Source organism: Dasypus novemcinctus, chromosome 10 (assembly GCF_030445035.2).
Source record: "Dasypus novemcinctus isolate mDasNov1 chromosome 10, mDasNov1.1.hap2, whole genome shotgun sequence".
Classification (NCBI taxonomy): Eukaryota; Metazoa; Chordata; class Mammalia; order Cingulata; family Dasypodidae; genus Dasypus; species Dasypus novemcinctus.
The window spans coordinates 98,627,147-98,699,235 of record NC_080682.1 but is presented as its reverse complement, the minus strand read 5'-3'; the positions used below and the strand labels follow the sequence as shown (position 1 = coordinate 98,699,235).

The 72,089-nt window shown below is 35.4% G+C and overlaps 2 protein-coding genes and 1 pseudogene across 2 annotated transcripts; all 3 read left to right on the top strand.

The window, feature by feature from the left end:
* The first annotated feature begins 10,911 nt into the window (after positions 1 to 10,911).
* Positions 10,912 to 15,216, top strand: LOC105744347 (olfactory receptor 52J3-like; annotated as a pseudogene).
* Positions 15,217 to 34,895: 19,679 nt separating this feature from the next.
* Positions 34,896 to 35,842, top strand: LOC101442427 (olfactory receptor 51A4-like). Its single transcript, XM_012530335.1, is given in 2 exon segments — positions 34,896 to 35,415; positions 35,418 to 35,842. Coding segments are annotated over 2 exon segments (945 nt in total).
* A 7,183-nt stretch (positions 35,843 to 43,025) lies between these two features.
* LOC101442877 (olfactory receptor 51A4-like) lies at positions 43,026 to 58,010 on the top strand. Its single transcript, XM_071218367.1, is given in 4 exon segments — positions 43,026 to 43,146; positions 56,630 to 57,001; positions 57,479 to 57,577; positions 57,580 to 58,010. Coding segments are annotated over 4 exon segments (1,023 nt in total).
* The last annotated feature ends 14,079 nt before the right edge of the window (positions 58,011 to 72,089 follow it).

Genomic DNA, 72,089 nt, shown 5'->3' with positions numbered 1-72,089 from the left:
ACTTATAATATGATCATAACTATTTTTGTAAATTTTGCTTATTTTTACTTATCAACACAACCAACTCTGTCACTCAAGAACATCCATAACAGCATAGTTCAAATTCTTAGAGTAATTTGTAATATATTACATTATAGGAAAATGAAGTTGTTCAGTTAGGAGAAAATTCAAAAGTATAATTAACTCTGGCATGTTTATCAGTGACGTGTTAAAAGAGATGAACACACATTCAAAGACATACACACACACATTCATTCTCTCTTAAACAAGTGTTGTGTGTGTATGTTCATTCCTATATCTGTGTGTGTGATAAGCAATTAAAATAAATTTTTCAAAATTCCTCTTTTCTCAAGTCTTCTGAAATACCTTTAGAAATATGAGATTCCCATGTATAAAACTATTAAAAAGCCAATAATATAGAGAAGCAAATATTTTGCTAATTTTATTTTTAATTGTTTTCAATATATTGAGAAATTCCTTTGTTTACTATCCATATTGCTTCAGCTTTCCTCATTCAAATTTGTATAACACCTTCTTATTGCCACTGTTATAGATTTAAAACACAGTATTCTTTCTTTATTGTCTATCTCCTACACTAATATGTAAGTTATTTAAGACGTAGGTTTTCATTTCTATCTTTTTCGATGTCCACCAAAATTCCTAAAAATTAATAATTCCTCACTGCTTTTGTTAAAAGCAGAGTGAACTTAGACAGTTTTGAAGATATGAATAAATCATAATGACAATTTATGTAAAGAATGAATGAGATTTTATCTTAAAACCTCATTCATGTTGAGCTCATTTGTTCTACATATTCCATAATTGGGAAAGAAAATAAAACAAAAGCAAGTAAGTATAGGATTCAGAAATTTAAAATAAAATAAAATGGGTAATATGATGTCGATATAGAATCTCATCAGTCCCTCTTGAAGATTCCTTAACTAAATTTTTAAAAATATTTATGATAAGCACTGATACCTTTTAGTAACACTCAACTCTGAATCTCTAAAAGTTTTCATTAGCAAGTTATACGTTCATGTGGAAGTAACATAAAACTAAATTAAAATTGTTTTTGGTAAGTAAAACCGTCTTAGGTAAGATTTTATAATCAATCACATATATGAAGACAAATTTGCAGGTAACTGTTGTGCTATATTACCATGATTCAAAGTGACAAAGGAATACATATTGCTTTGACAATAAAAGTTTTCGCACTGCAATTCTTCTCTGCTTGTTCAATCTCTCTTTTCCATTCTCGGCTTTGAGTTCGCTTGAAGGTGTTTAATTTATATATATTTCCTGAATGGTTTAGTGAAAATATAAAGAAGATTTGAGGATGGCTTTTTTGAATTTGAATTGATGTGAAAATCAGTACCAAATGAAAAATACTTAAGGCAATTGAAACACTATCATTACATGGATATGGATATTTTATCAGATTGATTTTCAATGATAGTGTGGCTATGTGAAAGTTTTTAAATATGCTGGTCTCTGCTTTAGTGATTTGTTATGTATGTCCTCTCCATCATTAGTTTTGGATGGTTTTTACATTTTATTTTAATGCAGAGCCCAGTATTTAATCATGTAAATGAGTACTGCCATTTTGTGAGTCTTACATGATTTTACACACCTACTGTGAGCATGCAAACATCGTTAAATTGCCTATAACAAGATTCAAGCTGAGTCATATACAGGCTCTTGGTTGCTTCCTACTTGTACTTTTTTGGTACTGGTTCGATTCTCCTATGGCTATTTCATCCTTGCTCTTTTCCACCTTAATTCCCATGATGTCCATAACAAAGCACTGAGCGCTTGTGTCTCCCATGCTAGAGTAATGCTTGTTTTCTATACACCCTCCTATCTTATACTTCCTCAATAATTGATTGTTAAAAAATATTTCCATTTGCCCATATCCTTGTTGTCAATACCTGTGTAATCTTCCCACCTAAGCTCAAACACATTATGTATGGGTTAAGGTCCAAGCATACCGGAGTGGCCAAATCAACAATTAAGCATCAGAAATAGATGCATATATATGAAGAGATTTTTAATTTTTTGGACCTGGAATGTTAATCAATATGATTGTGGAAATGGAAGACATTATGCACATCCAGGTGGGTAATTTTTAAAGAGATATGAAAGTGCTAAGAATCCAAAAGAAAGAGGAGAGATTAAAAAACACTGTACCACAAATGAAGAATGCTGTTGATGGTTTCATAAATATACTGGATACATCAAAGGAAAGAAGCCATGAGTTTGAAAATATGTCAATAGAATCTTCCTAAACTCAAACACAAAGAGAAAAAAGAGTGAAAAAAGAGGAAGGAAACATTCAATTTTTTTTGGACAATTTCATGTACTGGAGGTAGATGAAAAAAGGAATGGAAGAGAAGAAATTTTTGAAGGAATAATGGCTGAAAATTTTCCAAATTAATGCCAGCCACCAAACAGTAGATCATGGAAGCTCAGACATCAACAAAAAGAGTAAATCCCAAAATATCTACACTTAGGCATATCATATTCAACTTTTACCTGGTAGCCTATTCCAGACTCTACCTCTGTGAATCTGCCCAATATTTTTAATTCATATCAGTGAGATGATGCAATATTTGCCCTCTAGTGCCTGGCTTACTTTACTCAACATAAAGCCTTTGAGATTCATCCGTGCTTTTGTATGTGTCCCAACTTCATTCCTTCTTATAGCTGAGTAATATTCCAACTTATGTATATACCACATTTTGTTTATACATTCCTTTGTTGATGGACATTTGGGTTTCTTCCAACTTTTGGCAATTGTGAATAATGCTGCAATTAACATCGGTGTGCATGTATCTGTTCTCACCCCTGCTTTCAATTCTTCTGTATATATTCCTAATAGTGGGAGAGCCAGATCATATGATGCTTCTATATTTAGTTTCCAGAGGAGCTGACAAAATGTCCCCAACAATGGCTGCACTATTCTATATTCCCACCAGCAGTTGATGAGTGTTACTAGTCCTCCGTATCCTAACACTGGCAGTTTTCTGTAATTTTAATAGAAAGCAGTCTAATAGGTGTAAGAGGAAAACTTTTGTAGTTTTGATTTGCATTTCCTAAATAACTTGTGATGTTGTGCATCTTTTCAAGTGTGTTTTTCCATTTGGATTTCCTCTTTGGAAAACTGTCTATTCAAATCTCTTTCCGATTTTTAATGTGCTGTATTTCCTTTTATTTTCAACATGTGGGATATCTTTATATATGCTGAATATTACACCTTTATTAGATAAGTGGTTCCTAAATATTTTCTACCATTGAGTAGCACCCTTTTTACTTTTTTGACAAGCTCCTTTAAGCACAGAACTTTTTAATTTTGAGGAGTCCTGTTTATTTTTTTCTTACATTGCTCATGCTTTGGGTATAAAAGTTGATGAAACCATTTCCTACTAGGTGATTTCATAGATGCTTCCCTCCATTATTTTCTAGGAGTTTTATGGTCTTGGCTTGTATATTTAGGTCTTTGATCCATATAGAGTTAATTTATGTTTAGGGCATGAGATGGTAATCTTTTTTCATTCTTTTGGATATCAATATCCAGTTCTCCCAGCACCATTGGTTGAGGGAATTATTCTGTCCCAGTTGAGTGGACTTGGTGGCCTGGTCGAATATCAGCTGGCCATATATGCATGGGACAATACCTAAACTCTCAATTCAGTTCTCTTGGTCAGTAGTTCTACTATTGTGCCAATGCCATGCAATTTTGATCACTGTAGCATTGTAGGACACATTAAGGTCTGGTAGCATGATTCCCCCAATTATGTTTTTCTTTTTAAAAATATATTTGTCTATTCGGGTCCCTTTTATCTTCCAAAATAATTTGATAATTGGCTTTTCAATTTCTGTAAAAAATGCTGTTAGAACTTTAATTGTGATTGTATTCAATCTGTAAATCAATTTTGGTAGAACTGACATCTTAGTGATATTTATTCTCCACTACTCGAACATGGAATATTCTTCCATTTATTTATGTTGTTTATTATTTTAGTTGTCCATGTGCAAGTCCTTTACTTTCCTAATTAAGTTTACTCCTTGATACTTGATTCTTTTAGTTTCTATTGCAAATGACTTTTTTTTCTTGATTTCCTCCTCAGATTGCTCATTATTAATATACGGAAATGCTATGGATTTTTGCATGTGGATCTTATATCCTGCCACTTTACTGAACTTTTTATCAGCTTGAGAAGATATCTGTAGATTTTTGGTACATTCTATATATAGATTCATGCCATCTGCAAATAGTGAGAGTTTTACTTCTTCCTATCAATTTGAATTCTTTTAATTTCTTTTTCTTTCCTAAGTACTTGGGCAGGTACTTCTAATACAGTGTTAAATAAGAGTGGTGACAGTGGGCATCCTTGTATTATTAAAGATCTTAAAGGGAAAGCTTTTAACCTTATACTGTTTAGTATGATGTTAGCTGTGTATTTTTTCATATAAACCCATTATCATATTGAGGAATTGTCCTTTTATTCCTAACTTTTGAAGTGTTTTTATCAAGAAAGAATGCTGTATTGTGTTGAATGCTTTTTCTGCATCAGTAGAGATTACCATGTGATTTTTTGCCCTTCTATCTGCTAATACAGTGTATTACACTGATTGATTTTCTTATGTTGGCCCCTGTGGGGTCAGTGATGATATCCCCTCTCTCATTTCTGGTTTTATTTACTTCCATATTTTCTAGTTCCTCAAGGTATGCATCTAGGCCTTTTATTTTAACTCTGTCTCCCTTTTAAAAAATCAATTTTATTGATACATATTAATAAAGCATACAATTCATCTAAAGTGTACAATCAATGGTATCTGTCTTCCATTTCAATGTTTTTAGAGCTATAATTTTGCCATGGATTCAATATATTGGTTTCACATAGGTTTGATATATTGTTTTCTCATTTTCATTCATCTCAAGATGTTTACATATTTCTGTAGCAATTTCTTCTTTGACTCCCTGATTATTTAAAAGTGTGCACTTAACCTGCATGTATTTATGAATTTTCCAGAGCTCCAACTTCATTCCATTATGTTCAGATATAGTGGTTTTTATAATTTCAATCTTTTTAAGTTTATGAAGATTTGTTTTCTGCCCCAACATGCGGTCTACCATGGAGATGATCCATATACATTTAATAAGACTGCATATTCTCCTATTTTGGCTTGCAATGTTGTGTTTACGTCAGTTAGGTATAGTTCATTTATCATATTATTCATATTCTCTGTTTCCTTATTGACCTTCTGTCTAGATAATTTATCTTTTCATGATAATGGAATTTTGAGGTTGCCAATGATAATTTTTATTTGCATATTTCTCCTTTTAGTGTGGACAGTATTTATCTCATGTATTTCTGGGCACAACGGTTATGTACATATGAATTTATGATTTTATTTCTTTTCAGTGGATGGCCTCTTTATTAATATATAGCATTCTTCTTTGTTATAAAAGCTTTTGACTTAAATGTATATTGTCCAATATCAATATAGCTCCCCAACTCCTTTTTTGCTGTTTTGTTACTATTGGCATGGAATAACATTTCCCTTCCTTTAACTTGCAACCTTTTTGTGATTGGGGTCTAAAGTGCGTGTCTTGTAAGTAATATTTAGTAGGATCGTTCTTTTTGTGCATTCTGTCAATATGTGTCTTTTGATTGAAGATCTAATCCATTAATATTCTGTGTTATTGTTGCAAAGACAGTACCTACTTCAGCCATTTTGTCCTTTGGTTGCTATATGTCATATCATTGCTTTGTCTCTCTTTTTCTTTATTGCATCCTCCTCTTCCATATATTTAAACTTTTCTGATGTATCTGATTTATTTCTTTCTCATTTCTGTTCTGCAAATTTTGAAAATACTTTCTTTGTGGTTATCATAGAGTTTTTATTACACAAACTACATCTATAATCTATTAATTTGAAAAGCTACCACTGACAGCTTCAATATTAAACATGTTCTCTGCTGCCATTTCCCTCTGTGTCTCCTTCTTTATGGTGATTTGTCCCACTTTATTGCTTATATTTTGCTTGTCCATTATAATGAAATATGCCTTTTTTTTCTTTTTCAATTGTATTCTGAGTCTAAAATGAATTAAAGAGTAGTCTTGTATAGTGAGGATACAATACTATTGAGTTTACATTTATTCTTTTACTTACCCACACTAATGATTTTCAATTCGTCTTTCTACTCCAAGCCACTTTCTCCTGATTTTTCCTTTCAAACTGCAGAACTCCCTTTGGTAAATCTATTAGGGCAGGTTTTTGTTGACTGACTTCCTCCAATGCTGTTTATCTGTGCATATACATATATTTTTAGTATTTTTATTTTTAAGGAAGGTTTTAAAATATATAGGGGTTCCCATAAGCCCCATCTCCTCTCTCTCCCACACTTTCCCACATTAACAGCATCTTTCTTTAGTGTGGTTCATTTGTTAAAATTGATGAACACATATTGAAGCTTTGCTACTAACTGTGGACTGTAGTTTACATTATAGTTTGCACTCTGCTCCACAGTTTTATAGGGTATGACAAAATGTATAATATTTTGTATCCATCATTGCAGTTTCATGCAGGACAATTTCAGTGCCCCAAAATACCTCCATGTTACACCTATTCTTCCCTTCCCCCACCCCAGAACCTCTGGTTATCACTGCCTTTATATAAATTATAAAAGTTCTTCCATTACTAGAATAATAATAAATCTACTTTAGTCCATTTTTCATACCTAAACCTTGAGGATTTTGTGATGGTGATGCCCACTTTGTTTCTAATTGAGAGGGGTCTTAGATTTCATGGGATAGATAGATAGATAGAACTATCTTGCTTGCAGTTGCAGACTCTGAAAATTTACACTCTCTCTTATTTTTGAAGGACCATTTTGCTGTTTAAAAAATTGAAGGCTGACAATTTTTAACTTTCAGTTTTTTCATAAACACTGCATTCTCACTTCCAAGGTTTGATGAGAAATTGACAGTTAGATTTACTGAAGATTCCTTGTATGTGCCAAATCAGTTTTATCTTGTTGCTTTCAGAATTATCTCTTTATCTTTGGCATTTGACATTCTTAGTAAGTGTCTCATAGTAAGTGTTTTAGATTTATCTTGTGTGTAATAATTTGCTCTTTCTGGATTTCTATATTTATACCTTTGATAAGATTTGGAAAATTTGAGCCAGTATTTCTTCAAATATTCTGTCTCTTTTCCCTTCTCTTCTCCTTCTGTGACATTGATGATGCATATATCTGTGCTCTGTTCTGTCACGCAAATCTGAGACACTCCTAATTTTTTTCTATTCTTTTCTATATTTGTTCTTCTAACTGTATGATTTCCATTCTCCTGTTGTCTTCTAGTTCACATATTGGTATTCTGTCTGTTCAAATATGCTGTTGTATCTCTCAAGTGTATTTTCACCTCCATTTTTGTGCCTTTTATCCTCATAATTTCTCCTTTGTTGTGAAGTTTTAAAAATTTATTTGTTTTTAACAAATCAGTTGGATTGATACATGTTAATAAAGCATAAAAACATCCAAAGTGTGCAGTCAATAGTATTCAGTGTAATCACATATTTGTATATTCATTAATTCAATCATTCTTAGAGCTCTTTCATTATTCCAATAATAATAATAATAGTGATAAGAAACAAAAAACAAAACTCATCACCTCTCATTCTCTCTATGCTTCCCCTGTCATATATAACTGCTATTCTTTTTCCTTCTCTCTAGTATATTTGCATTTATATTTTGTAAAAACAGTTTTATATAGGCAATATCACACATATTTGTGTTTTATATGAGGATTTACTATTTTAGAATCTCATGTTATAGTTTTAGCTTTCCTTCTTTGTTTCTTTTTATACTATAAAATCTTCTTTATGTTCATGCATTGCTTTCTTCATATGCTTTAGATTTTTACCCATATATTGCTTCATCTTCTTGAGTTGTTTTGGAAGATTTGTTTGAACTTCTTTGTTTAATTGTCCCAAATGCTGTGATTCCCCTGAAGTTTTAATTTGTTCCCTTGTTTTAGCCATATCTTCCAATTTCTAAATAATTTGTAATTTTTTTGTTGATGTCTAGGCACCTGGTTACAGGATGAGTAAATTCTAAATGTCAGTTTATTTCTCTTGTCCACGATTTTATTCTTGATTCACTTTGTTGTAAAGCTCTTCTTTGAACTTGTTTCAACTTTTTCTAGACCCTTAGAATAACCTATAATTAACTGTTCAGATTTTCTCAACTCTTCCTTGTCTGGTTCTTACCTTTGATATGCAGCACGATTTTTTTTCCAACTTTGCACTTTCTTTTATTATTTGTTTTTTAAAATAAATTTTTTGTCTTTATTTGATTTTTAATGTTACATTTAAAAAATATGAGGTCCCCATATATCCCCCACCACCCTCACCCCGCTCCTCCGCCCATAACAACATTCTCCTCCATCATCATGAGACATTCATTGCATTTGGTGAATATATCTCTGAGCACCGCAGCACTTCATGGTCAATGGTCCACATCATAGCCCACACTCTCCCACGTTCCACCCAGTGGGCCATGGAAGGACATACAATGTCCGGTAACTTAAGCGTGCACATTTTGTGTGACTAATTGCCAACAAGAGAAAGCTTCCTTTACTTTATTCCTTCTCCTGGACTCTTGATCTGTTCTCTTTTTGTTTTTGTGCCTAATTTTCTCCCAGCTCCAATGATTATTTTAAATTTTCTCCTTCATTCAATGCTCTCTTTCTTTACACTTTTCATTTCTGGGACCCATCCTGTCTTAACAGTAGTTTAGTTCAACTCCACTTTTTTTTTTTTTTTTTCTCCTCTGTGAGGTTTTTCTGCTTCCAGTTAAATCCCCATTTTGGTATCACACACTAGGAAGTTATATGGCATCAATTCAGAAAGGTGGGTCATGCCAGAAAAGTTTGTTTTGGATTGAGTGAGGACATCTCTGACTAACATTTCTGATGTGGTACTTTTCCCTCTTTTTCCCCCCTTATGGGCCCCTTTGTATGCAGCATGGCTTAGAGTTTGATATCAAGATGTGGAGCTCTGCAGACTTCGGTCTCAGTACCTGGATATGTATTTGGTTCTCATTTACTTCTGTGAGTGGCTCTATAGTCTATTTCCATGGCATGAGCAACCTTGTCTGCTGCCTCTGAATGACTCCCAAGCAAGGCTTCATTGAGTGAGGGTAAAGGGACAAGCAGGCAGGTCTGGGATGGAAATTTCCTACTTGATATTTTTCTTCTTTCTCTTTCACATCTGTGAAGTCTTTCTCCTCTCTCTCCCATCCACTGGATTTCTAAGCAAGTGGGGTGTGTCGCTTTATTTTCTGATTCTCTGTGGGGGCACTTTCAGATGATGTCATACATCACCATGTTGATGATGCCACCAGAAGCAATTTAACCTTCACTGATTATTTGTTTCTCCTATATTGGATCATCAAATAAGAGAACTACTTTGTGTCTAAGATACCCAGTCAATTGCCCCATAGCCATTTAAGAAGCTTTACTTAAAGTTATCATTTTTTTCCCTCTACCAAATAGTTTGACTATTCTTATTTATTTGTTTGTTTGTTTGTTTTTGACTCTTTTTATTTAAGTTTGTTAAAAAGGAAATTCCTAGCCACTTAGGCAACAGAAAGTAAGTGAGAGAAACAGTGTTGTGTGATGTTTTGGAATTGTCATTTCAGCTGTTTTTCACATTATATAGGCCTCAGAAATTCCTTTTCTGACACTGGGATATATTTGTCTGAGGTCCATTCTTTCACCGCAAGAGTAAAGTTAGAGGCAGAAATAAGAAGACACTGCTGGCTCGTTGAAGAGATATGCTCATACCCACTAGACCAGGACATTCATTGGTTTCTGTAAGTAACTCAAAGTTTATCCTTTCTGCAGAAATAAACTCTTTCCATTTATGACAGGGGTTCTTAGCCTTTTTTTGTTCCACACACCCCATTGCCAGTCAGGTGAAATGAATACTACTGTAATTTATTTATTGCATATATTCATAAGTGAAAGAAATGCTAGATTTCAGTTAGAGGTCAGAGAAAATAGAGATAATAATCTGATGTGTTTTCAGTTCAAACTTACAGTCCCTTTGAAATCTTTCCAAGGACCTCTTGAGGTCCAATGGCCCCTGGTTAAGAACTCCTGGTTTATGGTAATTTCTATCCATATGCTACAAATCATGGGCTCTTCTTCTAAATGGAAGTAATAGTGATAGGACAAATAAAATTTTTCTGGAATTCAGTTATTATCAGGCTAATTCTGGGACTGTACCCTGCTATCCATGAATGGGAAAATGGAAAAGAGACACTATGAAACATAGTGACTGGAATTATAGATTCATGCAGAACCATATATACTGATGTTAGACACTGCTGATGTCAACTCCTCAGCATTCTGTCTTGAAGGATGGAAGCAGAAACAATTGTTATACTACTAGAGAAATACGTACATTGAAGCAAAGGGCAGGTTTGAAATGCCTTAGTTGGCATTCAAAAGAAACAATGCCAACTTCATGTATGTGAATTTTTGAGTACACATACAGTTGCTGTGCAAATACGGTAAGTAAGACTTTACAATCCCTCTTTGATCACCCATTAGACTTGCTGCAATATAAAACAGGCTCGGGGACCAGAACAGAATGAGAAGATAGTATAATATAATAATGATGAGCAGAAATTTTGGTATCAACATTTGGGTTCAAATCCAAGCTCTGTTACTTGATGTATGGCTTTGAGAAAGTTACTTAATATTTCTTTTGCCCACACTTTTCATTTGCATAATATAAAAAACAAATATAGCACCTATATGATATGGTTATTTTGAGATTAAATAGTTTAACATGTAAAAATCATTTTGAACACACCTTGCATGTACCTTATACCTAATGACGCAGTAGGTAAAAAGCAGTATATACTAGAAAAATAGTATAAAGGCCTCTGGTAGGAAGATCTCATGGGAAAAATAGTTAAATATGTATCTTTAGGACATTTGATTATAAGTAAGGAAACCCTGCTCGAATGAACTTTAGGGTATATGGGAACCTCATATTTTTTAATGTAACATTTTGTGTTATCTATGTATCTTAAAAATTATATGAGAAAAAAGAAAATAAAATTTAAAAAATGAAGTACTTTCTAACTTAAAAAAGTAAAGATGTTGCTCTGCATTCCTTGTCACCAAGAAGTTGACCTGATTCTTTGTCAAAAAGGAATAAATTTCTTTCACAGTATTTCAGAGCTGATATTTGAAACTCACATTTATTCCCAGGTGTGGTCCAAGACTTGCCGCAGCAGTTGTCAGATATAGATGCTTTTCTCATTCACAACCAGGAGAAAAAAGGGTATATAACTTTGGCCTCACATTTCTCAGTCCAAGTTCTAAAATTGCCTCTGACTGAACTTATCGGTTTCATGATCAAGATTTCCAAGAGAATGGCATAAAAATGAGTTTATGATATTTTGAATTTTCAGTGAGTAAAATTCAAGGTTTCTTTGCTGTAACGGGAAAGACAGAGTCAGATGAAGAATTTAAATTCATGGATTGTATTCTGTGTTTTTTATCTTAAGACTGATGGTAGCTTTACTTAGGTATGGTCTTAGATGTCTGCTCAAGTGTATGATAAAGAGATCTAATTTTTCTTCTTGAAATGATTTTATTCTAGTGATAATCAGATATATGTACAAATATTACTTAAAACGAGTGCCTTATAGGCACTACTTAATTTATGCCTGAGTAAAACTCTGTGTGTTGGCATTAGTATCATCAATAATTTTTCAGTTGAGGAAACTGAGGCATATAGATCATTATTAAAATTACTCCAGGAGACATAGCTAGTGTACAAACTGAGGAAGACTGATTCTGGGATGGGAGATTTTTAGCACTTCTCTATATGGGCTCTGTGTGATAGATATGAAAACCTGGTTGGGGATGGGAATGAGGGAGGAAATCATGGACAGGGTGTCATTTACCTGAAGACTTATGGATCTGGATCCATAGAATTCAGCATTCAATGATTTTATAACTTCTGGTTAGTGAAGAAGACTAGTGAGGACTAAGGCTGAAAATGTAGTCTCCAATGCCAAGTTGATATGTCTGAACTTTTTTATTTCATATGGGTCAGGTACCATTTTATCTAGAAAATAATAACCCATATAACTTTGCTGCACTATTTCACTGTCTTTGAGATGAAATGTGTCTATTTTTATATATGCCATATGTAAATTACAAATACTGTTTTTGTTTAAGTCCCCATATTTGCACTTTTCTGTATAATATCCATCTATGTCAGTTGTTTTTGTTTGTTCGTTTTGTTTTGCTTCTGTTTCCCTCTAAAAGTCTAAGAGTTTTGTTAACATTCTCAAAGGATTTGATCCCGGAGCATCATTTAGAGGAGAAAATTGATTCTAACTGGTTCTAAGCAGCTAAAGCCTTAACATAAAATCACCTTTCTTAGACAGTATAGGAAAAGAACAGAGTTGTGCTGCTTTTTGTTTTCCTTGTGTCTCTAAGGCTGTGGAAGAATGCAACATCATTCATGAATTTTGTTTCATTTAGGTATGTATTACAGAGAGATGAACGGAAGTGGCTGAGAACTTCTTGGGTTGATATGCATCATGTAGTTCTAAGTCTTACACTGTAAAACTCACTAACTTTTAAATGGAAATGGGGTATTCTTAAAAACATCTGGAACATATATGGTATTTAAATTTGATCCTAAAACTGATTAAATGGTTGTTTGATAAAGTGTAATCTCTGCTTCTGGTATGGATTTTAGTGAATGCAATGGATTTCTTAAGCACAATGAATTGGCAGTGATAAAGTGTTGAGAGTGCACATCTAGAGGTGACCCCAAGGTGAGTGTCAGGGTATTTAGAGTCCTTGATTTCGACCAATATCTTGCCACTGGGCAAAAGATCCTGATATGGATGCCTCAGGTCTTAAAAATTCATAAACTAGGGAGACATTGAGCAATACAGATATACCTATCTCTTGTCAGCTCAAAAAGGATAGAATATATGTATTTGTTATTTCTTCTTGTTATGTTTCCCACCTTGATAAATTGTCAGAAAGGTGATGTTAAGAATAAAAACAAGAGTCTGAGCTACTTCACCTTGATCTTGAACCATTCTTCCTAAAGTTAGTGACCCAGAGAAAGTCTCTTTATTTCATTGTTTGATTATTTAAGTGTTTTAATTGCTTCTCCATCATTTTAATGGTGTTGCAAAAGTTCCATTTGTATTTCATTTAGACAATTAGGTAAGATAAGATTTGTTCCGATTAGACTCTGCCATTCCAGACATCTTTGTGACATTCAAAATGTCCACTGTAGGTTTATAACTATGTGAAGGCTTCTAACTTGTCCTCTACCCTCATTTCTAGTCACCTAATTGGGCAGTGGGAGGGAATTCAGTAAGATGTAGCTTTGAAGCAGTTGTAAAATTGGCAGATACTCTCATTAGAACTTATGTGGAAAACAGACTCAATAATGTTAATAAACACTGTTAGAAATCACCACCCCCCGGCCCCTCCTAAATGAGACCCCATGAAGTGGGATGGTCTTGGAAAAATAGAGTCACATGAAAATCTACAAAAGGGTTTATATTATCATTCCTGAAGGGCTTCAAGGAGTATAGAGGCATATGGCTTAGGCCCTAATGGCTGTAGCTGCTCTGAGTAGGCATCCCCAAGAGCCTGTGCTTTTGTTTGTGACAATCTGTGTCTCTGATATTCGGTTGCAGACTTTTGACAGAATATTAGGCTTGATCTTGGTATTTCCATAAGTGTCTCTATTGCAATAAATGATCAATGAATCATTAGAAGAAATTTTGTTATTTCTAAATGTGGGAGAGTCTATTACATCTGTGTCTATGTCTTAACATTTTTGTCTACCTGTTTCCTTTTGTATTATGTCTGCCTGTCTTTGTATATAACTTTGAAGGTAGACAGTTATTATAAAGTTCCAGAGTTAATATAAAGTTTTATCTCTTAGAATTCTGCAGTGGGCTTGCTGAACAGCCTTACATGTTAAAAATGAGAATTAAATCAGTATAAGGACTGAGGTGTTTTTTAGAAAAATATGGCCTATTCAAATGACTATGGCTCATATTTAACATAAGAACTAATTTAGCATGTCTTTCCAGATAGTAAACCACTTAACTTTCATTCTAAAACTTAAGCACTATGCTAATCATTTTCATAACAAACTCTAATTCAAGTTTCCCTTTTCCTTTTAGGAGAGAAAACTTTTTTTTCTTCTTACAGGAGAGACAGCTTCTCTTTGGATGTGACAGGATGGTATAACACAATAGCCGCACTTTTCATCCAGCCACATTTTTCCTTATTGGAATTCCAGGACTGGAAAAGTTCCATGCCTGGATTTCACTGCCTTTCTGCTCTGTGTACCTTTTGACTTTGTTTGGCAATGCCACAATTCTACTGGTCATCAAGGCAGAGCAGACCTCGGGGATCCCATGTTCTACTTTTGGCCTCCTTTCAACAACTGATTTGGCACTTTCTGTGACCTCTGTACCCTGCCTGCTGGGCATCTTCTGGTTTGATGTCCATTAGATTACCTTTGGGTCATGTATTGCCCAGATGTTTTTAATTCATGCCCCCACTGGCATGGAGGCTGAGGTCCTGTTAGCCATGGCCTTGACCACTACATGGCCATCTGTTCTCCACTCCACTCCATGACCATCTTGACTGCTAGGGTACTTGTGGATACTGGTTTATACATTGTAATTTGCCCTGTGTTGCTTACCCTTCCCATGATCTATCTCATCTACCACCTGCCCTTTTGTCAATCTCATATAATAGCCCATACCTACTGTGAGCACACGGGCATTGCAAAATTGTCCTGTGGAAACATCCGTATCAATGCTATCTATGGGCTCTTTGTTGTTTCCCTCTTTCTCCTGAACCTGGTCTTTAATGGTATTTCCTATTTTTACATTCTCTGTGCCATCTTCCACATCCCACATCAGGAAGTACCGTTAAAAGCCTTAAACACTTGCGGGTCCCATGTCAGGACTTGCAGGGGTTATCTGCATTTTCTACATCCCTTCGATCTTTCCTTACTCACCAATTTGGACACAATATACTGCGCTACATTCACTTTCTTGTTGCCAGCCTCTATTTGGTAATTCCACCCTCATTCAACCACATCATTTATGGTGTCAGAACCAAATAAATACGATATCGAGTGTTCTGTGTATTTATTAAAAGATAAGGGCTCCTGTCTGAGGGCGGCCAGGCCAGTCGGCTGCACCACGGGGGAGCCGCGCGGTGAGGCGGCTCGTGGACCGGTTCCGCCGGGGAAGAGGGCCTTCCTCACGTGCCGGCGTGGATACCGGTTGTTGGGGTGACTCTCTGCCTCGCTCCGGGAACCGCCGCAGGGGCCGCAAACCAGCTGCGGTGAAGAGGACAGCTCTATGAACTTACGTGAACACTGGCCAGAAGAAGCAGGAGACTTTATTGACAGAGGCAGGAGAGCCAGGGCACGCAGACTCGTGCGATCTGCGGGCAAGTTGGGGGAAGAGGAAGGGAAGGGGGGATATATAGGGATACGGTAATTCAGGGGCTTGCCAGTCAGGCCAGCAAGGCGCATGGGCCTTGGCCTTGCCCCATGACTCAGCACTCATGACTCAGCACTCATGACTCAGCACTCATGACTCAGCCTGACTCAGCACTGTGATGGCACCCAGGCCCACAACACGGCCTAGGCTCCCTTCACCTGTCCCCTTCTTCTACAAATAAGTTTTCAGCAGCAAAGAAAACTAGTGTGTTCTTGCCAGAGAGATTTTTTCTATGTCTAAGTTTAGTTCAGTCAAGTTACATTCTGGGGATTTATTAACACTACTTCCCCCTATACCCAACCTCCTATTTTTAAATTTCTATATTTTCCCTTGGTTTAAAATAATTGAAGGAAGGAAACATATATTAAATAACTTTTAATCAAAATATGGGATTACCAATTATAGCTGTTATAATCTATTTATTTTACATAATAGATTTAATCAAATATATGAGATTTTCAAGTTGAAATGAGTATCATCCAATGAAATTTTCCTGCTTTTCCTTATCTCCATTGATAGAGACAATAAACCCTTAGTTTAAATTTACAGATTTAAATTCAATAATATTGGTAGGAGTTGGAGCTGTAATTTTTAATATATATAAATGGTAACACACCGTGCATCTGTTTATAGTCAATTTTTCATTTAATCTTAATTGTGAATATATATTTTCCTTTTTAAATGTAACATAATCTTCCTTCATGTTCATTTTATTTATCCATTCGTTTGCTGACATTTATAGTATTTTAGGTTTTTAAAATTTAGATAAAATATTTTGACATACTTGTGAATACTTGTTGTCTATATTTGAAAGTTTTTGCCATTCTATATTTATAAGTAGAATTGTTAAGTAGTGGGCTATTGATTGCCTAGAACATACCTTTTGCTTTGTTATATTGTTTGTATTTGCTGTAATTTTCTCCTCCCTTCCAAAATTTCTTGCCTACTTTTTCGAACATCTCTTTGCATGAGTTATTTGAGTACAATTGAAATACTAAAACTGTACTATAAATCCATTATATTTAATAATTTATTTACATATGGAAGTTTAAAATGTTAAAAGAAATCAATATGCATTATAGTATCTCACTTCACTTTCAAACTCTGGGTTTCTGCATAGCTATATTATATAAAAACATTTTATTTGTGTGTGTTATTTTTACAATTAATGCTCATCTGAAATTTATGTTAGTATAAAATGTGAAGTAAAATAACTAAACAATTTTTGTCTCTAATTCTAATATCTTTGCAAAACATAGTTGACAATTTATCTTTTCAGATTTTGAAATTCTTTCTTTGTATGTTAAATTTCACAATGGTATTGATTTTATTCATGTCTTCTCCTGGTCTCTTTATTTTTGTCTAAGTACCATGATGTTTTGATAATTACAGACATAATATTAATATTTATAATAAATTTGTAATAAAATATGTTTTACTATATTTTAATATATTTAGATATGATTATCCTTACATAATTTTCTTCCTTCTCTTTTGTCTTTTGTAGTAATTTTTTTTAAATGCAGTCATGTTGCCATAGTCAAAATATTCTCCTGGAATTTTTAGTTAATCAATTAATTGACTCATTGATTATTCATGCATTAAACAATTAATATAATACTTAAAATATTAACTGATTATTGTCAATGATCTTTTATTGTTCAGGTACAAATAATAAAATGTCTCTTGGTGGTTTTGTACTATAACAATTTAGTTAAGTTGGAATTCTGTTTCCTAGAATTCCTTTCCCTGTAAGATTCCAATTTAAAATTGCTCATGAAAGAAATATGCATATGCTGTGGGAAGCAAAAGTGAAACAGCAGCTGCTGTGTTCTGAAATTCAGGAGGTGAAATATAAGCACAGCAACACCAGAGGATTTTGGTGTCTCTTTGCTTTCCCTGGCTCCATGTATAGTTCTCCACAGATTATCAGTTCTGCTGTCCACCAGTGATCATAGGTTCCCCACCGAGCACATTGCTGCAATTACGCAGAGGTAGTAGACATGAAAAATCAAGCACTTGCCTTAAAATTATAATCTTGCTCCATTTATAATCCAATCCCATCAGTTAAATGTATCCTTCAAGCACCAATTTGCTCATATGTGTGAGGGTTGTTTAGTAAATGTGTTTTCAGATCTTTCTTTGCCCAGCATCTCACACAAGGGCATCTAATTCCTATCATGAATTCCTTATCCCTTAATATTTTAGTGGTTCTGCTTTCCTAATTAAACCCTAATTGATGTAAGTATTGATATCAGAGTTGGTTCTAGCATAACAGAATTTTAAGGATGGGAATCTGGAACTAGTTCTTTAACTGATTAGACTTAAGGGCAGTAAGCCTCAGATGCCATTGGTAAAAAGGGGACATTGGTAGCCTATGACATACAGTGACAAAACAGTTATGTATATTATCACCTGTAGACATTTTTAAATAAGTTCCTAAAGAAGGCAAGGCATTGGGTGTCCAGATAGTTTCTAACAAATAGTATTTTATTGAGTGTAGCAGCTTGATTTTGTTTATGAATTCCAAAAATGGATATTGGATTATGTTTGTAAACTGGTCTTTTCCTCTGTGCATATTAGATTATATGGTATTGAGAAGTTTCATTTTTACTTGATTGAATAATGAAGAAAGATTTGTCAGTAGGATTCACAGGGAAACCATACTGGAGAGAAGAGAGGTTAGAGTTTTGGAGGTGGGAAGTAAATATGCTAATAAGCAGATACATGAGGAGGCTTCATTAGACACAGCAGAGGCCCTGGGAAAAGAGACAAACCATTCACCTGATAGTTCACAGCTGGTCTTGTGGAAGGAGCAGCTGAGCCCACAGAGAATCAAACCTCAGGGAAGAGAGACAAAGCCTCATGGCCTGATAGCTTACAGCTGACCTTGTGGAAAGAATAGAGCAGTTGAATCTGGAGAAAAATGAGCCCCAAAAGAGAGACAAGGTGTATCCCAGCCTACAGCTGATATTGGAAGAAACTGGGACCATGGAGCCTTAAGAGGTAGAAGGTAGACTGAATACTTGCAGCCATCTTGCTCTAAAACTTGGCAACAGACTTTGATGAGGGAAGTAAATTATGCTTTATGGCCTGGTAACTATAAGCTTCTACCCCAAGTAAATACCCTTTATAAAAGCCAACAGACTTCTGGTATTTTGCATCAGGACCCCTTTGGCTGACTAATACAGAATTTACTATCAGGAGTGGGGTACTGCTTTTGCAATTACCAAAACGGTAGAATGGTTTTATAAATGGGTAAGGGTTTTTTTTTTGAGGAATTGTGAGATGCTTGGTAGAAAAGACATACAGTTCTTTGAAGAGACTGATGATAGTAATTTGTACTCTAAAAAATTTTTTTATGAGGTCTTAGATTAAATGATGAAACTATTATTGGAAACTGGAAGAAGGGTGATCTGTGTTTTAAATTTTCGGAGAACTTAGCAAGAATAACTACTGATACTTTATGGAAGACAGAATTTGAAAATGGCAAGCCTGGGCATTTAGCTGAAGAACTTTCCAAAGTAAACTTGGAGACTGTGACTTGACTTCTCCTTGTAGCTTATAGCAAAATACTAGACAAGAGAGATAAGCTGAGAACTGAATTATTAGGCACTAAGAAACCAGAAACTGTTTCTGGGAATTCTAAGCCTCTGGAAATCAAGCCCCCAGAAGAGAGTGCCCCATTTAAGGACTTAACTAAACTTAGAACTTGGAAATAAGGATTGAAGATGTAGTTATGTAGTACAAACTTGTGGAAAGTCTTACTGTCTGTTGAGTTGAACCCCTGCTTCTTGAATGCTAAAACAACAGGTTTTTTGAGAGAGCTGTATAAACAAAACAACTGTCAGCTTGGACTATAAAGGACATGGAAGGAAGAGATTGAAGGGGAAATGACTTCAAGAGGAAAACCATGGAAACTGAGATCTGGTATTAAGACATCTCTTTGGGTCAAGAGAGGAGCCCCACCCATGTATACAGAGAGGGTGAGTTTGCCCTGGCATTTGAAGAGGATGGATGTTCCCACCAGATGTTCAGGGAGAACTTTGCAACATCAGGATACATAGAGGGTGAACAACATTCCCCAGGGATTAGGGTGGTTGAGGTTAATGCCCCATAGGTTTGAGAGGGGTGGACCTATCCCCCAAGAATTAAGGAAAGCCAGGTTGCAAACTTGTTGTTCTGAGAAGGTTGAGCCCATATGCCAAAGATTAGGGAGAAAATTGTCTTCACTGCTCCATATCAGGGAGGTTAAGACTCTAACTCAAAGATTGTGTGAAGTGCAGAAATCAACCTGACACTCTTGAAGGCTAAGGTCTGGAGCTTGGTGGACACCCAGATGCTTGATGAACGAGGAACCAGGAAATGGCCATGGGCAAACCTTTGGGAAGGCTGGGCCCTCATGTGGCCCCAGGGAGAAGAAACCATCATCTTAAGAATGACTGAGGATTGTCATACTTTGACACCTAATGAAGTATGCCCTGCACGTTTTCGGAACTGTAGGAGTCCAGCAACTCATATTTCCCTCCCAATTTATTGTGGTAATGAAAATGTTTACCCCTTGTCTGTCCATTTGTGTATTGGAAGCAGATAGATGTTTGGAAGTTTCAGAGTCTACAACAAGCAGGACTTTGCCCCAAGACAAATTAGTTCTTTAAACTGATTGTAACATAAATTTGTACTAGCATTTCTACAGAAACAAGGCTTTGTGAATATTGTAATGTCTTTTTGGAATTCAGAGGGTGGAGAATAGAGTGAGAATAAGGAGACAATGGAGGTTGATTTGTTGTGATAAACAAACTAGAGAACGTGCATGAAGAAAATGAAAGAACTGAGGGCCTTAAATCCCTTGCTCAATGTCCGGTAAGGAATCAGAAAGCATTTTCAACAACCCTAAATAAAACTGTATCTCCTAGTAGGCCATTTTGTGGAAGAAGTTAAATCCTAAAAGTTGGAGTGGAGATATAAGAGTAGGTTCCAATGGAGAAGATCCTAAACTCTGCCCCAATTCCTTTAACAGAACCAGCTGCTGCTGCCTTGCCTGAAGTAGATATTCTCCTGTTGTCCGAAGAAAATGTCTCCCTTGCAGGGAATTGCTGATCTCTTTTTATGGTCTATTTCTCCCTCCTTTCATTAATAATAGATTGATGTTAACAAATAGATAAATAACAAATAACACTTATTTAGTTATAATTTTCTATTAGCCATATTTATAAAGTAAAAAAATGCAGGTAAATTAACTTTAATAGCATATTTAATCTACTCTTACATTTCCAAAAATTATTTCAGCATAAAATCAGTATAAACACAATAAGCTATTACCTATTAAGAAAGTATTGTAAGTTATTTTACATTCTTACCTTCAAAGAAAATCTTTTAAACCCAGTATATATTTTTTATTTACAAAACATCTCAGTTTGTTATGAAGCCCTAAAAACACAACAAAATATTGTATTTTGAAAATGTTTTACACTGCTTCATATTTTAAACTTAATTCATTAAAATAAAGAAATAAAAAATTCAGTGCCTCTGTCTCACTTGCCATATATCAGATGCTCAGTTGTTACAAATGGTGAGTGGCTGCTCTGTGAGATAGTTAAATTCTAGACCTATAATTGAACTTAAATGACAATAGATTTCAGGGGAGTAAAAAAATGCCCATGAAAGAACTGTAATATTGTGTGAATTTATACAGATAGAAAACTGAGGAACCTGTATAATAAGAAATTCTAAGTGTATTAGATTTAAGTAGAAGAATATGAGATTGGATGGGACTGGATTTTTAATATGAAGGCACTAATCAGAGATTCTAGACTCAATGTGCTGTAAAGTAGCTCTAATAGTATGCTTGGTTGGTTGAGTGAAATCTGGACTCAAAATTGGCCTATGGTAAATGAAACTCAGAGTTACTTTATATGATTTCTTGGGATCTTTCTCATGGGATCAGAAATCATTTGCATTAAATGATTAATAACTAGACAATGCACACTCAAGTTGACTCTTTTCCTCTTTTTCTTTGCATGGTTCCTTATCCCAACTTTCTGGAGCTTTATTCCCTGAAATTTTACTGACTCCTACTTTGTTTTCTGGAGAAACTATGCTAAGAAAGTTGAAGATACAGTGAACCTAGTAAACGAACAATCAGAATGAGGTTTTAGTTTTAGAATTACACACTCAACAGAAAGTAAAAAGGAACAAAATGTTAGTGGTAAGAAATGATAATAGCCGTCCTTGCTAAGGATATTTATGTGATTAATTTTTTAAATTATAATGATTGTGGAATGGTTTCACTTCTTTCAAATGAATGAGGAGACATTAAAAATAAAAACAATCAGATAAAGAAGATCAATTGTTATTTGAAAATAATTTGTGAGAGCAGCTTATATATGATGGAGATTTAAAAAGACGCAAGCTCAAAACAGAAGAGAGTACTGGAAGTATTGTACACATAAGAGTAGTCTCAGATAGACCTCAATGAGCTGGATGTTTGCCTGAACAACAGTAGCTCTGCTTCTTCCTGATTATTAGGCTCAATTATACCTGCCAGTTTGGATACTCTTCCTCTTGCTTCCTGGTTTCTGGGTACAGGAACCTAAATTAGCCGGATGATAACTCTATCCTAATTCAACGGAAATCTTACTTTTCCTTCTAGATAAAATGCACCCTTTTGGAGACCAGGACCTCTAAACCTTGTCGAATCCATATTTTGGAAGACAGAATGCACAACAGCCCTCAGTGACCCATTTGTTCTCCTTAGTGAGGACAGAGTAACTATGAAGCTTTTACATTCAATGTGCATACTGAATTCAGGAGGATGCTATCACATCCTCACAGAGTTTGCTTCTAGTTAATACTTCAAATGTGCCTGTTGCAAGCTGGCAGATTGCAGTGTGTTATATGATCAGTGGATCCCTATAATGGGAGACCCTAATCTGATACCATGTTTATTGGAATCATATGCCAGTGCATCAAGCACTCTGTAATCCCTCAGAGAAGTGCTGTTGGAGTCTGCAGGCAGGAAAGGCAATTCCACACCCAGATTGCCTGTGAGATCAACCTGCTTGCTGATGCAAGATGGAAAAGGCTCAATGTAGTCAACCTGTCACCAAGTGGCTAGTATCCTCAAGGAATGTTTCTATATTAAATTCTTAGCATTGGTCTCTATTGCTGACAAGCAGGACATTCAGCTGTGACAGTAACTACATCAGCCATAACTTTGTTAGATTCAATGCTCTCTATTTATGTGCAGCCTGTTTCTCTGCCATTGTGGGGACTAGGTTCATCACGAGTAGCACTGAGGTCACTGATGACAGAGGCTGAGAACACTGATCAAGTCCTTTTGCCTGCCTAGTTGCTTAATGACTTACCTTTGGTTGTTGCTTTCTGCTGGACATTAGCATGTGATACTATGGTCTTCACAGCTTATATTCTCCCTATATTTTCATCCTCATTCCTCTATCTCAGACCTCCTTGTCTCTGATCATTCGCATTTTTTCTTTTTAGTCTCTTGACCACTAATTCACCATTGCTAATGATTTTGTATATATTCTAACCCCAAGAGTCTTCTTTTTTCCATGCAATGGTATTCACCCAGTTCATTGCCCTAAACTCTTGCCCTTTCGGAGGATTACCTTTCCCCACAGCACTGTCTTTCAAGGACACCGCCAATTAAGGCTATAGTAGGGGGTTTCCATTTTCATTTTAAATTTTTGTTTGGACTTACATACTAAGATCAAGCATTCTTGAGGTTTTCCTCATACTTAAACTGGCCATGTAGGCCTTTGCATATAGCCATCAGTGTGAGCTGAGATAGAGCACTGGTGCAGTAACTGTGGTTACATGATGGTTAGGGATACATGATCCTGAAATTCCTTTGCCCTCTCTTCGTGTTGTGCTGATTTCTGAGGAACCACTTCCATCATAGTGGATTGTCCATGCACCCGCCTAACCTAATGATTTAGTAAGTCTGACAATATAGACAATTCAGACTGCATATTGATTTTGTATCTCAGTGTTAGGGATTCTACTTTATACAAGACCCACCAGACTTATACTGTCTTTGCAAAAGATGTATTATTATTTTCCCCTGTAGAGTGGGTGGACTTGCTCCAGAACCCCAAGGCCTGTGTTGTGATATATCCACTTGAGCTAGTTACAAACCCCACAGAGCATCTTTTTCCTTCACTGATACCTCCAATACAATAGGGTCTTCTACAGGATTATATGGACTGAATAGCAATGCTCCCTACACCATTGCCTGGACCTCCTGCAGAGCCTTTTCCTGCTATGGGCCTCACTCGAACCAGGAAGCCTTTATGTCAACTAGTGCCTTAGATTCCAGGCTGATAGGTAGATACTCAAAATGGATTGGCTTAACAGCAGGAATTTATTGGCTCATGGGTTTCAGAGCCTAGAAGACTTGCTTCCTCCCAGGGTTGGTAGTGTTGTGGTTGGCCAGCAGTCTTTGGGTTCCTTGACTTTCCCATCACAAGGTGATGTTTCTTTTTTCTTTTGTATTCTATTATGTTGACTTTCAGTTTCTTGCTCCTCTCCACAGTTATCTTTTCTGTGTCCAATTCCCTTTGCTTATAAGGGCATCATTCAATTAAGGCCCACTCTCATTCAGTGTGGATATACCTTAACTGGTAACTACTTCAAAGGTCCTAATTACAAATGGGTACACATCTCCAGGACCAGGAGTTAGGATGTGAATATGCCCTTTTTTCCTTTTTTATACTACCTTATTTTTAACACATTTTATTATTACAATACTTTTTAAATAATTCATGAAATTATATTCTTGTACTTGAACTATTAATTATAGTCCATCATCTAAAATAGGATGCACTATGTTGCTCTATCTTATACTTTATTTTAAAATTTTCATTCTAGTAATATGTATGCAATATAAACATATATATATATATATATCCTGAATTTTCCCCTTTTACCCACATTCACCTATATAGCTCAGTGCTATTGATTACACTCACAATTATGTGCTACCATCATCACTATTTTCAAACCTTTATCATCTACCTAAATAGCAATTCTGTACAAATTAAGCAAAAAATCTCATTTCTGTAATTCCAATCTTTCTTCATGTAACCTATAATCTATATTCTAACTCTCTGAGTGTACTTTTTATAAGTAGTTTATAAGAGTGAGTTCATACAATATTTGTCTTTTTTTGTCTGTCTGATTTCATGCAACAACATTTCTTCAAGGTCCATCCATGTTGTCTCATGCATCTGGATTTCATTCCTTTTTTTTTTTTTTTTTCACCTGAATGATATTCCATTGTATTTATACACCACATTTTTATTCCATTCATATGTTGATGGACCCTGGGATTGCTGCCATATTTTGGCCATTATTAATTAAGCTGCTAACAACATTGCTGTGCAAATATGTCTAAGTCATTTAAAGAAATTCATTCAAAGTTTAAACAAATTCTTAACAGGAAATTGATTCCAATATACATGTACGAATAGAAAAGTCTCAAGTCCTTGATTTTGAAAATATACATTTTCAAAATGCCTATTTTACAGGTCATTTAATAAGTCAACTAAACTAATTTGCAACAACTACTTTAGTTGACCTATCAGTCCTTGTATAGGAATTGTATTTGCTTTAGTTGTTATCACTTGTATCTAGAATAAAATCAGGTTATGATATCAATTTTATTTCCTTTCTCTTCATTTTTATTTTTAGTTGGTTCTCAATATTTACATATCTACTTATCTATTTTTTCTTCATTTATATTTTGTATCAAAAAAAATCCTTTCCCTTTCATCTTAAATCATAGAGTTAACTGTCAGAAGAAACTCCTGTCTCATTATTTCCACCTTCATAAGGCTGCTATGAAGCTGGTCTTCTTTAACAACAAAGTCAATATCATCGATGCCTTTTTTGTGACTTTCACAGACATCCTAGTCTTAATTTTTTTCATGTCCTTCATACTGATACTGAAAACAATGTTGAGCATAGCATCCTGCAGGGAAAGACTCAAGATCTTCAATACATGTGGTTCCCAATCTGTGCAGTGCTCATCTTCTATGTACCTATTATCTCCCTTGCTATCATCTTCAAATTTCCCCAAAACAGATCCTCAGTCATTACAATAATCATGACTAATTTTTTTCCAAATAAAATGGGCATTTTGTCATTTTACTTTCATGATAAAGTCTTTTCATGCATAAAAGCTCTTACACTCTGAGAGAAGAGACCTATCTCATATAGACCAAAACAACGATGGAGGCACATGGTTGGGAGGGAGTTCTCCAGGGCCTGTATATAAGGTACATAAAAATGTTTGTATATATGTTGGGTATTTTCAGAGTAGTTACAGTTATAAACAACAACTGAGGGAGTGCTGAGTTCCTAATCAGGGGAGCTCTATCACATTCCCCAATGGAACAGGAACAATCCCCCAAGGTCAAAGGAAAAGACCAGCAAAGAAGGATGGCCCAACAATGAACCCTTGATACTGATGATTATGCATATGAGGCTGTGTGCCTGAAATATGAACTGGGCCTAGAGCTGCAGAGTGCCTAAGAGTTACCTACTGAGAGCATCCATTTTGCTCAAATGTGGCCACTCTGTAAGCCAAAGTCAGCATGTAAATGCATTACCTTTCCCGCAACATGGCACTTGAATCCTGGGGATGAGTTTCCCTGATGCCAAGTGATTACTACCAAGCACGAGCTGGTGATGTAACTAGAAAAATACCTTAAATAAAGGGGTCAACTCAGACCAGCAGAATATCTCAGCCTACATGTAGGATCATGTGCTAAAAACTGCTTTTTGACCTTGAATAAAAGGGTGCAATGACAAATGAGTTTATATGGCCAAGAGGCTTCAAAAAAGAGTTGGGAGGTCATCAGAGGGGTTGCACTTATGCACACCTCAGCAGGACCCCAGAAACAGCCAAAGTAGATATGATCCCAGGTACTGGTTCTCCTTAGGGCTACAGAGACTCACAGGTTCTGTGGTCATGGCAGATGGCTCTGGAGGTCAGTGTCATGTCAGCTGACCCTACTTTGAAATTTGTTCATGAGTGTGATGGAGGTGGACTCAGATGTGACCTTTCTACACATGCGTCACTTTTACAGAACCTGAGGTTGGTGCAAGGGTTGGTATATATTTAGGAGACTTGAATCTCTGGACTGTTCATGTGCCAGCTGTGCCCTGAGCCTCAGCAGAGTTGCAACTCCTACCTTCTTGTTCGTTGGACTTATCCAGGTCCGCTAACAGGGAGATTAAGATGGTCAACCACTGTACCAGGGAACCAAGAGAGCCTACAACTGTAAGCAGGAGAATTGCATCCATCATCCATGTGGAATCTAAGCCCATTCTCCATATAAAGGTGGAGTGGACATCACCATCCCAGGGTACACAGGATAGAGGAATAAAATTTGGATTAGAGTGGACTTACTGATATTCTACTATGAAACTATTGTGGCTAGTAATGAAAAAAATTGTAGCATTGATGTGGAGAAAGAGGCTACAGTAGTTGCTGAGTGCAGGGAGAGGGAAGAAAAGATGTGATGTGGAGGCATTTTTGTGACTTGGAGTTTTCCTATATGATATGCAGGGACAGATGCTGGACATTACATATCCTGCCATAATCCACTGAATGTACTGGGAGAGAATGTAAACTATAATGTAAACTATTATCCATGTGGTGCAGCAGTCCTCCAAAATGTATTCACCAAATGCAATGAATGTTCCACAATGATGAAAGGGGTTGCTGATGTGAAGGAGTGGGGTTATGGGGGGTGGGAGGTATATAGGCACCTCTTATATTTTTTGAATGTAACATTTTTAAAAATGAAAGAAAAAAAAATCTATGTGTTAAAGAGATGTAGTTCATTTTATTTTTTGTATCTTTTGAATTTTTTAATCTTTTAAAGATACTTAGATTACATAAATTACACATAAAAATGTAGGGAAATTCCATATGTTCCACACCATACCCCTCCAACACTCTCCCCCATTAACAACATCCTTCATTATTATGGTACATTTGTTACAATTGGTGAACACATATTGGAGCACTGCCATTAAATATGGGTTATAGATTACATTATGTTTTAAACCCTTTCCCACCCCACACAATTTTGTTAGTTATGACAAGATATATAATGGTTGTATCTGTCATTGCAATGTTATTCAGGACAATTCCCAAGTCCCAAGAATGCCCCCATTTGGCACTTATTTTTTCCCCTCTCCTTCCCTTCAGAAGTTCCAGTGGCCATTGCTTCTACATCAGTGATAAAAGTTCTTCCATTGATAGTAATAGCTATAAGTCTATAGTAAAATAAGAGCAAGTCTACTCTAGTTCACTGTTCATTCCCCAATCCTGAGGATTCTGGGATGTTGACGCTCACTTTGCCTCTAACTGAGAGGTGGCTTAGATCCCATTGGGCGGGTAAATAGGACTATTCTGCTTGCAGAATGGTCATTCTTCATCATCATCTCCTTGTTATTTGTCTTGGGTGAGCCCAGTGAACTGGAGAGTAGGTATTGCAACTCTGTTGAGATTCAGGGCCCAACTGGCACATGGAAAGTCCAAAATTTGAGTTTCTTGGATAGACACCTACCTATAAACTCTAGAACTAACTGAAAGTTCAAATAGAAGGGGCAGAAGAGTCATGTGTAGGGAAACTCTAACTGACTCCAACTGTGTCATACTAGGTAGCATAAACTCCAAAGGACCACTGTCAGGGAGCCAAAATCCTGAACTGTCATCCCTGCCTATAGTGTCTTGATGTTTCCAGAGTGCTCAGGAGTCCCACTATTTGAGGCAATATTGACTGTGGCAGTCAATGAGATACTGCTGAGATGTTCATAAGCATGACCTCTGTAATGACCTCTCAATTCACTTTGAAGTCTCCTGGCCATATAAACTCATTTATCTTTACTATTGCCCCCTTTGTTATTGCCTTGACCTTTCAGTCAAGGTCTTATTCCAGTTGCATTGCTAAGGTGGTTCTTGGTAGTAATCTCTCAGAGCCAGAAACGCTCATTCCCAGGTGTCATGTCTCATGCTGGGGGGCAGGGAAGGTAGTGTAATCATATGCTGAGTTTGGCTTAGAAAGAGGCCACATTTGAGCAACAAGGAGGCTCTCAGGAAGAGGCTTCCTATAGTACTAGGCTAAGTTTCAATTTCAAAAGAAAGGGTTCATAAGTACAGTCATTAAGATCATTTCTTCACTATTCACCGCCCCTGTACTTGGGGGATTCTTGTCACATTAGAGAATGTGGCAGAACTTCTCAGGGCAGAAACCGAATAGTTAATGTGTGGATCTCCACCAACCATAAAAATGTTAAGATATATTTTAAATGAAGAGGCTTTTTTCATTCTCTCTGATGTATATACAAACAACAGAATATTATTTTGCCATAATAAGGGAAAGTTCTGATACAAGCAAACACATAGAAGAAACTTGAAGACGTTGTATTGAGTTAAATAAGCCAGACATAAAAGGACAAATATTGTGTGATTACACTGATATGAAATAATTAGAATAAGCCAACTCAAAAGACATAATCTATAATGTATGTTAACAAGGGATGGGATATGGATAGATTATAGGGATTTAAGGCTTAAAAATGCACCAAGTTCCTATTTGGAATAATGAAAATGTTTTGGTAATGGATGTTGGTGATGGCAGAACAACATTGTGAATGTAATTAAAAGCACTGTAAAATATATCTGTGGGTGGTTAAAAGGGGAAAGGTTACATTGTATACAGTGTATAAAATAAAATTTTAAAAATCACGGACTTGCACTATGCAAACATTGAAACCTGGGGAAAACAAAGGATTATATTAGTAATAAAAATATTAAAATGTTGTTTCATTAATTGTTAAAAATATTACACTAAAGCAACTGGTTAATAAAGTGTTGTATATTGTATGGGATCCCTTATTTTAAGCATGATCTTAATGTAAACCCACAACTTTTCTGAAAAAAAAACTTTAGAACAGGTATTAGTAAAGTTAATGATATACCCTATTTTCAACAAACATGAATGTTACATCTGAATAAAAAAAATGGATAAAAAATCCACAAACTAAATAATTTTGGTATGTAATATAATCATGAGAAGTTATATGTCATAATCACTAAATAGTATATATATATATATTTTATATGAAGAAAATGTCAAGAATATCAAGTAAATAATTTCTCTGTGTCATAAATAGAGCCTGGTATCTTAATTTTTTATAACTCCTTACTGATGCCTGATATGCATTTACAGTTGAAAATCACTGTCATAGCACATAATGTTACTTTTGAAGTATTTCCTGGTTTAAGAAAGATCTATACAATTAAGGAATTTATATCTATTGGAGGAAGCAGACACATGAAAACCATAACACACTGTGCAACTGCTCTAATATTATCCCTTGGTACGTGGACGAGACAACTCAGAAGGAGAAGAGGTTTAAGGGATAGTTGCCATAAATGATTAATTCTTAACATTCGTTGAGGGCTGTTTGACTCAACTTGGCTCCCGGTCCTTTGCAGGCTCACCTGCAGGGCTTTTCCTTTCCCTCTGAGAACAGCTTGCTCAGCTGGAATCTCCAGAGGGTCCTGGGCCATAGGGAAAACCTTGAAGAGGCAGGATCAGACACTGGTGTCAGAATAAATTGGTGCACTTGCACATCAGCCAAACTCTGGTGACTGCACGTCGCCTCCATTTCTTCTATATTCTGATATGTGGGTTTAATAACCTACTCACTGGCTGGTAAGTTTCCTGATGTTCTCAGTTTCCACTTGCTTTTCTATCAACTCAAGCAGTCACTTATATTTTTTCTGTTTCATTTTGATCACCTCAAAATTTGGATGGATGCTATAGTCCATCCTCTAAAAGGCTCAATATTGCCTGAAAATGCAGGAGTGGCATTCATGGCCTTGCCAAGATGTGAGTTCACTATCAGTGGCCAAACACTGAAAAATATCCAACATCCTTCACCTGGATATAGATCTTTGGTGAATTGATTTGCCACATAGCTGAGATTTTACTATTCACGTATAGCATAAATTGTTTCTGGGTTCCGATACATAAAACCACTGATCTTCCATAAGGCTTTGTTAAGACATGGTGGACGATGGGTATGGGGAAAGGCAGGAAGAGATGAGAGGTGGAGGTGTCTTTGGGACATGGAGCTGCCCTGGATGGTGCTTCAGAGGCAATCACCAGACATTGTAAATCCTCACAGGGCCCACTGGATGGAATGGAGGAGAGTATGGGCCATGATGTGGACCATTGACTATGAGGTGCAGAGGTTCCCAAAGATGTACTTACCAAATCCAATGGATGTGTCATGATGATGGGAACAAGTGTTTTGGGGGGGAGAGGGGGGGGTGGGGGAGTGGGGTTGAATGGGACCTCACATATATATTTTTGATGTAATATTATTACAAAGTCAATTAAAAAAAAAAAAAATCAATCAAGACAACAAACAGCCATCCACCTCATAGCTCCAACAATAATTATGCCAAAGCTTAACAAGTAAACTTTGGCAAAAGGGGAAGGGGGGGAATGATGTGGACTATGGGTGGAAGGCTCTTTGTCTCTTCAGAGATAACTAAGTTGTTTGACTTGTGGGTGTGGACCAGTAAGAGGCTGCAGTCCTGCCCTTAGGGACTGGCAGTGGCTCCAGTCCCAGGAAATGTTTAACAATGCAAAGGCTATAAACTTTAAGTATTTAGGGGAAATGCAAAAACCAAATACAGCTAAAGGCTTATCTAGAATGTCTGGAGTCCATGCTAAAAGCTTACCTAAAATGTGGAAGATATATGCTAATTGAAGCCTATTAAGAACTGAAACAAAGGAACCATTTGGCCTTTCCTCTCTGTATAAAAGACGTTTGAAAATCTTGTTCAGGGCTCAGAATTCAAACTGAAAGCTCCCAAGTCCGGCCGGCCATCAATAAACCATTTTTCCTTCTCAAAATCAAAAAAAAAAAAAAAAAGAAAAAGAAAACAATGGCAACCACTAGGAGTTTTTTCAGTATAATCCGTCCGAACTCAATAGTCTACTTCTTAAGTTAAAATCTTGCTTTAAAGTATTCCTTTTTTGACAAAAAAAAAAGAGAAACCAACCTCACGATTCTAATAAAAAGTTATTCATTAGTTCATAGCTTTTAAGATAACTTATCAGGTGGTTTTTGTAAGAATTTTATTTACTTTAAAGTTAGAGGCTTCCTAGATTAGTTTAAGACTTTTTATTAATCCATGTATCATCACTATGTTAAAACAATAGAGCTTATATGGGCTATTATGAGGCTGGAGTGAAGAAGCAAAGCAGCAATATCAATGGGAAGGCACTATGCACTGAGCATGTTAATCCTTGACCAAGAATTTGAGAATTAATTTGTTTTCACCAAGTAGTCAAGGTAAAAAGACAAATAACCAAACAAAATATGGCATCACTGTCAATGGAAAGAACAATTATTTCCCAAGTTTTGTACAATTGGAAGTAACAAATTCTGTCCTAATTTCCAAATATTAAAGGAAAGTGATTTAAATGATATTTTAAAACATGTTTCCTTAAAAAGAACACAAGCTACTTCTTCACATTGGATACTTTAACCTTAATTTCAGATTATCTTCTGAATCATTAGATAGAAGCAAGAAGCTTGATAGATGCCAATAGACCTGCCTAGTGGAAAGAGAAGAATTAATGGGGGAGTAAGGACTTTTTAAAGCCTGGAAGTTTGTACAGTCTGACAGGGTGGAGTACAGGGTTGCATGTTAATACAGTGTTTAAATACAGGGTATTCTTTTGAGTTTTACTAAAAAAAGACAGAATGATAAAAGTAGCATTTGGGGAAGACAAATTTGGCACCTCATGGGGGCATTTAGTAATACCTCTGTACACATGCAGCTTTCTTTGGTATTAGTGGTGACTGCCTTTTAAACTTGCAGGAAAGAGCCATTTTTTCAATTGCTTGTAAAGTTTTTATTTCTATCTTTAAAAAATTGCATCCAGGAATTCCACATGTATTCTCTAGGAGTTTTTCAATTATTTACTGTCCTTCTAGTTTAAAACTTCATTTTTTCAGTACATATGCTTATTACCAAACTGCATACAGACAACCTGGAAAGGGAAGCCAAATGGAACAAAGGATTTAATCCTTAGAGGTAGAGTTCAATCCAGAGATCACAATTCAAGTTCTTAGGAGAAATAGCCTTAGGAATAGCATAACTCATGCATATACTACATTTTATGAAGGTGAGACTATTGATAAGAAAAAAGATACAGGGAAAAGAAAGATGCAGACCAAAAATATATGTTCAAGGACAACAAGGAAAATAACAAGTACTGGGGAAGAATAAGGACATTTAGAAAGGGGGTCAACAATAGAGAAGCTGTACACTGATTCTATCCAAAAAGAATCTTAAGCCTCTTGTAACATATGTGAGAACAAGAAGAGTCAAAAGAAGAGCACAAGGCAGCATACTGAAAAATGACCTGGTTGCCACTATATGGGAGAATGTCAATTGTCTGGTAATCAAGAACTGATAGAAAAGCAAAACACATATGGTAGATACATATACATTTATGTGTAGGATTGGATTCCACCCACAAGGAATTCTAATGGACTGTTTCTATAGTGTGAACAAGTTAACCTCCATAAAATTGCTTTTATACCAACACAAAACATCAGTCATCCCATGGTTATATAAAATGTACCTATCTTACTTTAAATATTTCCTTTTTCCTTTTTTCTCCCTTTGTTTATTACACTTGTAAGCTATCATTGTTGTAGCATGTGTCTTTATTTCACTCAATTTTCTTTCCAAACAATATTTCATCCTATGTATATACCACAGCTTGTTTTTTATAATCCTTTCATCATTAGATGGACATTTGGGTTGTTTCTACTTTTAGCTATTATCAATAATGCTCACATGAACCATTGGGTATAAGTTATTTGAGAACACGTTTCTATATCTACTTTGCATATGGAAACTCTATGTTTAAAATTTTGACCAACTACTAAATTGTTTTCCAAAGTGGCTCCACCATTTTAGAAAAACTTCGCAATATAGATTCAAATTTCTTCACAGCTTTGCTAATATTTGTTATTGTTTGTTTATTTTTAATAGACTCAATTCAATGAGTGTGAAATAATATTTTTGTGTTGTTTGAATTGACTTCTCTTAATAATTAATGAGCTAAGGTTATTTTTATGTTCATTTTAAGTTGAATGTGTTCTTTAAATGTTTTGGATACAACTCTAGATAAGTAGTTTTGAAATATTTTCTCTCATATTGTAGGTTCTCTTTTGATTTCTTTCTCAATGTTACCATTTGTAGCACAAAGATTTTTATTGCTTTTTGTTTGTTTTTTTTTAGATTTGACAGTTGAGCTTTCCTGTTTGTACTCCTTATTGTTTATTTTTTGGTATTATTTCTACAAATATGTTTTCTAACCTCTTTAAAATTTTTAAAATATTATCTCTGAATTATTTTGAGGTAATATTGTATATCATGTAAGGTATGAGCCCATTTCCTTTTTGGCTTATAGTCCAGTTGTCTGAGCACCATTTATTTTTAAAGAAATGCAATTTCTTAAAGATTAAAGTTCTTTAATAACTGCAATTTCAATTGTAGTAAGTGGTGACTTTAATTTGATCCTACTCTATGCTAACTCACAGAATTTCAGTTTATTGGCCATCATTATCCTAAGACAAATAAAGGTTGAGAAATTTGCTGCTTGCTTTCTGTATGCTGAGGTCAGGAAATGCATACAGAATATATATATTTGGTTTTTGAGGATTACATATGAAAATTAGTATATTTTCATATATTCCAGCCAACTCTATGGATCTTAAGATTATGTCTTGATATTTTGTTTTAGTCCTAAGAATTATATACTGCAAAAAATTCAGGAATTCCCTCCTTTTGTATATATATTTTCATACCTGTTTTCTCATTCACATCTGTATAATACCTTCTAATTGTCATTGTTATAGACTTGAATAAGGATAATATTTCTTTATTGTCTATCTCCTGCAACAGTGTGTAATTTATTTAAAAATGAGGATTCACTTCTCTTTTCAACACCAAATAAAACTCTTAAAACAAAATAATTGTTCATTGTTTTTATTAAAAAATAGTGATATTAGCTGGTTTTGAAGATACAAAAAAGTGTAATAACCAGCAAGCCAAAGAATGAGTTAGAAAAATCATATTCTTTGAGCTAACTTGTTTATGCCACTGCATAAAATTCTGTTGATTCCCACATCCTGATTCACTCACATGATTGCTATGTCAGGCTTCAACATTTCTGAAGCAGAAATCTCTACCTTCTTCCTGATAGGGATGCCAGGGATGGAGGAAGCTCACATCTGGCTCTCCATCCCTATTTGCCTCATGTACCTCCTTGCCATCTTGGGGAACTGCACCATTCTCTTTCTCATCAAAACAGAGAGCATTCTCCATGAACCTATGTATTATTTCCTACCCATGCTGGCATTTTCTGACCTGGGACTCTCGATCTCCTCCCTTCCAACCATGCTGAAAATCTTCTTATTCAATGCCACGGGGATTCCCTCCAATGCCTGTTTTGCTCAAGAGTTTTTCATTCATGGATTCTCATCTATGGAGTCATTAGTACTTCTCCTCATGTCTATTGATCACTTTATAGCCATCTATAACTCTTTGAGGTACACCTCTATCCTTACTGGTGCCAGAGTCATTAAGATTGGTCTTTCAGTGACTGGAATAAGTGTGTTATTTGTCCTCCCTTTCCCCTTTATTCTAAAGAGGTTGAAATTTTGCAAGAAAAGCCTTTGTCTCACTCTTACTGCCTCCACCATGACGTCATGAAACTGGCCTGTTCTGACAACAGGGTCAATATAATCTATGGACTTTTTGTGACTCTTACAGGTATGTTAGTCTTCATGTGCATTTCTGTGTCCTACATGCTGATTCTGAAAACTGTTCTGGACTTTACCTCACACAAGAGTCGCCTAAAGGTACTCAACACTTGCACATCCCACATCTGTGCTGTCTTCATCTTCTTTATATCCATTATTGCCTTGGCTGCTCTCCATCGATATGCCAAAAATGCCTCTATAGTTATTAGAATCATCATTGCTGATATCTTCCTTCTGGTCCCCCCTCTAATGAATCCCATTGTGTACTATGTGAAGAGTCAGCAAATTAGAATTCTAACCCTGGAGAAATTATGTATGAAACAGCTTGGTGGGTAATTTCAGCTGCAATGAAAGACCAGTTTGGTTGGCAAACTCTGAACAAATAACAGGGATCCAAAAATGATAATGGAAGAATACAGATGGAACAAAATAAAACACTGCTTATCACAGGCAGGACAAAATGTTTTCAAGATATTGACATAATTAACCAGAAATAACATTCTAGCTAGATACCTTGATACCTTGGGAGCTAGATACCTTGGGAGTTAGGCATAGCTTATAATATGCTTATAACTATTTTTGAAACTTTTTGCTCACTTTTACTTCTCTATACAAACAGCAATGTCACACTATCTCCTCCACCCATAACAACATAATTCAAATTCTCATTACAGTAATTTGAAATGTATTACCCTATAGGAAAAAGAAGATGTTCAGTTGGGTGAATATTTGAAAGTGTAATAAACTCTGGCATGTTAAGCAGTGACTGACATAAGCTGAAAGAATGCACACATATTCAAACACACACACAGATTCTGTATCTCCTAAACACCAAGTGTGTTTGTGTATGTGCCTGTGCATGTGCATGTGTGTGTGTCATCAGCAATTAAAATAAATTATTAAAATTACCTCTGTTCTCATGTTTTCTGAAACGTATTGGAGATTAGAAACTCCCATTCATAAAACCTTTAAAATAAAATGCAAAAATTATAAAAAAGAAAATTTTGTTAATAATATTTATAATTGTTAATAATATATATAATAATATATATAATTGCAATATATTCATTAATTCCCTTGTTTTCTATGCATCTTATCTTAATTTTGCTCATTCAAGCTGTATTACACATTCTAGTTGCTACTGTATTAGCCTTAAAAACACTATTATTACTTTTTCATCTATATCTGGCCTTCACCCATTTGTAACTGATTTAAGAAATAGGTATTCACTTCTGTCTTTTTCAATGCCCAACAAAACTACTAGAACATAACAATTGCTCACGTTTTTTGTTAAATGCATAGCGATATTAGCCAATTTTGAACATATGAATAAATTGTAATGACAACATATGTAAAGAATGAATGAGTTCATCTGCTTCTTCTCTGAACCCTTCCCCTGTTCCATGACTAGTCCAACCCAACTGCACCACTTTACCCCAAACTATAGGTAGGGCAGACAGCTCAGGATTTGGTGCCCTGCCAGTGGGCCCTACTTTGGAATTTACACTCCACAATGTTAGAGAGTTGGACTCAGGTGTGTTTTCCCTACATGTGGCTCTTCTGCCTCTTCTATTTGAACCTAGAGTCAGTACTAGAGTTGCTAGGTATCTGAACAAGAGACTTCAATCTTTGGGCTGTCCATGTGCCAGCTTGTCCCTGAATCTCAACAGAATTGCAACACCTACTCTCCAGTTCATCCGGCTCTCCCAGGGCAACTAACAAGGAGATGATGATGGAAAACAATCATCCCAAGGAACAGAGAGATTCTGCTACTTCAAGCAAGATAGTCCCTTCCATCTGCCCAATGAGATCTAAGCCACCTCTCAGTTAGAGGCAGAGCGGGCATCACCATCACAGAATCCTCAGGATTGGGGATTAAATGATGGACTATAGTAGACTTACTGGTATTCTAGTGTAGACATATTGTGATTCAAGCAATGTGAAAACTTTTTATCACTGATATAGAGGCAGTGGGCAATGGAACTTCTGAGGGAAGGGAGAGGAATAATAGGGTAATATGGGGGCATTCTTGGGATTTGAGAATTTTCTTGAATGACACTGCAAAAACAGATACAGGCCATTATGTATCTTGTTATAACTTAGAAAATTTGTGCAAGGAAGAGTGTAAACTTCAATACAAACTATAATTCATGCTTTGTGGCAATGCTCTAAAATGCTTTCATCAATTATACCAAATGTACCTCACTAATGAAGAATGTTGTTAATGTTAGAAGGTGTGGGAGGGATAGGAATTGGGACATATGGGAATACTCTACATTTTTTATGTAACATTTATGTGATCTAAGTTTTTTTTTAATTTAGAAAGTTTGTATGTGTTTTTAAAATGAAAGAATGAGACTATATCTGATAAGTCCAATTAATGTTCAGCTTACTTATCTCACAAATTACTTACTTGGGAAAGAAATGGAAGCAAAAGCAAGCAAAAATAGGATTCAAAATTTTAAAATAATGGATAATTCATTGTAGATATAGGAACCATTCAGTCCTTCACTAAAGATTCCCCAAATGAATTTACATATATTTATAATAAGCCCTGATATCTTTAATCTACACCCAACTCTGAAACTATAAAATCTTTTATTAGCAAGGTATACCTTCTATTGCAGGTGACATAAACCTAAAATAAATTATTTTGGGTAAGTAAAATATTCTTAGGTAGGATGTTATAATGGATCACAAATGTGAAGAAAATGTTGCAAATAAGTGTAGAACTATAGCATCTGAAAATACTGGAAAGAAGTTATGAACATCACCAACTCTCATACCCTTAGCCTCTCTTCCCTGCTTCTTTCAGTGCTCTGAAAAAGCTAAATGTTCACCTTGAGGAAGGTGGAGTAACAGGCAGTGGTGGCATTAAAATAGCTCAACTAACATAGAGAAAAAGGATTTTAATATCAGCACCATGTAGAGTCCTCAGGAAATGACTGATAATGCAGCTTACTTAATGTCCTTAGACCAGAGCCAATTATTAAAGATATGAACTTAATGCGACTGGCAAAACTTGGTCATCTACCAATACTTATGGCACTAGCCTTCATGTGGGCTATGGGTGGGAGGCTCTTTGTCTCTTCAGAGATAACCTTAACCTAAGCTGTCTGTCCCGACTTGTGGTAAGAGGCTGCAGTCCTGCCCTTGGTGACCACGGCAATGAATCCAGTCCCAGGAAACAGTTTAACAATGCAAAGACTATAAACATTAAATATTCAGGGAAAATGCAAACCAAATGTGCTAAAAGCTTATCTAGAATGTATGAAGTCTGTGCTAAAATCTTACCTAGGATGTGGAAGATATATGCTAATTCAAGCCTATTGAGAACTGAAACAAAAGGACCATTTGGCCTTTCCTCTCTGTATAAAAGGGACTCAAAAATCTTGTTTGGGGCTCAGGTTTGAAACAGAAAGCACTTGAGTCTGGCCGGCCATCAGCAAACCATTTTTCCTTCTCAAAATCATTTCCAAGTCCTGACCTTTCTATACGGAAATAATTGAACCTCACTCAAATTCTACAACATTTTGGGGGGGCTCATCCAGGATTGTAAATGAAGGCCAGAGATGGTAACATTTTGCTGCCCCTTCCAAATCCCTAAGGAACCTGGGAGGACTCAGGTAAACCCCAAATCTAGGTGCGCCTGGATTAAGTTTAATCCAGAAAAGATGTGGCCTCCACCAGAATCTTCCTGATGAAAATCGAGGGCAATGGAAGGTCTGAAGAGAAAGATTCTGGAAATGAAAAAGAAAACTGAACATGGAAAAAGGTAAGACTCCCTGGGTGAGCACAGTCTAGAGAACCCTAGCTTTAATTGCTAGGAAGGGAGGCTGATCACCTCCCGAGAGAACCCTCATAGCCCCAGAAAATTGGGGGGAAGCTGTTCTCTCTAGGTCTGGGAAAAGGAGAAAAACCAGGAAAAGCTTGGTGTTTTGGGTTTGTCTAACTGCATGTTGGAATCTGGTACTGGTCTTATATCCACTGAAGGAGTGGAGGCTTGATTATAATAGGAAAACCTGTTTATAAATTCGAGTTCTAACATCCTGGAAATTGGTCTGGATTTAAAAAAAAAAAAAACTCGGTTGCAGGAAAATGAATCAGCTTTCCTAGTGAAGCTTGGTCTGGGTGTAAATTTAAGCAGTGAAAAAGGTCTAGCTGGAATCTTTTGTTATGGTGCTGAATTGTGAATGAATTTGCTTTATACCAGATGTTAATGTTATGTGTTCTCTGTAAGGATTGTGATGGCTGCAGGGGCAGCCATGCTGAAAAAAAAAAACATATATATAGAACTTGTGGGTCAGATTAGTGACCTTTGTGCTTCTGTCTGTGTCAGCTCAATACTGGTGTTGGAGTTGTGGGGTTATGTAAAGTGGTGGAATTTAATTGAGCTAGAAAGCTCCCTTGTCATTGGCAAGGGGGTGAATTGATTATGGGGCAAAACTGCAGAGTCTAGATGTTTGCACATGCTCTGCTGCTTCATCTCTGGTCTGTCCCTTTGCCGGGGCTTGAAGGCCATCTGTGTCCACGCCATGCACCCGGGTTTGTTGGGGCTGCCCCAGCCAGGGTGACTGGGTCCCTGGGATGGGTGCTGAATTTGAGTAGTTTCTGCCCATTTTGGCAGAAAGCTGGAAAGGGGGGAGTGGCTAGCCCCTTTCCAGTAAGTCCACACCTTCTATTCATAAGCCACATTTCTATTTGGTTGCTGTGCACCCAACTGCCTGGAAGGGGGGAGGTGAAGGAGATGAAAAGCAAAATCAAAATAAATGCAGTAAAGTTCCCTCCCTAGGGTGTCAAAAGCCAAAAATACATTTGCATTCTGCCCAGATTCTTTACTTTTCCAAATCTCTCTCTCTGTGTAAGACTGTAAAAATACTTTAAAATGTTTTAGAACTGTAAACTTGTCTGAAGAAAGGAGGCTATCACTTGAAACAATAAACCTTTAATCACTTGATACCCTTTTCAATGGTCTGGCTGGGAACTTCAGGGCTGTGAAACTACAGAGGAAGAAAAAACAAAAGGAATGAAACGCCACTTTAAAATCTATGTTTGGCTCTTGTCAGTTTCTGGTGCCTAAGAATTCACAGTAAAAAATGTAAAAAAAGTAGTTTAAAATGAATCTTTAAATACTCTCTTGTTGGTAAATTAAATGCATAACTTGCAGATGAAAATTTGTTCCAGTACTAAGAAAAGGCAGAACTTCACAAGATTGTTACTAATAAAATTCTTGGAACTTAATTAATAAAAGTATCCAATTCACCTTAAGGTTAAAACTTAATGAAAACTGTAACTAAAAGTTAAAATCATTTGTAGATGCATTTGTATTATATTACAGCAGAAATATAATACCTGAAATTATAACTGAGTGAATTTAGCCTGAAACTATTATTGTAAGTGTAAATTCTAAACTAACCTTTCCTTCATTTATGGTTACTTCAAGCCTAACCTCACCCCTTGCCTTTGCCTATGGTTATTTCATAATAGCTTCTGCCCCTACAGTCCAGAAAGGAGCTGGGACATCCTTGTCTCCTGTCCTGGTATTAGTAACCCTGCTTTCTCTCATGAATCCAAGTGTAAACTAAATTGCTGCCTGGTGGAATTCTTAGCCCTTAGGGTTAAACAACCACTGGAGTTTTATTATCTCCAAGGACTGGGTGGAATAAAGGAAGTCTCCTGCTTTAACTGTCAGTGTTCCTAAGAGTGGCAATTCATGAGAGAAAGCAGTCTGTCTCCCTGAGTCTCCAAATAGCCTCAGTAAATATACATAGAATTAATCTTGTTGCTTATCCAAAATTCTGCTAAATTCAAGGTAAAATATAAAGTTCTGAAACAAAAGAGAATTGTGTTAAAACATTGAGAACATTTTAGTTACAAATCATTAGTTAAGAAACAAAATTATTGTGTAAAACTGCATGGTCATAGTGTAAAACTGCACAGTCATAGTGCAAATTAAGAAAAGTTTCAGGACTCTTTGAAATGTTTTGCAGTCACACTTATTTTGTAAAAAATGGAAGTTTTAAGTAACTAAAGTTATGTTTTTGTGTCAAACTATTCATGCCAGCCTATTTGCTCAAATTGTTGGGGTTAAATATGCAGTTATATATATTTCTAAAACCCAAATTAAACTAATTGGTATATAAAATAATACAAATTATAAGTAACATCAATGAGTTGTGTTTCTGTGTCTAACTCTATTTGTACCTGCCTACTTGCTCAGTGTATATCTTCATACATCGAGATAATAATATCAAATTAACAAGTGAAAATTCCTAAAGGAGCTCTATTCAAACTGTTAAAAATTAAATATGCAGTTATATGTGAATAAATATTCCTGGAGCCCAAATTAGACTAAGCAGGATGGAAAGGTCATATAGAAATCTAATTATAGGAGCTATTGGGAAAGGGCCTTCTCTTTGCAAGAGTTTTAAGGGCAGGATTAGGTGTGGCAGATTATACCTATCTACTAAACTGGGGAATTAAGAATCAGTTTGCCCTGTAATTTTCCAGTTTAAACCTTTGTCAGTCATAAAATAAAGGTAATTTGTGGCTCTGATGACAAATATCAGTAAGTAAAAAAGTCCATAAAACCTATGGAGAAATCTTTCCTGGATTATGATTAAACAAATTAGGTAATTGTGTAATTGAAACCTGGTACTCAGTATGCTTTTAAAAAGTATTCATTTTCATAACTTAAACAAAGAAAAGACATTTTTAGGTTCCTGTAAAGAAAAAAGACAACATTCCTTGCATAAACTATAATAAATAGGTTTCAATTTTATTTATCTCCCTTAGTTTATAAAATACCCATTAAATAAATTAACATTATATGTACAAAATCTTTACAGTAATAAAAATTGTAAGTTCACATCAATGAAATTAAGCTAAAGAAGAAAGATTGTAGATATACTGTCTTAAATAAAGTAAATTTCTTTGGTAATTGTAATTTAATAAGTTTATTTAAATGTAAGGTAACTAATCAATGTGGTTGTAGTCAATTATAAAGAGTTTGTAAAACATCTTCCAAACTGAAAACATTTAAATTGTTCTAGTTCTAGAAGTCATTGTTAACTAAAAACTTGAATTGGTATTGGTGGCAAAGAATAACTTCATGATAATAAAACCTGTCTGAAGACCACCGCAAGGTGCATAATTAAGTAAATGGTAATAAAAAGTTATCTTGATTCTATTGGGAATCTTCTGTTTTCAAATTAACAATGAAATATAGTTTTTCCCCTCTATTACTAAAGTAAAATACCTACTATTACCATAATGGTAAAATTATATAAGTAAACAGTCATTTGATATATGATGTGTTGCATTAAATTGTTTAAAATATATACAAAAACAAGGGACAAACTTTAACATTGTCAAACTCGTTCGTGCATTAAAACCATGCCTTGAATACATTGCAGCTTGCCTCTCCATGTGAATTATTGACTAGGCTGGTCACTGACCCCTCAATTAAAAATATTTGCTGTATCAGCCTCTGGTTCTGCTCCTGAAGTCAATGGAAACTATGTTGCAGTTTCAAGCTCCTGCAGCAGCCAATGATGACTCAGTACAGACAAGGGTACAATGGATAGCGTCTCCAGACTGGCACTGTTCCGTAGTGCCAGTGAGCACTATGCACCAGGCTGGTAGAATACTGGAAACTCTCTCTAGGATCAACAATGCTGTGACTTGCTCACTGCATGAAGAACATGCTAAGTGGAGCCATGATACAAGGATACTGTAAGTAAAACTTAAACACAGTTGACATTATGGCCAGCTCCCATGGAGAGATAACATGTAAAGTATTACAAACCTGAAACATAAAACTAATAATCGCAACTCTAAATCTTTATGCATTCAGTAATATATTAGTTAATATTAAGTGCTGTACTTCTATCCTGTACTAAATATATGCCTAATAATTATAACGTTATCTTTTCAATTTTGAGTCAAGTGCAAAATTTTATTAGTCATGTTAGATTCCTAGTAAATTCATTTTCTAAACAGTTAATAAACATGTCTATAGAATATGGTGGCAGTCTCAGCAAGGCTCAGTCAACTTACTAGTCTACTGTACTCTCCTGTGTACCAAAAATGAGGCTTGCTTGCTAATAATGAGCCTCCTTGAACAGTCAAAATTACCAGAAATTGTACAATTAAAACCAAAATGTAAAAAAAACCTTTATTCTATAGTTCTGATCACTCCTACAGCTAAAAACTAAGAAAATTTCCAACTAGGTGTGCTAATCCTGAATGAAACCAATTGCCCAAAGGGTGCCAGTTCACCAGGAGCATCTGACAGAGCACGTGAGTGCCAATCATTAAACAGCTTGAAATGTGTCTTCAAACAAAGCTAAGTATCTATTGCAATTTCTCTCTAAAAATAAATAATTTAGGAAAAAATACATATATATACTGTTCCCACCCAACTTTTAAAAAGAGGTGCCATCTTTATAGGCACCTAACCTTGCCTACCTCTGTAATTCAATGTCCTTTTAAAACCAGGTATTCCAAAATTTTAATTAAGTTTGTTTCTTTCAGAATGAACATCTTATTAACCATATGAAAACTTCATCCAACTTCATGCAGAAGGCCAGATCCATCTTCCTCCAGTTAAAATAAAATAAGTTTTACACCTTATTAGGCAATGACTATAGCCCATGGCCCACAGGAAGCAGTTACAGAATAGAGATCGTCTTCCTTCAGCACCCCTTTAAGATTAAAGGTATAAACTCTTGAAGAGTGAAACAAGATTGATAGGTGGATCTGATGCCTGGCTGGAGATCTACATGGGCACCAGTGGCCCCAGGATAACTGCAGGGGGTCCCTGCCCCAGGATTCTGCTGTACGGAGTGAAAACTTCTAAATTTCTAGGAGCAGGGTCCTGGATGCTACACTGAATATTGATAAGTAATCAATCAAAACAACAAACAGCCATCCACCTCATAGCTCCAACAATAATTATGCCAAAGCTTAGCAAGTTAAACTTTGGCATAAGGGGGGAAATGATGTGGGTTATGGGTGGGAGGCTCTTTGTCTCTTCAGAGATAACCTTAACCTAAACTGTCTGTGCTGACTTGTGAGTGTGGAATGGTAAGAGGCTGCAGTCCTGCCCTTGGTGATCAGGGCAATGAATCCAGTCCCAGGAAACAGTTTAACAATGCAAAGTCTATAAACTTTAAATATTCAGGGAAAATGCAAGCCAAATGTCTAAAAGCTTATCTAGAATGTATGAAGTCCGTGCTAAAAGCTTACCTAGGATGTGGAAGATATATGCTAATTCAAGCCTATTGAGAACTGAAACAAAAGGACCATTTGGCCCTTCCTCTCTGTATAAAAGGGACTCAAAAATCTTGTTTGGGGCTCGGGTTTGAAACAGAAAGCACCCGAGTCTGGCCAGCCGTCAATAAACCATTTTTCCTTCTCAAAATCATTCCTGAGTCCTGGCCTTTCTATCTGCAAATAATTGAACCTCTTTCAAATTCTACAACAGCCTAACCACTGTAAATAGAAGACACAAAAGAAACAGATTCTTATCCTAGAAGGACTTTAGGAATGGTAATGGAAAGGAATAAAAAAAAAAATTAATGCATAAAATATGCATACAAGGAGACCAACAGTTGTCTACCAGAACTGTGAAAGATAGCATAATAACAAGAAGTAAATATCAAGATCATTATTCAAAAAAATGCTTATTAAAGGATATATAGGTAGTCACCTCAAATTGTAGTCTGTTTGAATTTTATTGGAAATCTTTAGAACATTCACATATAATTGTATTACATGAGAGATTAGGGACCAACATAATTTGTACTGATAGAGAACCATCTTGGAAATAGTAAATTATTAGAATGCTTAAGGAGACAAGTACTGACGTATAGTCCATCTTTTTTGGTAGCACCTATACAAGGCCCAGGCTAAGAATTCTTCTCAATCTTGGCAAGGCAGTAGAATCCTTGGGAATTCTGAAAAGTTGGTGCTCAGGGAACATGCAACTCAGTTGAGTCGGAATACAAAAATATATGTAACCCATTCTATTGCAGTTGTTTCCAGTTTGTTGCTGTTATGAACAAAGTCCTACAGGCATTCTTAGAGATATGCTTTGGCTGAAGTATGAGCTAATTTCTCTAGAAGTGAAATTTTTGTCATAAGTTAGACATACATTTAAATATAGTAAACAATACTAAATTTTTTAGGAAAATAATTATACCAGATTATACCAACACAAGAAAAATTTGATAGTTCCAGTCATTTAAAATTTGGGATTTAAAAAAATATATATTTAATTAGCCATTCTAAATGGTATGTTTGTTATAGTATATCATTGTGATAATCATTTGTAGTTTCGTCAATGCAACTTGAATATTTCTATTTTATGTTCTCTGTCCATTATCATTACATTTTACATACTGATTTCTAGGAATTTTTAATATATCTTTTGTTAGATATATGTAATGAGAATATTTCTTTCCAGTGGGTGATTTGTGTTTCCACTCTCTTAAAAAAAAAGTTGATTTATTTTTTGTTCATTTTTTTTCCAATTCCCTTAAGTATTTTATTAATTCTTCGAAAGCTTGTAGACCCCAAACACAATGTCTGTAGTGGTTAGTGGATAAAACTACAGGCACTCTCCCATGTATTCACCCTTTCGACACCTGCACATTACAGATTTTCATTGAGTTGCTGTCTAACTGTGGGGATGTGGTCATCAGACAGCCTGGCTGCCAGCTTCTTCTGGGGTTGCTTCCGATGCTAAGCCCTCCTTGCATGAGACATGCCTTTCTCTGGGCAGCTGGCACGTGGCAACAGGGAAAAAGTTTTTTTTAATTAATTGCAATTGATCAATTACTTCTGGTTCAGAGATAGATTTTCAGCTTTTCAGCTTTTTTCTTGCTATTAGAATGGGAAGGATGAATTCCAAGCTCTTGGTGTATTAAACTAGAAAGCAGAAATACATATTATTTTATAAGTGTTTTAAAGTATCTAATAAATCATAATATAAATGGAACCATTAAAACTAACAAGATCAACAAAACAAACATCTTATCAAGAATAAAAAAGGTGTGATCATGACAAGTCCACAGACATGAAATGGAGAAAAGGGAGTATTATGAGCAAGTCTAGTGGCATAAATTCCAAAACTTGATTGAAATTGACCAGTTCAAAAAAGATGCAAGAACCAAATCTGAGTAATATAGCATAGATAACCTGCATAGTCTTATCTCTGCTGCACTTGATGTCCTATCCTGTGCTTCATGAACGTAACTCCTTAAATTTTGGGTCAGTATGTTATGAGGTCAAGAATGTAGTGATGGGGTACTTATTTATTTCATTTTTCAATGGTTGGGAGTGACACATTTTCTCCTTTCTACAAATTTGAGTGGAGACCCAATGAATTTTCATAGAAATTTTGGAAAACTCTTGTCAATATTTACAACAAAAGAATTCTGCAGGAGGTTCAGTTAAATTTGCCTTAAATCTACTATTAATTTAGAATAACTAACATCTTAACAATATTGAGTTTTATGATCCATGAAAATGAAATATTATCATTTTTAGGTCTTCAGTAATTTCTATTAGAATTTTTGCATGTGGTTTTCAGTATAGAAATCTTAATTATGTTTTGTTTAATTTATTCCTAATATTTAATACTATTTCCATTATTTTCTCATGCTCTATTTTTTTATGTCTTCTATGTTTTAAAATACACATCATTAATCACATTCTGTCTTTTATAAGTATATGCAGGCATTTTCTCCCTCTCATCTTCTGTGCTATTGCTTTTAAGTATTTCAATTCAATATGTGTTATAATTCCACAATACTGTGTTACTCTTTTTCTTTCAGACATTCTTTGTGTAGATCCACATTTCTTCCTAGTATTATTTTGCCTGAAGTACTTCCTCTATTACAGGCTGAAAATGAATATTTTCATTGGTTATAGAATTTTAATTTGACAGGCTTTCTTTTAGGATGTTTTCCATAACTTTGTATTTTTAGCACAAAGTTTAACTATTGTTAACTTTAAACTAGTTTACTTTTATAGTATAAAATAGTACCCTTGTCCTTTACTTATAAATTTAGTTCATTAGTGGATTCAAGCAAAGTTATGGTTTTAAATATTATGAGGCTTTTTTCTCTTGGGGTTAAGTGACAAATGATGTTCTATTCCAACTTTGAATCATCTAAGTTGAAGTGAAACTCCTACCTCTAGCAGTTTTGGTTGAAAGTAGAAGTTGTAAGTGATTCAATGCAGCAATTGTGGATGCTGTTTTGATCTTCTAAGGGTTGTCCCTTTGTTGGCTCTGTAGGTATTGAACTTGTCTAGACTCAAACTGTAAAATACGTCTTTCCCATGATATACAGCTACTTACTCTCTCATTTATTTTTATAAGGCTGGATTCCTAGGGATCTTTCCAGTACCGGTGTGGTTTAGTTGTCAGTAGTTACTTGAGCATATGCCTGCTCAGACATCTCTGGCCATAAAGCTTTCAGTATGTGCTGGATAAGGTTTATAACAGTTTGGGCTCAAATTTCCAAGTCTTCACAGGCTCAGCAGCTTATCAGTCAGTTGCAGGTGTGTGTGGAGTTTATTATCTCTGCTTTTCTATGCCTCTCTCATTTCCAAAATCTCCCTCATAAATAGCTGTTGTATTTTCCACCTGCATGGAACTGAGTCCACCATCTCTGCCTTATAATCCTTTGGGTCTCCAACTCAGCTGGGAATTGAATTGTCATGGGAAAAGAAGCCAGAAGTACCCAGTGCAGTAGCAAGTTTCCCTATGTAATCACTGAAAATGTGTTGTCTACTTTGGTTATTTTCCAGTTCTCTGAAATTATTATTCTTCATAGTTTTTACATTTCTGTATTTATTTTTGTTGGAAGGAAATCATTCAAACTTGACCTTCTGTTATGTTGGAAATCAAGATGCCTACCTTCTGTAACAAAAATGAAATTGGACTTTATCAGAAACAAATGATCTCGAGGATCTGTACTTTGACTTTGTGCTTATTTATAATCTTACCATGACATGATTCTCCATCACCATCATAAATAACAAAATACAAGAAAACTTGGTAGTTAAAGAAACAGTAATACAAATAACATTCTAAAATTCTAGGAAGGCTAAGTTTTAACAAATTGAAATAATAGGTGTTAGACATCTAGAGAGACAGTGTTTCTGTGTGAAAGAGCATGGTAATATAGGAAACACTTAAGTATGGTAAAAGTGTAACATAAAGAACACAGAAAGATATTATCACAGTCATAGGAGATTAGTCTTTATTAAGTAGAGCAGCAAGAAATTTATGTATAAAATCTTATAAATAAATTTACATGTCTGAAAATAACCCTGAAAAATAACAGTGGAGAAGTGTGTTAAATTGTTGAGGTTAGATGCAGAGTATTTATAGTGGCAACAATGAAGATGTCCCTCAGAGAATCTTATTCATAAAAACTTGCTGCAGGAACATAGCTGATTGTCATCCTGCAGCTAGCACCCATTGGATTCACTCTGGCCCTTATACCACGCCACTCTTTGCAAGGCTGCTCACAGTGGATGACTGGGCATGGTAGAGGTACCAGGGCTGAGTCACTTCTGCATAAGATGTTATTCCAGTAATTGAGAATGTTGCCCCAAAGGTCTCCCAGTGCTCTCATTGTCTTTTTTATACATGCAGTGTGATTTGAGGTTATTCCAGCCTTTTCCTTCCTTCTATTTCTCCCCTTGCAGGTGACTTACATGCATGAAAATCTGAAGGCTCTACCTGCTTACTCCTCTTCTAAGCCTTTTGATTCTTCACAGGTGTTTCCACAATAAATCTCTTGCATGTATATTACATCTGCTACCTTTGTTTCTCAGAAGACCTGAATTAATACACTCTTAAAAAGACCATGCAAAATTATTTAGAAATGAGTGAATCCAATAGTAGGGACTATGGATAGGAGGGTCAAACCTGAATGCATGTTTGGAGATAAAATTCAGAGAACCTTCATATTTAAAAGAAGTAAGACCAATGTACAATGAAGAATAAACAATAAAATGATATTGTTTATTTTATACATTTTGATACCTCAAATAACTCATATAATTTAACCTATTGTTCTGGATATAAACTTCTTCCAATTATTATTTATCTTAGAATACTCATGAAGAAACTGGGATCAAGAAAGGATGAATATAAGGTCAAAAATTGAAAAGTCAGTTCAAGAATCTGGGGTTTGAATCTAGAACTCTGGGTATAAAATCTACTATCTTGGCAACTATATTAAGCTGTTTTTTTAGAGAAATCATGCTTATATTTTATAATTGGTGGATTGAAAATTAAGATCTATATAAAAATCATGTTTGAATAGTTATTATTAAAGTGTCAGTTAAATAGGATGAAATTATGATTTGATAATTATAATAAAAGCAATGACTACTCTTATATGTTACGATTATTAAAGTATATTTTGCTTACTGGATGTATGCAAATATATACAGTTATATTCAATTGAAAGTATTGTAGAAGAGTAATCCCAAAATTGTTTTCATATTTAGTGATTCCTGTTCTCTAACTTCAGGGTATTGAAGATGGTAGCCATTTACAAAAGTAGAAACTTGAGAATAGGCTCACAAAATAGACAAAGGGAGGAAAGCAGAAAACAAAGAAACCTGGAGACATGTGTTTAGCACACACTCCTGTGGTTAGAGGAGCCTTGTTAGCCAGATTACCAGTCATCCAAAAGATCTTAACTAAAATAGAATTATCATAAATGAGAATTTATATTTTCTCTAAATTCTCTATACTCAATGAGGGGCTGAACTGTTTTTCATTGATCATTTCTTCAACCCTTCCCTCTCAATTTTCATTCAGCCTCCCATACATCTTTCCTTTTTCTTTCCTTTTCCTTCCTATCTCTTATGTTTTCCTCCAGTTTCCTTTCCTTGTTTTCCATGATTTTCTATGTTACAAGAGCATTATAAGAGCATGGTGTAAAATCCTCTGGATGGGTAATCCTCAGAGTAAGGATAAAGATTTCATAATTTCATCCTGACCTGCTATAGCTAGATCCATGAAAGATTTACCTCCCTCAAATAACTTGATTTGAATTCCTCTAACAATTGTTTTGGGGATGTTCTCATATTCAGTATATGGGGGAAAAACTTCAAGTTTCCTAATTGGCTGATGTTCCATCACAATCTGAGTGGCAAAGAATACATATTGCTCTGATAAGAAATGTTTTGGCACCTAACTTGTTCTCTGTTTATTCAGTCTTTCTGTTCCACTCTTAAGATTTGCTTGTTGGTATTTATCTGTAAACATTTGCTAAACGATTTAACAGGAATGTAAAGTGGATTTAAGGATGACTTTTTTGAAGTTAAATTCATGTGAAAATCAGTATCAAATGAAACATGCTTAAGGTGTTTGAAACACTGTATCATTATATGGATTTAGATTTATTTTTAAATGACTGAGTTTCTATATGTTTGTATATAACAGTGTGGCTGTCTGTAGGTATTTAAATCTGTCTTTCTCTGCTTTAATGAATTATTATGTTTGTCCTAACCATCATACATTTTTATAGTTTTTATATTTTATTTTAATGCAGGTTCCAGTCTTTAGTCATGAAAATGAGTACTACCATTTTTTCAGTCCCACTGAATTTCACACACCTACTCTGAGAATGTGAACATCACTAAGTTGGCCTGTGACAAGATTCGAGATGATTCCTTATATGGGCTTTCAGTTGTTTCCCTTCTTGTCCTTTTCCTCGTACTATTGCATTCTCCTATGGCTTTAATCTACCTTAAATCCCATGCTTTCCATCATAAAGCAGTGAGCGCTTGTGTCTCCTATGCTAGAGTCATGCTTGTTTTTCTGTATACTCTCCTATCTTATACTTCCTCACTAATTGATTTGTTAAAAATATTTCCATTTTTCCATATCCTTGTAGTCAACACTTATATAATTTTCCCACCTAACCACAAGCCCATTATCTATGGGGTAAGGACCAAGCATAGCAGAGAGGCCAAATCAATAATTAAACATCAAAAAATAAATGTATATATGAGAAAGATTTTAAATTATTGGACCTAGAATATTAAATAATGTGATTAAGTGGTAAGGATTCTAATGGAGATGGAAGACATTATGTACAACCAGGTGGGCAAGTTTTATAAAGACATGAAAATACTAAGAAAGAATCCAAAAGAAATAAGAGATTAAAAAATACTGTATCAGAAATGAAGAAGGTTGTTGAAGGTTTCATTAGTATACTGGACACATCCAAGCAAAAAATCCATGAGTTTGAAAATACATCAATAGATTCTTCCTAAACTGAAATGCAAAGGGAAAAAAAGAATGAAAAATGAGGAGGAGAATATTCAGTTGGTTGGACAATTTGATGTTTTGGAGGTAGATGAAAAAGATAATGAATAAAGAATTGCATCCATCATCCATGTGGAATCTAAACCCCCTCTTGATATAGAAGTGGAATGGACATAATCATCCCAGAGTCCAAAGGGTGGAGGAATAGAATATGGATGAAAGTGGGCTTACTGATACAATAGTTACTATGGAACTATTGTGATTAGTAATGAAAGAAATTGTAGCATTGATGTGGAGAAAGTGGCCTCGGTATCTGCTGAGGGTAGAGAGAGGGAAGAAGAGGTATGATACGGGGGCATTTTCAGGACTTGGAGTTGTCCTGGATGGTATTGCAGGGACAGATGCTAGACATTGTATGTCCTGCCATGGCACATTGGGTGGAATAGGGGAGAGTGTAAACTTCAGTGTAAACCATTGTCCATGTGCTGTGGCAGTACTCCAAAATGTATTCATCAAATGCAGTGGGTGTCCCACGATGATGAAAGAGGTTGTTGATGTGGGAGAAGTGGGGTGAGCAGGGTGGAAGGTATATGGGGACCTCATATTTTTTGAATGAAACATTTAAAAAAACTAAAGAGAGAAAAAAAATAAAGGCATATATGAAAACCCAGAACTAACTTCATACTCATTGGTGAAATTCTGAAACTTTCTCTTTAAGATGTGGAACAACAAAGATGCCCAATGTCAATCACTGTGACTCAACTTTGTACTGGAAGTTCTAGCCAAAATAATTAGACAAGAAAGGGAAATAAAAGGCATCCAAATTACAGGAATAAGTAAAATTGCCACTATTTACAGATGACATGATCCTACCAATAACAAGTACCTAAAAATCTACACCCAAACTATTAGAGCTCAAAAGAAAAGAAAAGAAAAGAAAATAGCCATGTGGTGGGGTACAAGATTGGCATGCAAAAATAGTGTTTCTATACTTGCAATTTTGCAAATAGAGAAAAAAATCTAGGGAAAAAACTCCATTTAAAATAACCGAGTATCCAGGAAAAAAATCTAGCCAAGGAGATAAAAGACTTATGCCCAGAAAACTACAAAACTTTGCCTAAAGAAACAATAAAACCCGAAATAAATGGAAGGATATTTCATGCTTATGGTTTGGAAGACAAAATATTGTTAAGATGTCACTTCCCAATGGGAGGCACTGATTCGATACAATCCCAATCAAAATGCCAATGATTTTCTTTGCAGAAATGGAAAAGTCAGTCAAATTTATTTTAAAGTGTAAGGGGCTCTGAACAGTCAAAAACATCTTGAAAAAGTAGAACAAAGTTGGAGGACTCACATTTCCTCATTTTAAAATTATTTAAAATGTATTTAAAACTTATCATCAAAATTTAAATCAGAAAGTGATTTAAAACAACATAATATTGGCACAAGGATAGTTATATAGACAAATGAAATTTAACTATGAGTTCAGAAATGGCTCCTCACATCTATAGCCAACCAATATTTTTTCATGAAAAAATACTGAATTATATCATTCAAACATTAATGTACATAAATTATTAATGTATAGAAAAAGTTATGAGCTTACAAAGCAAACTTGAATTATCTTACATGGTTCACCTTTATATAACCCCACCACCAACACCTTATAATGTTGTGAAATTTTTTTATAAACTTTGAAGAAGCATTATCAAAAATTTTCTACTTACTCTAGCCTTTATAATAATTTGGCATATTAGTATTATAAATTTTGTATATTTCATGAGAAAACATTCTTGTATTTGTTCTCTTAAACATTGTTCATCTTCTACCACAGGATTTGTACAATTATGGCCAATTAACTCTTGACAAGTTTGACAAGATTTCTCAATTGGGAAACAATATTCACTTCAACATATTATACTGGGAGAACTGTATATCTATTTATAAAAGAATGAAGATTGAGCCCTATCTCATACCATATACAAAAATTAACTAAAGATATATCAGAGACATAAATATAAGGACTAGGATTATGAAATTCCTGGAAAAAGGGATAGGGAAAGAAGTTCAATATCTTGTGTTAGGCCATTTTTTTTCAAGGTCTTTTTCTAGTTACATCATCAGCTGATGCTTGGTACTAATCCCTCTTATGTAATCCCTTATATGCCTTTAAATATGTTGAAGATATTTCCTTCTATTCCTACATTTTCTAAGCATTTTTTATCAAGAATGGATTCTGGATTTTTAAAATGCATTTCTGAGGTAGTAGAGATGAACTTTTTCCCCTCGTTCCATTTCATTTTCAAAGAATTTCTTTTTCATCTAGGTTATCTAATTTGTTGACATATAGTTGTTCATATTAATAGTATCCTCATAATATATTCTTATGAAAATTTTCTTTCTGTGGGATCAGTAGTAATGCCCCCTCTCTTTCCTGATTTTATTTATATTTCTTCTCTATTTTTTGTGTTTGTCAGTCTAGCTAAAAGTATGCTAATTTTAGTTATATTGTGTAATAACCAACTTTTAATTTTGTCAATGCTCTTTTTTGAGATCTTAAACTCTATTTCATTGTTTCAGCTTTAAGAAAGTGCTTGGCTTTGATATATTGTTTTTTATATAGGAACGTACTATAATTGTTTTTTATTTCCAGGATTTTTTTGTGATTATTCATTATTTGGGATTTTCTGTGTTGACTGTTATGTCAAATGAGAATAAATTCTCTTTCCTTTTTTCCTTCCAATCTGTATATATTTTATTTAATTTTTCATGACACTAGCTAAACTTGCAATACGATATTGAATAGGAATATTGAATTGAGACACCCTTGTTTCTGATCTTTGGGGGAAAGGATTCAGATTTTCACAATTAAGTATGCTGATAGCTGTAGAATTTTTCATGATGGTCTTATCTGCAGCTGTTGATAAATTTCATTAATTGATTTTTAATATTGAACCAGCCTTACATAAATGGAGTAAATCCCACATGGTCATGGTGTATAATTCCTTTTATATAATGTTGGATTTGAAATACAAATATTTTGCTAACTATGTTTTCATTTATGTTCATGAGATATATTGGGCAATGTTTTCCTGTCTTCTAATGTCTTTATCTGGTTTTGGTATTGGGGTGATTCTGGACTCACAGTATGAACTAGGATGAATATCCTTTATTCTATCTTATGGAAAAGACTATATATTGCTGATGCTATTTCTTTCTTGAAAGTTTAGTAGTATATACCAGTGAATCCATGTGGAACTGGTGTTTTCTTTTTTAGAACATTATTTATTATTGATAATATTCATCTAGTAGATATAGGTCTATTCATATAATAACCAATTTCTCATTATGTGAATTTTTGTCAATTGTTTCTTTCAAGGAACTGGCCTCTAATTTTTTTTTCTGGGGAACTATGTATTTTTCCTTAACTTTAAAGAATAAATTTGCTTCATATAGAATTTTAGGATTGAAGTTTTTCTTTACTTTTTCTCATCTAATATTTAAATATTGCATTCTCATTGAATTTTGTAGTTTAGGATGATACATCTGATATAATACTTGTCCTTGTGTCCCTATAGGCGAGGTTTTGTTTTTGTTTGTTTTTTTTTTTTTTTTTGGTTTGGCTTTCCTCCTGACTGTTGTCAAGATTTTTCTCTTTGTCTTTGAAAATCTGATGTTTGAATATGAGATGCCTAGATGAAGATATTTTGGAATTTACTCTGCTTGGTGATATCTGAGCTTCCCTGATCTATGATTGGTGCCCTGTATTATTCCTTCAATAAAAAGGGTCAACTCAGACCAGCAGAATATCTCAGCCTACATGTAATACCAGGTGTTAAAAAACTGCTTTTTAACCTTGAATAAAAGGGTGAAATGGAGAGGACAAATTAGTTTACATGGCTATCAGTCTCCAAAAAAGAGTCGAGAGGTCATCAGAGGGGTCACGCTTATGCACACCTTGGCACTGCGCATGGGCCAGCTCCACACAGCTCAAGGAGGCCCGGGGTTTGAACCGCCGACCTCCCATGTGGTAGACGGATTCCCTAACCCCTGGGCCAAGTCCACCACATTCACTTATTTCTTGATGGTATCTTTTGCAGCACGATTTTTGTCTGTTTAAAAATATGATTAAGTCCAGCTTTTTTATTTTTGTATCTCTTGTTGCTTATTCATTTTGTATTATATCTAAGAATCCATTCTCTAAACTCTTAAAAGAGTTTTATTAATATAGTTGTTAAAATTAGGTCTTTTGTATATTTTGAGATAATATTGCATCCAACTTCATTCTTTTGTACTAAATATATCTAGGCTTCCCAACAACATTTTTAAATGATACAAGTTTTTGAAGGTTAAAATTATTTAATAACTGAAATTTTAATTATAATACATGATGATCTTAATTTGATACTATTGTATGCTAATTCATAGAATTCCCAAATTTAGTTTCACTGTCTTAAAAAAAAAAACTGCTATACAAAGTAGAGGCTCAAATAGTTGCTGCTTGCTTTTTCAAGACCAAGGAAATCACTTGGAATATTTGTATTTGTCTGTTGATTATTACAAGTGATAATTAAAATATTTTCATTATTGTTTGCTATCTTATTAATATGGTTAATGAGATTACTTGCAGATATTTGGTTTAGGCATTAAGAATTATTATAAGGAAAGAGCTGGAATCAAGATTTCCATCAATTCAATGAAAAAAGCATGCTCATTTGAGTGAATTCATTTATGCCACTGCAGGAAGCCTCTGCTGATACCCACTTCCTGATTCCTTCACATACCTGCTGTGTGAGTCTTCAACCTCTCTGTAGAAAGCTCTACCTTGTTCCTGACTGGGATTCCAGGGATGGAACAAGCTCACATTTGGATCTCCATCCCCATTTGCCTCATGTACCTCGTTGCCGTCTTAGGGAACATTCTCTTTTGCATCAAAACAGAAAGTTCTCCCCATAAGCCAATGTATTATTTCCTGTTCATGTTAGCATTTTCTGACCTGGGTTTGTCCATCCCCTCACTTCCAATTATGCTAAGAGTCTTCATATTCAATACTACAAGAATTTCCTCTAATACCAGCTTTGCACAAGAGTTTTCTATTCACGTATTCTTATCTATGGAGTCATTTGTACTTCTTATCATATCTGTTCATCATTTTATAGCCATCTATAACCCTTTGGGATATACTGATGTAGGCTATTGGGGGGGGTGGGGAAAGCTGTTCATCTTCTTCATATATAACCTGAGCTGTGTGTTTGGGACAGTGACAACTGCAGCCCTGCCCTTGGTAACTATAACAATGACTCCAGGCCTGGAGAAACAGTTTGGCAAAGCAAACTCTACAAACTTTAAATATTCAGGGAAAATGCAAGTCAAATGTGCTTAAAGCTTATCTAGAATGTATAAAGTCCATGCTAAAAACTCACCTAGGATATGGAAGATATATGTTAATTCAAGCTTATTGAGCATTGAAACAAAGAACCATTTGGCCCTTCTTCTGTATAAAAAGAACTCCAAAAGCCTGTTTGTGGCTCGGATTTTTGAATGAAAAGCTCTGAGCCTGGCCGGTCATAAATAAATCCTTTTTTCTTCCCAAAATTATTGCTGAGCCCTGGCCTTTCTATACACAAATAATTAAACTTCTCTCAACTTCTACAACAATGCCTCTATCCTTACCAGTACGAGAGTCATTAAGATTGGTTTTTCACTGGCTGGAATAAGTGTGTTATTTTCCCTCCCTTTCCCTTTTATTCTTAAGAGGTTGAAATTTGCAGGAAAAGCCTTTTGTGCCACTCCTACTGCCTGCAGCAGGACGTCATGAAACTGGCCTGTTTTGACAACAGGGTCAATATAATCTACAGATTTTTTGTGACTCTTACAGGTATGTTAGTCTTCCTGTGCATTTCTATGTCCTACATGCTGATTCTGAAAATTGTTCTGCACATTACCTCACACAAGGGTCTCCTAAAGGTCCTCAACACTTGCGCATGCCACATCTGTGCTGTCCATATCTATACACATATTATCATCTTGGCTGTCCTCCACTGGTTTACCAAAAATGTATCTATAGTTATTAGAATCATTATTGCTGATATCTGCCTTCTCGTTCCCCCTCTAATGAATCCCACTGTGTACTCTGTTAAAAACCAACAGATTAGAAATCTGATCCAGTGGAAATTATGCCAGAAACAGGATTAATGGGAAATTTCAGCTGCAATAAAAGACCAACTCATTTACCAAATTGTGAAAAAAAAAATATAGGATTCCAAGAATGAAAATGTAATAATACAGATTGAATAGAATGAAACTTTACTCTAAATGAAAAAGAAAATATTCTGTTAGGAAAAAGGCAATGAAAGGTGTAATTAATTTGCATGATCTGCATTGATTGACATAAGCTGAAAGAATAAACACACTTGCAAATACATACAGAGGTCACACCAAATACACCAAATGTGTGTATTTGCATGTGTACATTTGTGTGATCAGCAATTCAAATAAAGAGTTGAAAATGCCTATGGCCTCAAATCCTGTGAAACATCTTTGGAGATATGAAGATCTCATGTATAAAACAAAATAAAATTCAAAAAGTATAAAGAAGTAAATATTTTTTCAATTTTAATTTCAATTGTTTGCAATATATTCAGATATTCCCTCCTTTCATATGCAAATTATCTTAGCTGTTCCCCATTCAAGTCTGTGTAACACCTTCTACTTGTCACTGTTATCACTTGAAAAGAATAGTATTATTTCTTTATTGTCTATCTCCTGCACCAATGTGAAACTGATTTAAAAAGCAGGTTTTCAATTCTTTCTTTTTCAGTGCCTACCAAACCTCCTAGAATATGCTAAATGTTTGCTGTTTTTCTTAAAAACAAAGTGATCTTTGCCAGTTTTGAAGAAATAAATAAAAAGTGATAACAAGAAAACTAACTAACTTAGACTATATATAGAAAACCCCATTAATGTTAAGCTCACTTGTTTTACACATTATTTACTTGGGAAAGCAAAGAATTATAGGATTCTGAAATTTTTAAAAATGTAGTAATACTATGGAGATATAGGATCTCATCAGAAGCTCACTAAAAGACTCCAAATGAATTTACATTTTTATTATAAGCTTTGTTATTTTTAATCTACTTTGATGATCAAAACTATTATATCCTACTAATAGGTATTACTTCTTTTGGAAAAGACATAAAATTAAATCATTATTTTAGTTATTCTTAGCTAGGACATTGAATGGATCACAGATATGAAAAAAAAGTTGCAGATAATTGGGGAGCGATAGCACCCTAAACTATGAAAAGAATTTGTGAGAATTACCTACTCTCAACCTCTTAATATAACTTCTCTACTTCTTTCTGAGAGGAACTAAACCAACTGCTTGGGGAAATGATCTCAAGGTGGAGTAATAGGTAATGGGACACTTACTGCATCTCAACTAGCAGGAAAAGGAGAGGATTTCCAAAAACAGCACCACATATAATTCTTGGGAAAGGGCTAATAATACAACATATTTAATGTCCTTAGACTAGATCTGATTATTTTACCTATGGATATGAACTTAATGTGATTGGCAAAACAGAGTTAGGTATCGATCACTATGGCATTATTCCTACCACTATAACTATAACAGAATATATAAAATGTAAGGCTCTTACAACTATGATAGGCTGATGTACATTTCTGTGTCCTACATGCTGATTCTGAAAACTGTTGTGGGCATTGCCACACACAAGGCTTCCCTCAAGTTACTCAGCACTTGCACATCTTATGCTATTCTCATCTTCTATGTACCTGTTTTCGACTTGGCTGTCCTCCATCAGTTTGCCAAAAACGTTTCTACAGTTATTAGAACAATTATTGCTGATATCTTCCTTCTGGTCCCACCTCTAATAAGTCCCCTGGTAGACATTTCTACCTAGCTCATGGCCTGACTAAGAAACAGGGACATCTGTCCTTAATAAATATGCCTCCAATTAGTCCTACATGAAGATTCCTCTTCGGTGAGCATCATCTAAAGAATAAATCCTCCATTCTCCATTTGGATTGACATGAAAATATAGAGACCAGGGCAAGCTCACAATTGTTTAAGGTACACAGTTATGTGAATATATGACATTTTCCACAGACAGACATAGGGGAAGACAGGAGAAAAGACAGAAATGTCAACAGTTGAGTAGAGTAGAGGGGTTGAGGTTGGGTTGATGCCAGAAAGGAAATTCTACATTTATATAAAATAGCAAAGATATCACTGATAATTCCTGTTTGCATTTGTACCTTTTCAATCATTATAAGTCAGATGTCTCAAACTAGGAAGGCCTGCTATCAGTTTCCTATTGTGATGAAGGAAAGAAAGAGATAAAAAGAAGGAAAGAAGGAAGTAACAAAAGAAGGAAAGAAGGAGGAAAGGAAAAAAGGAAGGAAGGAAGGGAGGGAGGGAGGGAGGAAGGGAGGGAGGGAAAAGAAAAGAAACCCAAAACATGTCCTCTCAAATCCCAAATCAAATGTGATTAAAAGTAAAAGATCTCTATCTCTCTATGTATCTATATCTATATCAACATGAACATCTACATCTATATCTACATCTATATTATCTATATAGTAGAAATAGTCTAGTCTATTTCTGAGTATTTCTTTATGCATTTTAGTTCAAGAATCAACCCTATTAGCCAAAGTGAGCAACAATGCCATTGCATAAATACTTTACAATATGATAGGGCTCTAGATAATTCATATTATATCCCCAGTATTGTTAATGGATTTCCCAGTATAGTAAACATATGTCCCTTTTCTCTTAAGGTCTAAGATTGTAGAGATTTTAATTCTTTGGAGAGCGAGACATGTATCCTGTATCTCAAAGATTTACCATTTCTTGAAAACTCTCCCCTCCAAAACTTTACACCCTGTAATTCCCAAGAATAGCAATAAAGAAACCCTAAGACCTCTTCGTTAAATTTCTCCATCACACATGATTTAAGGTTCTCCAAGAACATATTCTATTCTATTTAAGATAAATTTCATTATTGATTTATATTTAAAAATCTTTTAAAGCACTTCTATTTTTTTTTACTATTTACTTGAATAAACATCAGAAAAAAAAATCAAAGTTAAGGCAACCACTGGATTTTACATGTTTGCCTACAGTATTTCACTATGTAGCAATTTACCCCTTGGATTATGTATTTATAGTTCCCTTAACAATATGGCGTGCTCATTACTAACAGTAAGCTAGGGTCTCTTTAACATTAAAGAGCTTGATGTCTAGAAATTCAGTTAAAGAGGTAGGTGTATGTAATTTTAATTAATTGTATGAAATGTAATCCTAAACATAATTAGTTATATAGGAAAACACTTATCTTGTCACAATTTCTCTCTCTAACTTTGCAAGCTATTTATGCTGCACACGATGCTGCCACAAGTGACCTCTTGAGGCTACTTGTATTACTTTTCTCCTACTTCTTTCTCAATCATTGTAAACCTCTCCAGAATTTATCTGTGAAAGCTGGGAGACCATTTTACACAGTAATTTGTTACTTCTCAGAGTTTTGGGTAACACAGGACTTCTTCTAAAATCCAGAAAAATATTCCTTAATATCTTTTGTGCAATAATTAAATGAATTAATTTAATCATTTGCAAAAGGTAAGCTAACTGTCCCATAGTGATCACATATGTACACAGAAAAATAGGAATATCTCACTATTCACAACTTCTTAAAAATCCTGCCTAAACACCTAAATCATGAAGAAAATATTTCAGGTTAAACTAAGAGTTGCTTGATCAGAGACAATATATGGTTGCCAGTTCTATAACTTTCTGTTGCCCAACAGAGACTGCATCTTTTAATTCTCTAACCTTTCCTCTTACAAATGTTGGGCAAATATATTTTGAAGCCATTTGACATACTCAATGATGTGTCACAATGAAGAGACTCAAAATGACTTTTAACATCTTTTTTTGTTTCCTCTCTGCTTTTCTTTCTCTTTCTCTCAGATGCCTTTTAAAAATCTAAAATGCTTTAAACATTTTAATATAATCACAAGGGAGAAAAAAATACATGTTTATATGTGTGTTTGTGTGTGTATGTTAAGCATGTTTCTGGTTAGAGCTCTTAATTCAGCTGCAGGTGTCAACAGCCATCAATATATACAGGGGAAAGCTTAAAGAATGTTAATCAACACTGAGGAATCATGTTCTTGGTTCATAATTTCAAATATTTAGAGAAGTAATAGAAACAGCCTGATGAAGAGGGTAATGAATAACCCCCTACACACACACACACACACACACACATACACATACATACATATATATATATACACACATATATATTATCAAGCAGATTATAAATATATGTGCACAGTACAAGTGGGTCTTGCATAAAACAAACAATAATGAATTTGAATCATGAGACAAATATTTTGAGTAAAAATTACTCCAGTCCTGTGAAACTAAATTTCAATTATGAAAGTTATCCCGAGATAGAGAACTTCGATTGTTCTGGTGGCAAGGATATTGATAAGATGTGGAGAATCAAAGAAGGGTTAATATATAGGAATTTATTTTTCCTCAGTTTATTACTACTTTCTTTAAGTTTAATTTCATACATGTCTTCCTTGAGACTTGAGATTATTCTCGTCATAAGAGAGAATGGTGTTGATGGTTAAACTTCTATTTTGTGAGAACATTAAAAAACTTTCTTGAAAGACATTTAAGAAAGAAACACTAAGATCATGGAAAAGAGACAGTAATTTAAATGTCAGTTCTACCCCAAAGGACCAGTAGATTCTGAAATTTTTAAAATAAATATTTCATTTTATAATAGTGTGTGCATATATATATATATATATATGCACACACTATTATACATGTGTGTGTTTGTACACCCGCACACAGAAAATGGTGAAGGCAGTAAAGATAGTTCCCATATATCCCACACTCCACACCCAAATCACCTTATTATCAAATCTTATATTAGTATGGTATTTTTTTACAATGAATGGACTAATATTAATAACATTATTAGAAACTGAAGTCCATATTTTATTCATATTTTTTAAATTTTTTACCTAATGTCCCTTTATTATTCCAGGATTCCATCCAAGTTATCACATAATATTTAGTCATGGTATCTGTTTAGGCTCTTCTAGACTGAGATTTACTTGAGTTTTTCCTATGCTGGATGACCTTAATGGTTTTGAGGAATGTTGGTCAGTCATCTTATAAAATGTGCTCAGAATTGGGTTTTTAGTTTTTTGTTTTTGTTTTTTGATTTTTCTCTCTCAGTTGGACAGGAACTATAGATTCTGGGCAGGAAGATCCCAGAGGTAAAGTGCCATTCTCATCACATCATATCAAAGGCATATGCTATGATGACTTATCTCTGTGTACTTTACCTTGAGTGCTAGACTGTTAGTATTTGTCAGGTTTTTCTGTTTAATGATATCTCTGCCCACTCCTTTCCATATGAACTCTTTGGAGGAATATCACTAGGTACATTCCACATTTAAGGCATAAGGAGCTGTCCTCCACTATCCTGAGGGGGAAATTTCTACATAAGTTACTTGGGATACTTCTTCACAGGAAATTTGTTTATTCTCCTCATTATCTTGCTTTTATGATGTTTTTGAGTTTTTAATTTTGTTTTTGCTCCAGAGCAATTATAAAGTTTATACATCTGTCAAATAAATTACTGGATGAAGTACTGGGAGGTTTATATCCTTGTCTTAATAATGGGATCTTTGTTCTTTTCCAGTAAAAAGGAAAGCTGTCATGATAACAGACTTGGATAATCCAGTAGGGATCAGCACACATCTACATGTTCATATGAAATCATCCTTGCCAATAACATCCAGTTCCACCTATCCTTCCTTCTTGCTACTGGGAATCCCAGAACCAGAAACCACGCACACCTGGATTTACTTTCCCTTCCTTTCTGTGTACCTGATTGCACTCATAGGAAACATCACAGTTTGTGATCCAGACTAAGTCTTGGTCTCTGGCCTGTATCAGTATCAAGGTCAACATCATATGGTCTGGGAACCATCACTATCCTGGGATTAGACATCAGGACCATTGTAGTCTCCTATATCCAAATTTTCCAGGCTATTTTGATGCTATTTTCTGTCTTCTCTCCTACAAGACCAGGTTCAAGTCTGTCAGTACATGTGGTTTACATGTCTGTGAACTTTTGGCCTTTACACTCCAGCCTTCTTCTTTGACACACCATTTTGGCTGAAATTTTCCCTGCTACATTTACATCCTCCTGGTCAATGTGAATGTAATTATTTAACTAATGCTCACCCTGTCCTCTAAGGAATTAGAACCAAGTAAATCTGTGCAAGGGTACTGGCAATATCACTCAGAAATAAGTTATGTATGTGGATCTTAAGTTCTTGAGTTTTACAACCAATCTAAAATTAGGTAGACAAGCAACGACTTAGCTTGATTGATTAGATAGCCTTTAAAAACGGGATGTAGAGAGGACCACAGAATCAATTAAGAACAAAACATTAAAAGGCTGGGCCCAAGTTCTACAAACCCACCATATCTTTTAAAACAAACAGAATCCATCCAAATAAAATATATTATTATCTCTAGTGTATACATGCGGTAATCTGACTTTGTAAGTTTAAGACACATGACAAAGAAGTTAAATAAAAATCTAGAGAGAGAAGACAAAACCAAGAGCATTGGAAAATTAGGAACATGATAATTCAATCATTCAAAACTACCTAAACACTTCTTATTTCTTTTTTTTTTTTTTTATTACCACCTGTGAGTTTATTGCATGTATGGGAATCCATACCCATTCCCTTCAGTAATCACTTCTTTTCTGGTAAAACATTCACTTCCTTCCCAAATATATATTTAAAAAATCAAATGATAATAAGAAAGAACAAGATTCCCCAAAGACCCTCTTTCTACATAAAAGCAATTTAGACTAAAATAAAATAAGCCAAACAGTTGAAAATAGATAAATGCTACCTTACTGTTTATTACTATTAAATAATAACTAGTTGACATTAAATCCTTTTGGTTACCTCCCAAGATTGTTTTGAACATCTCTTAGGTATAACATGTGACTTGTGACATGGATTATGGTCCAATTAGATTTTACCTAAACTACCTGAATCTGTTTGGTTTTATTTCTGGCTTTCTATTTCTGCCCACTCTCAATGATCAAAAAATTACAGCAGAAACAAGACCACTTAAAAGCTTAAATTTATTGGATCACCAGTCTCCTGTAAAATCACTCAATAAAAATCCATACCATAAATTCATCTGAGCACTCAAGGTTTGAAATAGAAGTTCTTGGGAAAATATTTTAAAGAGAAATTGAGTACTTTACATTTGGCCTTATAGAAAGTTAAGCAGCGTACACTCTCTGTTAGTCACAGGAAATATTTTTATTATTCTAGAATATGAATTGCTTTTATGAAAGATTTCTAAAGGTCCACCACAACCAGAACTAAGCTGTTTGAGTGCTTGGAAATAATTTTTTTAGATACTATGTTATTGATTAAAATTGGGGCACAGTCTAACTGTACTGAGTGTTTGGTATACAGGTCCTTAAAGTTGTCTAAAACATTTATAGTGCATTTAGATCATTGATAACTGGCACATCCGAAAAATATCTCCAACTTTCAATTTTCAAAACTCTATTCTCTAGATAAGTCATGACACTGGCAGTTCTGGCTGAGTGTGGGCATTTTTTTTTTTTATTGACTTTGTAATAATATTACATTAAAAATATATATGTGAGGTCCAATTCAACCCCACCCCCCCACCCCCCTTCTCCCCCCCCCAACAACACTCGTTCCCATCATAATGATACATCCATTGGATTTGGTAAGTACATCTTTGGGCACCTCTGCACCTCATAGACAATGGTTCACATCATGGCCCATACTCTCCTCCATTCCATCCAGTGGGCCCTGTGAGGATTTACAATGTCCGGTGATTACCTCTGAAGCACCATCCAGGGCAGCTCCATGTCCCAAAGACGCCTCCACCTCTCATCTCTTCCTGCCTTTCCCCATACCCATCGTCCACCATGTCCACTTTTCCCAATCCAATGCCACCTCTTCTATGTGGACATTGGATTGGTTGTGTCCATTGCACCTCTATGTCAAGAGGAGGCTCAGATTCCACATGGATGCTGGATGCAATCCTCCCATTTTCAGTTGTAATCACTCTAGGCTCCACGGTGTGGTGGTTGTCCTTCTTCAACTCCATCTTAGCTGAGTGTGGTAAGTCCAATAGATCAGATTGTAGGTGCTGGAGTCTGTTGAGGCTCAGGACCTGGCTATCACATTGTCAGTCCAGAGATTCAAATCCCCTAAATATATCTTAAACCCCAACATTAACTGCACCTCCAGCACATTAGCATGAAAGTCTTATGAAGGGAGATCCCATCTGAGTCGGGATTCATCACACATAAACACCATTTCCAAAGAGGGGCCATCTGCCCTGGTAGTTAACCCCATCGGCCATGACCATAACTCCCATGGGTCTCTTTAGCCCTCAAAGGAACCAATATCTGGGGGTTGTATCTGCTTTATCTGTCTCTCTGACTCTGCTCAGTTGTGCATGAGGGCAATCCTTCTGCCAGCCTCCAGACTCTTTTTTAGAAACTCGTAGCCATATAAACTCATTTCTGATTTCCATTTCCCCCTTACTTTAGGTCAAACAGCATTTTAAAGTCATGGTATTTTATATAGACATGGATATTCTGCTGATCCGCATTGAACCTTCCGTATAAGGTCATTTTCCAGTTGCATCATCAGTTGGTAGTTGATGGTGGTCCCTCGTTGCCAGGGAGGCTCATCCCCGGGTGTCATGTCCCACGCTGGGGGGAAGGCATTGCATTTACATGCTGAGTTTGGCTTCGAGACTGGCCACATTTGAGTAACATGAAGGCTGACAGGAGGAAATTCCCAGGCACAATGTTGCTCTAGGCCTTGTTCTTATTTTAGGTTTATCAGCTCACAAGCATAGTCATTAGCATCAGGGGCTCACTGTTGAACCCTCACTCCCTCCCGGTCCCCGCCACTGTACCTGGGAGACTGTCGCTGCTCCCCTAGGGACCACGACAGAGCACCACTGGCCAGGAACCCAGTACACCCCCTGCTGTGGTTTTTAATTGTTGCCACTATGAGTATATCCAAACATTACCATGCACCCTGGACATATGTTCTGTACAGCTCCCTGTCAGCCATATATCACCTGTCATTGGTATCCCATACCAGTATCCCTCCATTGCCATTGTTGAAACACTCTGTGATCCAGAACTCCCCGAAATTTGAAGCCCAATATAATGTCATGATCCCTTACTAGGGAATGGCATATAGCGATGGGTTTAAAGGATAGATAAAGAACTTGGATAAAGTTAGATAAAGAATGTTGACTTGAAAAAATTCCACATCCTATCTTTTCCTTTCCCCTCCCCCCCCTAATTATTCAGCTTTTCTTCACAGGAGTCCTAGACCACAGGAATGTATATATATAATATACAGCACTCCCACACATCCACCAGAAAACCTTTTCCCTTCCACAGTGATACTCTTACGCCCTATTCATATCATATTTACTTAAAGTGATGTACAGAGTCTGAGACATTAGCTTTCTAACAAGGTGACATCTGTGCTTACATTATGGTGCATACTTTGGGATACACAGTTCTTTACATTTTTAGTTATCCTATGTTTTACATTATGGTTTACATTATCAGTCTGTCATCTCCTATATGTTATGGTGTAATATTACATGTTTTATATCCATCCTTGTGTACTCTCAAGAAACTCCTCTCTTACCCCCCATTTACTTTGGTTCCACACATTTAACGTCCATTTTCCCTTCCACCTTGGTGCCCACAGTGACAGCCAACCTTCGTTTCCTGAGGAGCCACTTCCAGAGATAGATGGAATAGTGTTCAGGGCCTAACTTGCTCAACTGCCCCAATGCCCTGGGAGCCACCCTTTCTCTCGAGAGATATAGTTCCCTCTATTTGATGGCATTAGTCCTTCCCAGGATGTGGGTCCACCCCCACTCTCACTACTTAGGTTTCTACCCCATGGTGTCACCCACTCTGGCAGAATGAGCATTTAGACATTCCCCAGGAGCCCGTCCTGCATCAGACCCTCCCCTCCGAGCATTCTAAACAGGTAACCCTCTTTATTATATTTTGATATGATTTTCTCGGCATTTTACTCTCCACCAACACCTGACCCTCTCCTGTGTTCGTATGCTACCCCTCCCTCCCCCCACTTTAGGGCAACATTACCCATCCGTCCCTCCCCAGCCACCCTCAAACCCGCAAAGCCCCAACCAAAGGCAACCCCTTGCCCCCCTTTTATCTCTTCTTTGTGTTCATACTTACCACCATCTCGTCTTAAATTCCACCCCTGCAGACATCAGCTCACATCCTTCCTCCACCCTCCGATTTCCTGTAAGCCTATCGTTCAGTCTCTTGCTATCTAGGGCAGCTTGTTTATTTCATATCATTGAGGTCATGTAGTATTTGTCCTTCAATGTCTGGGTTGCTTCACTCAACATAAGGTTCTCAAGATTCATCCATGTTATCACATGTGTTTGTAGTGTGTTTGTTCTTACAGCCGAGTAGTATTCCATTGTGTGTATATACCACATTTTATTGATCCACTCATCTGTTGATGGGCATTTGGGTTGATTCCAACTTTTGGCAATAGTGAATAATGCTGCTATGAACATTGGTGTACATATATCGGTTTGTGTCCTTGTTTTCAGTTCTGCTGGGTATATACCCAGCAGTGGTATTGCTGGGTCATATGGCAAATCTATGGCTAGTTTTTTGAGAAACCGCCATACTGTCCTCCAGAATGGTTGGATCCTTCTGCATTCCCACCAGCAGTGGATGAGTGTTCCCCTTCCTTCACATCCTCTCCAGCACTTGGATTCTTCTGTTTTTTTCATAGCTGCCAATCTTATGGGTGTAAGATGGTATCTCATTGTAGTTTTGATTTGCATTTCCCTGATAGCTAGAGATTTGGAACATTTTTTCATGTGCTTTCTTGCCATTTGTATTTCTTCTTCGGAGAAGTGTCTGTTTAAGTCTTTTTCCCATTTTTTAAATGGGTTGTTTATCTTTTTATGTTCAAGATATAGGAGTTCTTTATATATGCAAGTTATAAGTTTCTTATCAGATATATGATTGCCAAATATTTTCTCCCACTGTGTGGGCTCCCTTTTTACTTTCTTGACAAACTCCTTTGAGGTGCAGAAGGCTTTAATTTTGAGGAAGTCCCATTTATCTATTAGTTCTTTTGCTGCTCGTGCTTTTGGTGAGATATTCATAAATCCATTTCCTATTACAAGGTCCTGTACATGTTTCCCTACACTGCTTTCTAAGGTTTTTATGGTCTTGGCTCTTATATTTAGGTCTTTGATCCATCTTGAGTTGATCTTTGTATAAGGTGTGAGATGGTAATCCTCTTTCATTCTTCTACATATGGCTATCCAGTTCTCCAGACACCATTTGTTGAATAGGCCACTCTCCCACAGTTGAGAGGGTTTGGTGGCTTTATCGAATATTATATGAATATTATGTGGTTGTATATGTGAGGTTCTATATCAGAGCTTTCAATTCGATTCCATTGGTCTATGTGTCTCTCCTTATGCCAATACCATGCTGTTTTCACCACCGTAGCTTTATAGGATGTTTTGAAGTCAGGTGGTGTGATTCCTCCAATTTTGTTTTTCTTTTTCAGTATGTCTTTGGCTATTCGGGGTCTCTTTCCTTTCCAAATAAATTTCATAGTTAGTTTTTCTAGTTCCTTAAAGAAGGCTGTGTTGATTTTTATTGGGATTGCATTGAATGTGTAGATCAGTTTTGGTAGGATAGACATCTTAATAATGTTCAGTCTTCCTATCCATGAACAAGGAATAGTCTTCCATTTATTTAGGTCTTCTTTGATTTCCTTGAACAGTCTTGTATAGTTCTCGGTGTATAAGTTCTTTACCTCTTTAGTTAAATTTATTCCTTAGTATTTGATTTTTTTATTTACTATTGTGAATGGTATTTGTTTCTTGATTTCCTCCTGATCTTGCTCATTATTGGTGTACAGAAATGCTACCGATTTTTGCGCATTGATCTTATAACCTGCGACTTTACTAAACTCATTTATGAGTTCTAGAATCTTCGTTGTAGATCTCTCAGGGATTTCTATGTATAGGATCATGTCATCTGCAAATAATGAAATTTTGACTTCTTCCTTTCCAATTTGAATGCCTTTTATTTCTGGTTCTTGCCTCAGTGCTCGAGCAAGTACTTCTAAGACAATGTTAAATAGGAGCGGAGACAGTGGGCATCCTTGTCTTGTTCCTGAGTTTAGAGGGAAGGAGTCTAGGATTTCTCCATTGTAAACAATATTGGCTTTAGGTTTTTCATATATACTCTTTATCATGTTCAAAAAATTCCCTTGTATTCCAATCTTTTGGAGTGTTTTTATCAAGAAAGGGTGCTGTATTTTGTCAAATGCTTTTTCTGCATCAATAGATATAATCATGTGATTTTTTTCCTTCAATCTGTTTATATGGTGTATTACGTTGATTGATTTTCTTATGTCGAACCATCCTTGCATACCTGGGATGAATCCCACTTGGTCGTGGTGTATAATACGTTTAATGTGTTGTTGAATACGATTAGCAAGTATTTTGTTAAGTATTTTTGCATCTAGGTTCATTAGAGAAATTGGTCTGTAATTTTCCTTTCTTGTGATGTCTTTGTTTGGCTTTGGTACTAGGGTAATGTTGGCATCATAGAAGGAGTTGGGTAATGTTCTTTCTGTTTCGATGTTTTGGTATAGTTTCAGCAGGATTGGTGTCAGTTCTTTCCGGAATGTTTTGTAGAATTGACCTATGAAGTCATCTGGCCCTGGGCTCTTCTTAGTTGGGAGATTTTTAATAACTGATTCTATCTCTCTGCTTGTGATTGGTTTGTTAAGATCATCAATTTCTTCTTTTGTCAATATGGGCTGCTTATGTGTTTCTAGGAATTTGTCCATTTCCTCTAGATTGTCATTTTGTTGGAATATAGTTTTTCAAAATATCCTCTTATGATAGTCTTTATTTCTGTGGGGTCAGTGGTGATATCGCCTTTCTCATTTCTTATTTTGTGTATTTGCATCTTCTCTCTTTTTTTCTTTGTTAGTGTTACTAAAGGTTTGTCAATTTTGTTAATCTTCTCAAAAAACCAGCTCTTGGTCTTGTTTATCTGTTCAAGTGCTTTCTTATTTTCTATTTCATTTAGTTCTCCTCTTATCTTTGTTATTTCCTTCCTTCTTCTTCCTGTTGGGTTACTTTGTTGTTGTTTTTCTAATTCCTTCAAATGTGCAGTTAGTTCTTCAATTTTTGCTCTTTCTTCTTTTTTGATATATGAATTTATGGCTATAAACTTCCCTCTCAGTACTGCTTTTGCTGCATCCCATAAATTTTGGTATGTTGTGTTATCATTATCATTTGTTTCAAGGTAGTCATTGATTTCTTTTGAGATTTCCTCTTTGACCCACTGTTTTTCTAAGAGTGTGCTGTTTAATTTCCAAATCGTGGTGTGAAATCTGGGCTTCTGTCCCTTGCAAATCTCCAGCTTGACTCCACTGTGGTCAGAGATAATGTTTTGTATGATTTCAATCTTTCTTAATTCGTTCAGCCTTTCTTTGTGGCCTAGCATATGATCTATCTTGGAGAATGATCCATGTGCGCTTGAGAAAAATGTATATCCTGCTGTGTTTGGGTGTAGCGATCTATATATGTCTATTAGATCAAGCTCCTCTAATATACTATTCAGATGTTTTGTTTCTTTGGTGATTCTCTTTTGAGATGTTCTGTCCAGAGTTGATAGTGGTGTATTAAAATCCCCCACTATAATTGTAGATGTATCTATTCTTTCACTTAGTTTTTCCAGCGTTTGCCTGACATATTTAGAGGCACCCTTGTTAGGGGCATAGATATTTATGATTGTTCGATCTTCTTGACAGATTTTCCCTTTCACTAAAATGTAATATCCTTCTTTGTCTCTCACAATTGTTTCACATTTAAAGTGTATTTTGTCTGATATTAATATAGCTACTCCTGCCTTTTTTTGGTTATTGTTAGCTTGTATGATTGTTTTCCAGCCATTCACTTTCAATCTCCATGCGTCTCTGGGTCTAAGATGTGTCTCTTGTAGACAGCATATGGATGGGTCATATTTCCTTATCCAATGTCCCAGTCTGAATCTTTTGATAGGTGAGTTT